The sequence below is a fragment of the Centrocercus urophasianus genome, unplaced genomic scaffold (assembly GCF_019232065.1).
Source record: "Centrocercus urophasianus isolate 14NV4802_14NV808 unplaced genomic scaffold, USGS_Curo_1.0 seq_11, whole genome shotgun sequence".
Classification (NCBI taxonomy): Eukaryota; Metazoa; Chordata; class Aves; order Galliformes; family Phasianidae; genus Centrocercus; species Centrocercus urophasianus.
In genome coordinates, this window is record NW_024884253.1 from 70,363,601 (window position 1) to 70,435,689 (window position 72,089).

The 72,089-nt window shown below is 39.6% G+C and overlaps 1 protein-coding gene across 1 annotated transcript; it reads right to left on the reverse strand.

Annotated features, from left to right (window-relative positions):
- Nucleotides 1-29,410: 29,410 nt before the first annotated feature.
- MARCHF11 (membrane associated ring-CH-type finger 11) lies at nt 29,411-56,265 on the reverse strand. Its single transcript, XM_042808852.1, has 4 exons — nt 55,999-56,265; nt 54,767-54,922; nt 36,542-36,734; nt 29,411-29,733 (listed from the first exon to the last, which is right to left on the reverse strand). Exons 1-4 carry the CDS (start codon nt 56,263-56,265, stop codon nt 29,411-29,413), a joined length of 939 nt encoding a protein of 312 aa, XP_042664786.1.
- Between the last annotated feature and the right edge of the window lie 15,824 nt (nt 56,266-72,089).

Sequence of the window (72,089 nt, forward strand, 5' to 3'; positions counted from 1 at the left end):
CTGGAAGTGTAAGTAAAAGAAAAAACAACATGTAAAAAGCTCACGTATAAAAGGTCCAGGAGGGCCTCTGCTCTGAATTAAAGACAAGCTAACATACTTATTCTGAAAAGTAAAAGGGTAAAGCACTTACTTATTAGTGCGGTGTTCCTTTTGAATGTTCCAGAAAACACACTCTGGGGGGCACTTGTGGAAGATGAATAAAAGTAATTTTTCAAAGCCAAACAACTTACACAATCTGATCTGCCACCCTGAGGCTGCTACGTATTTCAAGAAAATGTGAACTTATTGATATAGCTTGCTTGTTTTGACTTTTAACCCTTTTCCAATGTCTGTCTGCAAAATGACACAAGCAGAAAGGAAAATGAAGTATTATATCTGGAGCTGAGTTTCCTGGGAAGGATGCAGCATATGAATGAGGTGTCGCAGTTCCAGTTTGAGGTTGGCAAAGACTATCAATTTCCTGAGCAAAAACATTGTTGATTCTTGAACCATAACATTCAGGCTGAGGCAGCGAGGCTTCCTCTGCTCTGCCCCTCTGCAATCTCATTGAGGCAAGCAACCATGGGTCACGTCAGTCAGGCTGGCATTTGTTTATGACTCAGCAATAACTTGTGCCATGCAGAAAGAGGTCTCTTTGAAAGGGCGCATCTAAATCACCATGCACTGTGATTATACCCAGAGCTCTGTATCAGGATATTTAGTTTTCTCATTCCTTTGCTTTTCATAAAAAAGTGGAACTGTATTTTCCTGAGGTTAGCAGTGTGCAATTAATGTGAAGTACAACACTTTTGCCTTTCTGAGCTATGCACTTTTAGCTTCCCACAAAATGCAAAACAGCTTCTGTGGGATGTCTTGAGCCTTCTTCAGAACCTCGGTCTGTAACCTTTCAGTAATGGTTTGACAAAACATCTACCCTTTGAACTGGAAAACTTAAAAAGCTAGTAAAAGGCCTAATTTTAGACGAGGCTTGAAGCAGGTCCAAAACCCCATTAAAAAGAAATGTAGTGACCGTTTGGACTGCAGACTGGCTGCCCCACAGCTGCCAATGTTAGTTACAAGGGGAAAAGCTCTGTGAGAGAGCTGGTAGCAAACGGTTCTTCCCTGCCTTCAGTTTTTTACGGTTTTCTCAGTTTTTAGCTGTTCAGGCTGAAACTTCCCATGCTGGGTTTGAAAATGTTAGTTGAAATGGTTCATCTGGCTCTGTAAATAAAGCTAGAAGGAAATGTCATCTTGCTCACGGTAAACTCTTGGTGACCTTTCCTTTGAAAACGGTCCATTGCTCTCCATCTCCTCCATGGCCTTCAGAGCAAGAGTGTGAGCCTTGCCAGGAGGTCAGCTTCGGGACAAGGATGTGTCTTACTAATCTCCCATTAAAATTCACCCTAGTTTAGCTACAGTACATGTCTTCAGACATCTCTGACTTCGTGATCGGGGAGAAGAGGGCCACGCTTGGCTATGATGAGGCTTGGAGTCTGGCAAGGCAGAGATTTGGCAAAGCTGAGAAGCATTTATCACTCTGGCAGTGTGAAGGAGGAAATGGCCTGAATTATGTGGAAGCCTGGAAAGTCAGAGCAGGGTTGAAAGACAAGATTTGGAGAACTGGGACAACAGAGGGATGAAGGAAAATAAATTTCTTGGGCAAGAGGACTGCGACTGAGATGAGTCTGAATGATTTTCAATAAAGAAATTGGGTCAGGTTAGGAGAACTGGGTTTGTATGACTTATTGGACAGGGAGCGTTGGATCAGAGAGAATGTGAGTCAAGTATTGAAGAATGATGTTTGGGGCAGGAACAGAAACATGAAGAAAATGGCCTGAACACTAAGTAAATAAGTGCACTCCCTACACGGTAGGCTCAGAGCAAGGCTGGCAAACTCTTTCTTTTAGTATGTCTCAAATTTGAAACAGTATTTCAGAAATGAAATCATGGTTTTGGATTTGATGCATTCAACATCTACCCTTTATAATGATTTTTTAAGCTGGAAAAGCTCTATAAGCAGACCTTTTGCCTTTGCAAATGTGTACTGGGGTCTGCATGTCAATTTCAGTGTCTTGTTCCTGCCTTTACATCTTTGTGCAAGGTCGTCTACTGAGAAGAAGGTGGCAAGGCAGGTTTGTAATACCATGCTTCCTGCTGCAGTGGGTTTCAGCAGCACCATTTCTTCTGCTTTGCCTAGGTGCAGGCATCTGTGGAGGGTGAAATTCCTGTCATTTTGATGACTGTAAAAAGGTATGATAATAATAGGTTCAAGTTACTGCCAGGCAGTAGACATCAGAATTCAAATTTAGCCTTAACAAAAACAAATTGAACTGAACAGCGCTGCTGCGTACTATTAAACAGATTAAATCAATTTTCTCCATAAAATTGCTGAGGGATGTTTATTTTCATGCACCCCTGCTGTATAGCTGTGTGCTTCAGAGCAGATTTTTTCCTCTGATTTTGTTTGCTGTGAGATCTGAACAGAAGAATCAGGTCATTTTTCCCTCGTCCTCTGGATGATCATTGAGGTGCATGTTAGATTTACACTTGTGAATGGATATCTTTTCCAAGAAGGCTCTGCTAATACAAATTTTTAATACAGTATTAGAGTGCAACAATCCAGTTGGCCATAGATATGTCAAATTAAGTCATTATAAATACAAAAGTTACAAAATAGACACCAAAGGGAGAACCAGACAAACCAGAAAAAGGGATGAGGAGAGGAGAATGAGTAGGAGAGAAAGATGGAGAGAAAAAACAAGCTTTTCTAAGTGAAGTGATACTTCTAATGCAGAAGAGAAGCCTTTGCCATTATTTCTATGACTTAAGGCACTGTCTTCTTGGGTTTAGAATGGATTACTTTTCCTTTGTTTTTAAAAGAAACACTGTCATAACCTCAATCTCACATGAACGGTAAAAATGGAAAAAGCCATCTTTAAAAGACGAGAGAAGGCAAAGATGGATTTGTGCCAAAAGGAATGAATATTTTTAGCAGTTTCATATTGCACTGTCTGTCTTTGATGGTTCCTAAAGCATTTTTTAACAATCAAGTAAATGGCCATTCCTGAGAAGTTTCCATTACTTCTTGAATATACTTCATTCATACAGTTGCCTCAGCAGACAGATAACTGAGATTTGAAAAGGTTCATTTTTCAGCTGCAATACGCAAGAGATCATTCATGGTTTGCAACTTTTTCTTCTTTCTCAAGTGTTTCCAGATCTTTATCACTTGCCTTTTATCAAGGATATACCCTAAGCAACAGGTAAACTGAGTTCACCGCATCTAGTAAAGTATTTATTAATCGCAGTTTGTTTCCATTTGATGCCTAGGATTTGCTCTGGTTTTCTGATCATGCTGTGTTTTATGCTTTGAAAGTACTTAGAAAAAAAACAGTCCTGGATTTGAATTACACTGAGGAGTGCTTGAATCACACCATTGGCAGCGATAGTCTTCCTTGCAAACCCAAAATGTCTGTCCTTAAATGGTCTCCTTTTCTACTGTAGGCTGTGTGTTCCTACAGTCAGACACGGAGTTAAGCTGCCTGACTGCATCGCTGCGCTCTGCTCTGTTCACCGACACATATGACAGGGTGGGATTCCAGAGGGCTGCACTGCTGAAAGCTCACCTTCCTGGTTTGCCAAAACAATTAAAAAATACCTCATCCTATGCCTTCTTTGCACTGTGGGGATAAAGGAGATGGAGAGCCCCGACTGCTAGGTAGGAGGAGTTCCTTTTGCTTGTTTTCTACTTGTGTTAAAGTCATAGCCTGGTAGCTCTCAATTTCTTTTGAAATTGCTTATAGCAAAGTACATCCATCCACAAAGTGCCATCGTGCTCCTGCATTAAAGGAGCACATTAACAGGAGGGGGAACGGCTGTTTATGAGGGTGGATAGTGATAGGACAAGGGGGAATGGTTTTAAACTGAGACAGGGGAGGTTTAGGTTACATATTAGGAGGAAGTTTGTCACATAGAGGGTGATGACACACTGGAACAGGTTGCCCAAGGAGGCTGTGAATGCTCCATCCCTAGAGGCATTCAAGGCCAGGCTGGATGTGGCTCTGGGCAGCCTGGTCTGGTGGTTGGTGACCCTGAACATAGCAGGGGGTTGAAACTAGATGATCATTGTGGTTCTTTTCAACCCAGGACATTCTATGATTCTTTGATTGGGATGAATAATGAATAATGCTATTTTAAACTGGGGTTTGCACTGAAAAGGAAAAAGGGAATGAGCATTACGAAGGCAAACCTTGAAGGACCATGCTTTAGAGTGATCCATTACTTGACTGAGTGAAGCTGCTTCTGTTTTACTGGAGGTAAACTACAGGAACAAGCACTAACTTCAACACCAGTTCTGATGAAGAAGCAGGCCGTTTCTCTGTGTTGTTCTTTCCTTTCCTCTTCTGACCTTAGAGAGAAATCCAAGCTCCTGTGAGAGGCTGAGATATTCTGCCTCTGTCGACATGGGTAATGCAAGTGGTGAGTGGATTGGTGTTCACAGGATAAGTTCATTTGCTTGGCAGCAATCTGGGTGATGGACTGAGGTGATTAACTGCAAGTCAGTGACCGCTCAGTGGCCAAATCTTGCTCACATTTCACACTGGAAGTGGAAAGTATGCATCAGAGTCAGTAAAGACAACACTTGCCAGTGCTTGTTCTTTTCACATACTATGATATATTATATATTATAAAACTACACAATGAAAGATGAATCAACTGGAGGGGGGAGGAGGAGGAGGGGAAGGGGCAGTGTTGATATATTCCGATAATTAAAATCCATTGTCAGAGTAGCATAGTAGAAAATCAAGTGCACATCTGTCATGAGCCATAAGAGCTTTCACTGATTCCAGTGTAGGATCGGGCTGCTGGTGAGTTCATATAAAGTTGCTCACTGATACTGCTGTAGCAGTGCTGGTGTGGCTTCTGCTCCTGCTGTTGCAATTCCTGTGCCCGCACACCACAGAAATGATCCAGACTTTCTTTGATCATCTCTGCCTCCAGCTGACAAGCAGGTTGTGGTGGTTTAGCCCAACTCCAGTCCTGCTCTTTGCCCTTGAGAGCTGACAGTGTTGTGGAAGCTGAGTGTTAAGTCTGTGTGGTGTGGCTGGTGCGGGGTCTGTGCTGCAGGCACTGCCAGCCCTGTTCTAGAGCAGGGAGAGGAAAACGTGACAGTCCTCTGAGCTGGGATAAGGCAGAGGCAACCATGTTGTGATAAACTGAACTTAAAACAGCTTGCACTGGAGTTCCCAAAACGGACAGACCATCTCCCTGCTGCAGCTGCAGCAGCCTCATCTGCTGCGATGGCACCTTGGCATTTCCACATCCCCAGCAGCTGACACAGATATGCTCAGAGCAGGGACTTTGTCAAGGCAAAGCCATCACCTGGGTGTAACGAGGAGGAGAACAGTGGCTACCTCACAGCTGTGACCCAAGAGCTGTGCTTAGCACTCCACCGAGCGGCCATACTGCCCCTCAGGAAAGCCCCAGTCAGGCACCATCCTGGCTTCCTGACTGGCAGCAAGGGTACGAAACAGAGAGCTCAGGAGTGACTGTTGTGGTAGGGACCAGTGCTAAGAGATTCCAGGCACTCTAGCCTTGTATTACTGTGTATGCATGGTGCTGCTGCTAACCTCTACAAAAGACTGCCACACTCTCTAGAATTCACTGTCACCATGTGTTACTTTGGCAAGGCTTTCATCCTCATTGATTATAAATTAACATGAAATTTGCAAAAGATGGCTTCTTTGTTACTTCAGTGAAGCCCAGGGTGATCTAGGTGTCAACAAAAGGTAGCATGCCCTACCCTGAAATTGTGCATTTACTTTTCTATGCCAACTAGGGCAGCAGTGTTGTTCCTCATACACATCACACCTCAAATGCACAGCCAAGGCTTTCTATGCGGACTGCCTGGAAGTTTTCTTCCAGACTATTTACGTATGCTATTTATCCCCATCATACTGCATTCTAGCAGCTTCTAACTTCTGGTTGTCAAAAGGTTGCTTCTTTGTCAACAGCTCCACACCCAACCTGCATTCCACCCTCCGAGGAGCTTGCTGTAAAAGATCAAGGCGCCGTGGCATTATGTGGCTGAAAGTTTGAAAAGCTCCCATATGCCCACTCCACATCTGCCTAAAGGAGAAAGGCATCTTCCACACTAACATCAGGACTAATACTTGGTTCTAATGGTTTTAGCTAGATAATCAGAATCGTGAATATTATGCAGCTATAAATTCAAGCAAATCTGATCTGCCCTACCGCCAGCCTGACTCCCTTGTATACAAAGCCTCATAGAGTTCCAGTTCTGTTATCTTTGTAATGCTTGAGATGGTGTGTGTGTGTTTTTTCTTAAAGTCTTTGAGAGTTGCTTGGTATTTACAATCTGTAGGGGAAACTCATTCAAAAGCATTATGAGACCGGCTTATCTTCAAATCAGAGTGCTGTCTGATTTCTGAGCATTGGTTTGCTTTTTGTAAGGCAAATTGATGAGGGCACAAGAGGGCTTTGGAGCCCGAGCTTCAGAGTTTATAAGCCTCTGGCAGGTTAAACTGGAGAGTGGGATAAAGTGGCCTCCCTTCCACTGCCAAAAAAATAAGAAAAAATGGGAAAATTGCATCAAAACTCCCAATGAAGAGAGTAAAGGAATTCAGGATTGAAAGCTGAGCTACCAACAGAAACATGTAATCCTGTGCTTAAAAGGTATTTTCTCCCTTAGGACTCAAATGTGCTCCAGTGCAGTCAGAGGGTAAATCAAAAACTATCACAAAGTTTATACATAGTGAGCTCATGAGTAGATGTGACAACAGGGAAGAATAAACAGGGCTCTCTGGCAAGAAATCCTCGCAGGGAGTCGCCAAATAATGGGGTAACCTGTCAGGGCTCCATGAAGGCTGGTGGTTCACCAAGTGGGCTGGGCAGGGCCCATCTAGCATCCCAGTGGGAGAATGGCAGTGGGGCACTGGGGCATCCCCAGCCCCGGGCACCTGGCACATCTCTGGGGACAGGGACAGGCTGGCCACGAGCCACGGCCAGGCAGGGCAGGTCTGTGGGGAGATGCTGCCTGGCCCTGCTGCTGCCTTGCTAGGGTAGGGACTGACAGCCTGGGGCTCATGTGGGGGCCTGGGCAGGGACAGATGAAGTGATAGAGCCTTCGGGGCCATGAGAGGAAACATCTGAAGCAGCCTACTTGGATTTTCAAAAAGACTTTTAATGATGCTTTTCAGTGTAGGCTCCTAGGGAGCCTGAGATAAGAGGGAAAATTCTTTCACGGAGAGATGATGAGATGGAAGGTAAAATAATTCTAAATGTTAAGCATAAATGATCAGTTCTCACAATGGAGAGAAGTTACCAGACTTCCAACATACTCATAAATATGCTGAAAAGGGACTGATTAGTGAGGAATTGCAGGTTTTTTATAATAGTGCTGGTACAGATGAGCAACAGCAGTGTGAAAACCACAGGAGTGAGTGATAACGTGGCGGGTTAAGCTCAGTGTGAGTGGAAGCTGCCACACGGTGAGTAGAAAACAAGTTTCTGGCTTTATAAGCACAGCACTGGACAACTGTGACCACTCAAGAGCAAGGTCTTGAAATGCTGACAGAAAATATCGACACGATACTCAGCAGTCAGAAAAGCAGCTTTGTATCAGGAGCTGTTCAGAAGGAACCAACAGCAAATGAGGGTATCGCTGTGTCCCCGCATCTGGTTTGGTCCCATTTCGGGTGTGCTGTCTCCCCACCATGAAAGGGATGCACCAGAGCTAGAAGAGAATCCAAGATGGCTGCTGCATGTGTCATCACAGTGTTGGCTCAGATTCCTCAGTCCAGAGAAGGGATAACTGGGTCACTGAATCATGGACAGCTTTAGGAATGAAAGGAACTGAACATTTGCCATTGTAGTTAGAAATAAAATCTAGGGGGCATAACATGAAGCTAGCAGGTTGTGGATTCAAAACAAACTGAAGTAGCTCGACGCCTGCCATGTATTAAAGCCTTGGACTCTTGCCATAGGATGTTGTGGATGCCAAATGTTCGCATTAGTTCAAGAGAAGAATGGACAAGTTCATGGAGGAGAAGTCTTTGTGCAGCTATTAAATATAACAGACAACCTCTGGCTCAGGAAATGCCTGCGGCACAAAGTGTTGGAGCCTGGCAGGCTATTCTGGGAAAATATGCTTGCTCTATTCTTACACTTCTCTCCAGGCATCTGTTTTTTGGCTACTGTCAGATAGACCATTCAGCTACACAGACCTTTTGTCAGCGTCTGTTTCCATATTTCGATATTGTCTCAGCCTATCCTTGACAAAGAACACACATTTACTTCTCAGTTGCAGTACCATAAGAGATCCTCAATGTCCTTCAATCTAAATATTTTTGGCAGCCTCTTTTCCAAAATGCTTATGCTCCAGAGTGCAAAACTCAGTCTGGTCAGGAGCTAACATTCTCCTCTACTGACTTTCATGGAAGTAGGCCCTGGAAATTTTCCTAGGGGCTGGGTACTCTGCATATATAGGCACTATAGCTGCAACAAAAGTGACTCTGTATCTGAATCAAAAAGGATACAGGTGCTTTGCTTCGTAAGTCATTATGCACCTGGCTTAAGGTGTTGTCTTTCTGTATAGTTTTCCCCAGTGCGAGTACAACTAATTTTCTTTCTATCTCTTGCCTACTAGCCCCTGAATCAAGTGGAAGCCAAGTTGGGCTTCTGGACTGTTGGTAAGGGGACTCTCAGCACGTGGAGATTTCCTTTCTGAGTGCCATTTGCAGAATTTGTGGTGACCTGTGAGGTTCCAGAGGTGGAGTCAGGGACAGAAAGTCAAGCCAAGGGCTGTCCTTGAAGCCAGTGGAAATTACACTGTGTAAATATTTGTTGCAGAAATCTCATGTGTCAAATAGTAGCTAAAAAACAGACCAAGAGCAAGAGAAGTATAAATGGAAGAAGTGATCTGACAAACACGAATGCAAAAGAAATTCCTAGGTGTTCTGTGTCTCAGCACAGTAGTAATGTCCAGTGCATGAGCCACGAGTTAGTTCCTATAGCTCTGTGGTGGAGCCTTGCAAACTTTTCAGATGCAAAGCTGTGACAATGCAATAAAACACTAGTGATTTATTTTTGTTTTCAGTTTCACTGCTCCCCATTTTCTATGAAGGAACCTAATACAGTGAAAACCTACCTGTTACTGAGCTTGAGACAAAGGTAATGGAGAAATAACTCTTCTCAGTTTCTTAAGGGACCATTTGAACAGAACAGGACAACAAAGCCATTAAAAACAAGAAATAGAAATAAATTTGTTTTCTCCTTTTTCCCGTAAAGCTCTCTCTTGTAGCAGATCTCTTGTAAGCTGGCAAATATATCTCTGTTCACATCTGCTTGGAAGAGAGACTGGTTGAAGGGGAGCATTTTGTGCCCTGCTGGACTCCCACAAGTGGGGAAGTGAGACTGAAATAGCCAGTCACAAAGATACGCTGCTTTTTAGGTCTCTCTCATTCCTCTCATCTATAGAAAGTAGTTGGCACCCCCCCAGAGATCTTGATTTCTTTAGGATGGCTGTGCTGTATCTTCATAATTGACACTAGAATTTGTTTGCAGCATCTGCTCAAGCAGAGAAATGTCTCTGCTTCCCTTTATTTGCTTTTAAAAGGATTTAACCTTTCCGATAATTTCAGACACAAGAGGCCGTATAAGTGCAGCTTACTGATCAGTCAGTTGTTTATCAATATTTAAACAATTGATTCTGGAAGCCAGGGCACGACCAGTGAACAGATTTGGTCCACACTGCAGTCACCAAGAGGTAGTTCATAGCTGTGTTGCTCCCAGACTTGCCTGAAGGAGGCAGGAATGCTGTTCAAATCAGCGATGCACAGTCGCTCCTCTCTTAAAAGCTTTTGCCTCCTACTGGCCCTGGGCCCACACAAATACCCAAACACAGCAAGGAATATAAACTCACAAGGGTCTCAGCTTTCATAATATGACTAAGTTGTTTTGATTTAAGAGTGCTGTTCTTGCCAAGACTGGAAAAAATAAGTCCATTCTCTTCACGGCTGGATGTCAAAGTACACCAAGGTTTTCAGACAAATGTCCTGAATGCTCTCACTTAGAGATTGGACCAAGACTTGAATTCTGGAGAACTTAACTCTTTCTTTGATACTGTGTTTAGGGAAACCTGCAGACAAACAAGAAAGACAAGACCACTGTCAATCTATGTTAAAAATACATCTAAATTGATGGGGAATCATTTATTTTTTTTATCATTCTCTTCTGAGGCCAAAATACACGTTCATTTGTTCAGGGCACTATTAGGTAGGGCACAGAGCATTGGCAATGCTTGAAAGAAAAGTAGGAGGATGGGCAGTAATACTGCAGTAGGGTCAAGTCGTTGCTTTGTGCATGGCTGAGATCATCCATACATTTTTAAAAGAAAAAAGAGAGAGAGAAAGAGAAGTAAAAGTGCATGCAGAATTACTGTGATGATTTTAGAGTACTAAGAGACTACCTGTAATACACCTGGACTTCTCTTAATGTTCTTCATGAAAACTGCCTACAGTCCTGCAGAATACTCCTGCCCTTAACAGCCTGCACAGTAGGTGTTCTCAAGCATTGCCAATGGCTTGAGATGTCCTTACCACAGCAAACATGCTTCCTAAAGTTACAGGGAAAATCTCCGTGGGATCCTTCAGGCTTTTTGCTGGGTCGCAAGGCTGGATGTGGCTCTGGGCAGCCCGGTCTGGTGGTTGGCAACCCTGCACATTGCAGGGGAGTTGAAACTAGATGATCTTTGAGATCTTTTTAACCCAGGCCATTCTATGATTCTATGATTGGCTACGCCAACAAGTACAGAAATGGCTGTCACATGAGCCTGCCAGCGCTCTGTAATGCTGGCTGCCACCATTATTATGCAAATATTTACTCTTAGAGAAAGGACAGTTCAGATTTCCTTTTCAAAACCAAAATGTTTCTGATGTTTAAATTAAAAAAAAATAAAAATAGACATCCTAGCTGTTTCTGCAGGTCCAGTAGGCCCCTCTCTGGGCTGTGAATGAAGGAGTCATCTGAAACCAGCGCACTGGCTCTGTCCCCAGCCAAAGGGGAGGGGATGTTGAGTCATAGTCTGGGAATCACTGAGGATATCCTAACACCTAAAATAGCCACGAGGACACAGCTCCGCTCTGTTCTAGGTCCTGCCATTTAGCTGCTGAAGAAACAGCATCTTGTGTAGAGTCCAAGTTACAGGAGGAAACGTGGAGTTGGTTGCACCTTGCAGCTGGGTTCTGGCTCCTCTGCAGCGCTCCCCAGTGATGCTTTATGTCTCAGTGTGCTTCTGAGGGTGCTGTGAGGGATGGGGCCTGTGGGGCCTGAAGCCCAGAGCCCAGTGCTTTTTTTTTCCTTTTTTTTTTTTCCTTTTTTTTCTCTCCTGCTTCTACAGTGGCTTTCACATCCAACCTTATTTTTTTATTTCAAGTATGCACGCATTCTTATCATCAAACGGATGCTCTAAATGTCTCTCAGAAATCCTTGATGTTTTCTATTTTTTCTCTCAGCAGGCCTTACTGGGAAGATTTTACCATAACCCATTAACGGCATGCATAAAAGAGGAGCAAGAACATTGCTTTCCATGGTTTCAGACTATCAAACACTGAGAGCTATCTGCCAAGTGGTATCGCTTTCTGTAGCTACAACAGTTGATAGACCCTTTGCAAGTAAGGGCTGATTTGTGTGGAAAAATCTGGTGGCTGGTGACAGCATTAAACTAATTTACTTTTGTTTCAAGCATGAATGCCTTCCTGTAAAGCAGTCATCCCGGTTTGTTACCCAAGGTGAATGATTCATGTGAAAATGATAAATGTTTGTATTGAATTGTGGCATGTGTGATACTCCCTGAAAGCAGAATCAGTTATAGTTGCTAAGCAACAGAACTTATTTTAAAAAATAAAAAAAAGTAGGGATGCCTTCTGCATTCTCTCAAAGTGTAGGAAGAGTATCCCCTTTCATTTTCTTACAAAGAGATGTTAATTGGTTTATTCTGCGGAGAGAATTTCCCATCTCTCTTGTTCCAGCCTTGCTAATATTGCTAGATCTCCTAATGAACATGATTATCAAATTGCCTTTTCACTTAAGTAGTAGAAATAACACTAAATGAAGCCATGCATTGTCACAACAGTGTTGGATTAAAAGCTGTGGCTGCTACAACAGCGCATTCCCATATTGGGCAGTTTACTTCAGTAGGAAAAATCATGTCACTCGTTACTAGATACCTTATGTTTAAAATACCAGATTATACAAGTACCAGATAGTGTATATAATAAACATAAAAAACATTCTGTGTGCATGGCTGCTAAGTGTTCGTGACAATTGTGAAAATTAGATTCTGCTGTTTGCATTTCTTCCATCTTGTAAAGCTGCTCTGTGGGCTTCTGCTACCTGCGTCTGGCTGAGCAAGACACCCCTGATGAGCCAGGGGAGATTTCTTCCTGGCCTGAAGTCTGCAAGCAGTGGTCCTTGGGCTGATCTTTGCAATCTGAACAACCTTTCCTCTGCTGAAGACATGTTGGTATGCAGTGAGCTGTTTCAGTTCTACATATCCAGAAGTGTACTGTGTACTGTGGTTTTACCAAATTCAACCAGACACAGGTAATTCAGGATGAGAACACGGTAGCTTCACTTTCAGTTGGTGAAGAGTCTGTACCATGAGTAACTGCATCTTTTTGCAGAACTGCATGAAGTTTCATATTGATAGGAGCTCATAATTCGTTGCTCACCCAGTCTGTGAAAGGAGCACACGCAGTACATGCATTTATCTTCATCAGGTATCCAAGTAGTGGCATTAGTTAGTATCACAATTCTTGATTTTGTGACAATGCTGTTGTATTTCCTTATAGCCTGAGCAGATTCACAGTGCACAGCGCTGTCTCACTGAGGTTACTTCTTGGCCTACTATTATTGATAACATCTGTCTCGTTATTGTAATCTAGTTCTCTGCTGCACTGGCAGCCAAGAAATGTGGTGCTTCGGGATCAAAACTATTGCTGGTTGAATTCTTGGGGAAAAAAAAAAAAAAAAAAACAACAGCTTTTTTTAGATGAAACTATCTGAATCTCCATGAATTGTGAAATGAGATTAATTGCAGTGATGCAGAACTAAAGGATTTTAAAAACAATTTTAAATCATTTTAAATGTTTGGATATTTTAATCTTGGGCTTGATACAACCTGTGTTGCATTCCCTTCCTCCCAACCTGCCCAACCTCCCTCCAAAAATGTCTCGGTTCACTGTTCAAACAAAAACACTTAAAAACAACTCAATGAGATGATAGCAGCTTCCAAATAAAACATTTGGAGTTCATCAGCATGTATCATTTCACTGGTTTTTAGTATGATTCATTTGGATGTATAGTTCAACCTCTGTGAACACTTTTAAAATTGTTTTCTCATAGTTCAAGATAAAACAGAATTTAAAACCTGCAGTGTTTTACAGGAATATGGCATTTGAACCACTGTGTTTGCTCTTTCCAGAAGATGTAGCATTACCACTCACCATTCCTTTTGTGTACACAGCAACTTGTAACACCTTTGTGAGCATCTGGAAATACAAAGGGCTGCTCCAAAAGTAATGCCTCCTATTTTATTGTGTTGGACCACGACTTTATAGGCAGATGTTGGCAATATGGCAGGAGAGATCAAACTTTCCCACCAGTATTCCATTACATGTTGTTGCCGCATGAGAGATGGCAGCTGAGGGGCAGTCCACAAAATGGTGCCTGACATGGAAATGTATATAAAGCAAAGGTGTGTCATTGAATTCCCCCATGTGGAAAAAATAAAAATAAATTAGAATCACAGGATCATAGAATGGCTTATGTTGGAGGGGACCCCAAGGATCATCAAGCTCCAACCCCTCTGCTGCAGGCAGGGCCACCAACCTCCACTTGTAATACTAGACCAGGCTGCCCAGGGCCCCATCCAACCTGGCCCTGAACACCTTCGGAGATGGAGCACCTCTCTGGGCAGCCTGTTCCAGCACCTCACCACTCTCATAGTAAAGAACTTCCCCCTGACATCCAACCTAAATCTTCCTTCCCTCTACTTAAAGGCATTTCCCCTTGACCAGCTATTGTCTACCCTTTCAAAGATTTGAAAATTGCATCTACTGACATTCATTGACACTTACTGAATGTTTATGTAGACCAAACAGCTGATGAAAGATGGATTGTATTGGCAACAGTTTCCTAGCAATGATGCTATCGCAGTAGCCATGAAACACTGGGACACCTCTGCTGGTGCAATTTGTTACAAGCATGGCACATAAGCTCCTGGTCATTACTGGCCAAAATGCATAGCTAATGATTTTGACTATGTTGAAAAATAGTGTTTTGGAGCAAAGAATTTGCTCTGTCAGTGTTATTGTGCTCTTCGTATCTGCTGTAGTTTCCATGGAAATAAATAGGAGGCGTTACTTTTGGAGTGAGTCTTACAGAAAGGTCAGTGGGCAATATTCCTGGTAGTCTGAAGCAATGATGGGAAATTGGATCAAAACTGGAAGATTTTGCATATTCCTGTGGACTGTAATCCTTTTCTGTCCAAGCCCACGGTTGCTCGACAACTCAGCTCGCACCCTTTTAATATCATTTCAGCTCCCACCGCGATCCTGATCCCCTGCTAAGCCAGCCGTGAGCTGTCGGGCTCCATCTACACTTCCTAACTATGCTGGCTTCTCTTGGAATTTGCTAATAAAACCAGCTCATTGAACGTAAATCTCCCGGAGTGAGAGCTCGCTCAGATAAGGCGTGCAGAACACCCGGCTGGGGCCGGCCCCGCTCAGGTCGCTCTGCTGCTGGAGGGGAGCCGCCAGGCCGGCTTTGCTGGGCAAGAGCTCCGCCTAAGGGAGCTGAAGGACTGAAGTCTTTCCCGAGGCAACGCGGCGGTGTTGTGCGAGGAGGGGAAAAGCCGCTAGGGTTTCTCGTGCTCCACGTGAGAAAGAAAAGGTCTTCCCGTGCTGCAGCAGGTGTGTCTCTGAATGACGGTATACTCTTTCCTGTTGTAAGCTTCGTTGAGACGTGTGAGAGCTAGGAAGTGCTTGGACTCTGTCACCTTCTGTGCGGATACATCACCATCAGCAGCACCATTTCCCCCGCAGCGTTCCTGAAGTAAACATCTCCATAATAGGTATGAGAAAAGCTCCCTAGGGAAGAGAAGCATGTATTGTCACACGGCCATGTTTCCTTCGCTTGCTTTCAGCACTGTCAGCGTTACGTCCTTGCAGCGGTGCGATTCATTGCCGGCCCCTAGCATGATGAGCGCACCCCCACTGGGCTGCCAGCTGGCAGGATAAGCTCACTGTAGCATAGAAGTGCAGCCCTTCTCTGCAATGGACAGCTCTCCTTCCCTGCCTCCATCTCACCTCTGTGACCCACTGACCACCTCAGGAAGGTTCAAGGTTCGGACCTCCCTGCCCTGCTTGTGCTGAGAAGGGCCTTCCTGTGCAGTTAATGGCATTGCCTTAATTAATCCAACTTGAAAAGGGCACCGCGCAACAGCAGAATCAAATGAATGTTCTTTTTCATGAACAAATTGCAGGCAATTTAGCTAGTGGAATTGCGTATGCACCTGATATTCAATTACATCAGGCTCTAGAGGAGAAAACACTTATCAAGCAAATTGTATATCATTTTGCTACTCCAGGAGCACACACACGGCTGCTGATGTGCAGTGGCAAGTGATGGGCTGCTGGTTCCTTACAGGCATTCACAGCAGCACCCATCCTCTGTTCTGAGCTTAGAGAGCGCAGGCAGGGTGGTCACAGCAAGTGCCATCTGACCAAAAATTCTCCTCTTTCTTCTTTTGGTGGTGGGGAATGAATTCTACGTTCCGACTGAGACAATCCTGCTGTGATGTGAGGCAGTCCAAATCCCAGACATCTGGCTGCAGCCCCTACATCAAGCAACAGCTTGCCATACACGTTCGTTTCTCTTTACAGAGCAGTTCACCTGGTGCCGTGTCATTTCTCTGTTCCTAAGATTGCTCTCATTACTTAAAGTGATCTAATCCTCTTTTCAGGCAAAATGACTGAGGATTTCACAGGAATGCCTTACTGAGTTCAGATTTTCTTCAGGTATTGGAGATAAGCAAATGTGTGCATACATGCTGGCAACTCAGTCCAGGCCTTGTGAGGAGCTCCTTGGTCATCAAATAACTGATGTGCTTGAGGACTGCAAAAACTGAACTTTGGCTTAAGGATATTGCCAGTGAAGGGAGCTTCGTTGTGAGAAATTACCCATTCACTTCTTATCTGCATGTACTGTTGCCCACATTATCACTACTTAGTTCTCAAATGCCAATTTATAACAGCTGATCTATGAGGAAAAGAGAGGAAAGCTGCCGCACCCCCAGTCCTCCAACACTGCGGCCTCTTGCTGTCCTCTAATTTCTCTCTTATTCTGAAGCTTGAGCTCCATAGGAACAAAGCAGGCTCTGAGCACTGTGTCTGATAGAAGAACAGACTTTCAATGCCAGAACAGCATTTACTGTTCTGGTATAATAATTTTGATTTCTAGAGAATTAATGTTAAGTAGGTTGAAATAGCCAAAAAATAGCCTCTGACATAGCACAGGTATTTCACTGTCCCAAACTGGGATAGCATACAGAAGGCTGGAGTTTCACTATTGTTTTTTGCAGGTGTTGCTGAGACCTGCTGAGCTCACTGTGATGGGGACAACCGATGCTCTCCTGACACTGGAAGATGGCTGACATGGGTTTTACCTGGTAAGCTAGAGGGAGGGTTATCTGAGTTAAATCAGTGAGAGCTGTGCTCTGCTTGCCACCAGCAAAAGTAATTTTCATGCCATCATTTCATTATTTTAGATTCGTGTGTTTTAACCCTTCAGATAACTCCAGAAATAACAGTCAGCCATAACAGGTGGTTTTGCAGTGCACACAAAGAAACTTGGAGTATAGTGCTTCTGTCTTCTCACGTTCAGAAACAGAGAGCCACTCTGGGCTCAGGAATTTGAGTCTTCTTTAAATAAGCCTTGAACGTAAATATCCTGTGATTTAATAAAGGCTCTGCAGAAAAATGTAATCTCTCCTACTTAATATTTCTCTCTTCTACTCTTAACTTGTCCTTTAAATAACAGTATGCAGCTCACGGGCATTAATCTGTGGGCTTCTGAACTGCAGAAAAGGACAACAGAAATGACTTCTCACAAATAGAGTTATCCCCTTTTCCAGATACCGTCAAGGTTTATTTATCTGACTCACAGATGAGACCAAGGTTATAGTTTGTATACCCCTGCGGGAAAACTGTTATTGTTTTTATAGCACATCTTTTAACTGATTGCACATACTGCCCCATAAAACTGCAAGCACACACAGCAGAAGTGTTTCTTTCAGGGCTGTGATTTCCACTCACTTGAGTGCACACCTTGTGCAAGTACTTCTATCATCATGTCCCCTTCCCCAGTGTGTCCATGCTCTTCTAGAAGAATTTGTTTTCAGTTTACCTATCAGTAAGTGAAAAGGGGTTTTCTTTTATGCTACTGGAGGAATATTGGATAGCAGTGCACTTCTGCTCTGAGGGTTAAAGTAGTGTTACTGCTAGCTTCTGTGTGCCAGAGCAGCACCGCAGGCTGTACTTCTGCAGAGGAAGCTTATGCAAGACGATGAAAGGTTACAGAGAGGAGCCAAAGTGCTAAGGCTTCTATGATTAATAATCACCTACTGCCTGTTCCACATTACCAAATGCTACTGAACATAATGATACCTTCAGCATAATGAATTTCCCGCAGCTCATCTGAAAATCTCTTTATCTGGATGTGTTGGCCGTCCTCCACTTTGGCTGAGCAGAACTGTTTCGTCACTGGGAAACCACTTGAGAATTCAAGTTGAATGGGACAAAAGGAAAAAACAAAAATCCCAGATAGCAAATAACAGCTCAGTTTGAAAGGGACTTCATGTATGCAGAGAGGACCAGGCTAGCAAAAGCAAAAATGCTGAAGCTCTAATATTTCTGTGTAAAATACAGATGACTGTTTTTCAGGGAAGGCTTTATAAAAATCCATAATTTATTTTATTTTTACCTTTTTTTTTTTTAACCTTTGAAGCAGGCTTTAAAATCATAATCACTGCCTTCATATTTCCTTTTTAAGATACACCTGCAGTTATTATTTGTGCAATAAGGAAATAACTTCATCTTAGCCTGTTTTTAGATTTGAATATAAGGCCTTAGAATGACCCCCACTCCCCGGAATGTTTCCCCTATAAAACGGTTGTGTTTGAATGTGTGCAGCTGAAACAGGATTTCAACATGCCGGTATGTTTCTGTGAATGTTTTCCTGGAAGCAGTGAGCCTGTTTGGCTGAATGTGTGCACATCTCACTACACTCTATCTTTATACATTTACTTATTGAATTAATTGAATTCAAACAAGCATCGAGTATGAGATCCATGTTTAGTAGAAGTGTAATACTATCCTCGTGCTTTGGAGTGCGGATTCTGTTCTATTACATTATGTTACATTCAGGTTGGATTTAAAAAGCAGAGGCTGCTTTTGATATGCTATGTGTGTGCAGCAAGAAAGCTGTATTTTAAAATAAAATAAAATAAAAAACCAACCTAAGAATCTCAAATGTCATGAAAGTACATAAAGAGTGAGGGGGATTGGGGTAAAGCAGCAAAGCGAGTGAAAAGTCATTGGGCAAGCTTGGATGAATGCCTCCATTCCTGTTTGCCCATGCCCCTTTCCATCGATAACTTCTTTTTCCTGCATTGCCTTGGCCAATAGCCAGCTGAACTGAAGAGGTCTGGAGCTAAGCCTGTGAGTGCTTCAGCTAGATAATGGTTCATGCTCTTGGTGTACTTGCATATGTGGTTTGTGTGGGTGGGTTTGGGGAGTTTTTGATTGTTTGTTTTGTAAATATACAATTGAAATTGCTGGAAACTTAAGGATGGAATTATATGAATACATATATATTTTTAAGAATTGTCAGGCAATGGGCATCAAATGATCCTCAAATGTGAATGGAAAGCACATATGAGACAAATTTTAACTAAAAATGTTGAAAACCAGAATAGGCAATTTTTCCAAGGACAGACTGGCACTGGTAAAAAAAAAAAAAAAATTGCTCTGCAATCCAGTCAACCATTTTTTTCTTTCTTGTGTCTGATTGAGATTTACAGTGAAGGAAGTTCCTGAATTCAGATGAGGATAACCAAGATGCTCTTACTGGCCCCTCTTACAGTTGACGGAGATTTTTGCATGGCTGGAAGACAGCATCATGTGCACCACAGGGTTCAGAATTCTCATGTGCTATCTTGCATCACATCCCGAGGGTATCATATAAATTGTGTTATGAACGATGGTAAATACTGTACATGTGGCAAAAAGAACCACTGTCCATTGGATGCAACATTTAAACATGAGTATGGCCTCTAAAAACGGCCCAATTCTTTCTAAGTGTTCAAAAAGCTGCTCTATAGTATAATTAAATATTAATGCTTCACCAAAAATACATTTTCTAAAACTGGACGTGCTGATCATCCCAAGTGTATTTTAAATAACCTCTGTCCATGTGTTTTTCACTCGAGCTGTTCGTTTAGAAGTAGTTTCCATCTTGTGGTGTTGACATCTGGGAATCTTTATAACAACTTCTATGAATATAGAATCAATAATGTGGTTCCTCTCAGTAATGTTCTTATCTAGAAAGATATGTAGGAAGCATTATTCACCACGCGGTCAGCTCAGGTTCCTCATTTTCAAACAAACTGTAGGTAGAGAGACCATCAGAAGACAAAAATTGAATTACAACTCATCTTGAAGATGAATTGCCCTGCAATTTTATCACATGTAAAGAGGAAACAAGGAAAATGGGAAAGGGAGGGAGAAGTCAATACGGAAATACAAAGTGCAATTACAAAAGCACCAGGAATCTGGAAGCATCCATATGTGGGCTGGCTTATACCCTACTCAAAAGAAATGGATGTCCTGTTGATACGAAAAAAACTTTTCTTTTTCAGGCAGCTCTGCAGTTTAATGCATACTACAGATTGGAGGGCAAGGGCCACACAGCAAATCAGGTTTGTAGGTTCAGTGTTCTCTGAAAGCTTCACCTCAAAATGAATTTCCAGTCTGTAAAGGGGTGTGATATGGTAGCTTGCATCAGTTTTGCATGGAAATTTATTTTATAATGGAATGCCTAGCAAGGCTTCATTTCTTTTCTGATCTGCTCAGAAATAGAACAAGAGTTTTATACAGGGGTAAGGTAGCAGTGATTGAAGAATCCTTAGAAACAATTCTTTAAATACTTGAATTAGTTTTGTGGCACATTATTTGTTCAAAAGATTTTTTATGACATATGGCCTTACAACCTCCAGGACAGAAAGGGAAAGCGTAGCAGCATGTTTAATACTTCTTAGTTAAAGAAGGAATTGAATGCCGTCCTCCTGTGGCATGGAGGACAGAGCTAATGATGGAGCTGCTGGGTGTCTCATCTTTCACGGTGTTCCTTGTCATGCTCAATCTGACAGAGAAGCTTTGAGAGTATTTCCTGCAGGTGGCCCAACATGGGAAGGAGGGAGAGGAATAGAGACCTGCAGTTTGTGCTGGCAATTACATGTAAGCTTTGCTGTGTTGTTCCTTGTAAGTGATGAGACTTGGGCAGCTCTCATCAGTGGGACCTCCATAGCGATGACCAAAGTGATTCACATTCCTGGTGTGACAGCTGAACATAAATGTTTTAGACTTGCATTAAAAAGACAGGAAGGACTTACCTACCCAGAGGGGCAGTATTTCAGTACCTGAGATAATTAGCAGACTCTCTCAAAGCTCGTTATGAACAAATCAGGTTACCTTCACCACAGATGAGGCTCAAGGTTTAGTGCTAGGTCCAGGGATTTTCCTAGAGGCAGGTGTGAGCCAGGCAGCTCCCTGCTGCGAGGGTGGGGAGAGGTGGGGAGGACAAATAGCTGTGACAGAGCACTCAGTAGCTGCAAACTGCCACACTGAAGTTTGTTGTCTCGCACAGAGCAGAGCCTGTGAGTCAGGACTGGCAGCCACCAAGTCTGGGATGAATCGGAGCAATGGAAATTGTATGTAAAATGCAGTGTATTGTACAGAAAATCAAAATGTGTTCTCAAAATCAAAATCGCATCCTCTGATCATAGCCAATGCCCACACGCACAGGGACTGTTAATTACATCACTGTTAAAGTGATGGCTGCTATGTATACCGATGCCAATGAAGGCCAATGGTCAGGAGAAATCTGGTTTGAGTTCAATTCACCTGATCCTCCCCTTGATGATAGTTCAGACAATTTGGGATATCGGGAGGCTGTGCGATGGCCACATGCATGGGCCACCCTCAGGAGCCCCAGTGCACCCAGCCACTTCTCTCCTGCTCATGGTAAAGCCAGTTGCGGTGGGGTCAGGAAGGACATGTCCCCATGTCACAGTTGGGTGCTGAGCAGAACTGTCTAGGTTTATCAGGGCCCACCCCCTTAACTCTTTTCCTGATAATCAAGAAGCCTCAAAGAATGGAATAATGCCTGTCCTGCCATGGGTCACTGGCAGAAGCTTGTGCCTGCCTCCTTGCACATTTTTCACTCGATTAAAGAGGAGTGCAAGTTATATTAAGTTTTCCATTTTGAGACAGCTGGAGAATGTCTTTCAAAAGAAGTAGTTCCTGCAAGCAGGAATGCCATTTGCTCTTGCCAGAACATTCTCCATGATGGAAAGCTTCCCCTAGACTTGAGCAGGGGAATGGTCAGTGGACAGTAAAAGACCCTGCATATATATATTCCAACATTACAGTGAACATATGATTTATGCTGTGCCCAATGCTGCCATTGCTTTCCCCACCCAGAAATGGTAGAAGGGACAAGCAGTGTGTGAAACCCATGAATGCTTTGGAGATGCCTGTGATGATTTGCAAACAGATTCAAGGGTAATAGCCGATCAGCGTCGTTTCGCCACCTGTTTCCTCTTGGCACTAATCCCAGCCTACCACAGCCTTGTCTCAAGTGGCATCTGCTGGGATTATTTCATGTCCCTCCGCTATCCCCCACCTCCCTGCCCAGACATGACCTCTCCAAATCTGCACAGAGATTTGTTCATCATCCTCATGGAGTATTTTTTGAGTTCACAGAGCAAAAAAAAAAAAAAAAAAAAAAAAAAAAAAAGATGCTGCACTTCAGCCACCACAGCTGCTCTCCTGTTACTGAAGGGCTGTGTGCAATGAAGACCCAGTGGGCAGTGAGTAGCTTTTTTCTCCAAAAAATCTTGTGGTAAGTAATTTTCCTTCTAGAGATGCTACTGCACTTTTCTTCCCATGGGGCAAGATGAACAGATGTACAAATGAGATGGAAAAGGCAGAATGAGACTTGTCAAACAACAGCCTATTCCACTAAGTTGTGTAATAGATCACAGAATCACAGAATGGTCAAGTTTTGAGGGCAGACAAGAGGACATCTGATGGTTTTTGGAGGTCAGGATGTGTCTCAGCTCCTGAGGTTGTTGTGATGTGAGCAGTGCCTGTATCATCTGAGGAGAGGAACAACTGCAGCACGAAGCCCGTCTGGCTGATACCTGGGAGGAGACCACCTGAGCTCTCTCCCTTCCAGTCCAAGGGAAGGCTCCTGATCTGAATGCTAGTTTCACCTACATGGTGAGTTTAAAGCTCTTTTCATGCAAAGTATACACCTTTGTGCATGAGGGATGGCATGTCTCAGACTCTTCTAATCTCTATGGATTAGAAGCTGCCATCAAAAGAACCCTGAGAATTTGGGAAGAAGACAGGAAAACTAATTTATGACTGGAAATATTTGTTACTTAATATGAGATTGTGTCTGTATTCAAAAAAAAAAAAAAAAAAAAAAGTGTTTTAATTGATAAACAACAAGAACAAGAAGTACACTTATCTCTGTTGGAATAAATGTGTGTTTTATTAAATATGTAAAATGCAGATTAATGCCCTATGAAGGTGTTATACACTTGATGATGTCAAGATAAATATTGAGCAGATTCTTGGAAACTCTTGTTTCATGGATAAATGCCAAATTGTCATTAGTGGCAAACTGGAATGTTAATGAATTACCTTAATGCCTGGGAGAGAGAGAGAGCCCAGATGTGTGGAACAAACGCCTTATCCCACGTACTCTGAATGTCAGGCATCAGCTTGAAATGTGTGTTGCTAGTATTTGCCCGCAGAAACTGAAAAGTTTTCCATTTCAAAGCTAAAAGCTTCTACGGATTCTTTTCTGAAGTTCATTAACACAAGCTGAACTTCCATGGGGCAGGGAACAGCAAAGCCTACCAAGAAACACTATGCAGACAGAACCAGACTGTGTCTGGATGATAGATTTCGTCTTATTTGATCAGGGACCTACTGCACAGGTTGGGGAGCTGTTTCTGAGTGGACAAAACACCCTTTATTAAAATTATCTGGGCCTCTTCTGGATTGAATTGCTTTCTTTATAAGAGACATGAAACAGCTGCATTCAGAGATGCTCCCTGATAGGAGAAATGCAGCAGGCACTGAATTTGTGACCTTACAAGGGACTCTAGCTATTACTCATTTTGATTGATTGCATTAGGAAAAAATCAGGCTGTGGCTGAGACCTGCTGCAGGCACACGGGTGAAGACTTAACAAAGGCCTTGTTTGCAGCACCAGAGGCAGCCCCAGAGGCAAGGGAGCCCACCAAGGCACCCAAGGACTGAGTCTGTTCCCAGACAGCTGCTGGAAAGTGCTGCACTAGGTAAAATGTTCCTGCAGGGGTGTGGGAAGGGGGACATCACTCATTTTGTTTGTCTCCTACAGCAGAGTCAGTTTCCTCCTCCCCTTTACAGACTTGGCTGTTCCATTTCAACAATTTAAACTCCAGCAAAGTCCTGATGAGGAACGTCTGGTGACTGTGATATGCTCACTTGGAAAGACAAAGTTCCCTGGTTTTGGCTGCATTTTCCATTCCTCCTCTTTCAAATCTGGCAAAGCAAATTATGCAAAGATGGGAGGGGAAAGGCAATTTTGGAGGTTAGTTGTGGGGTTTGGTTTTGTTTTGTTTTCAAAAATGTAGCAAGACCGAGAAAACAGGACCTGTGAACTCATGTTATTCCCAAGATCTTTGCTTTCTCAGGTTTGACTGTTTCTCTCCCAGCCTTAGTGTAGGATGAAGTGAGGCTTTGGGCCAGGAAGTGAGTCCGGGACCTGGGAAAATCCTAGTCACCAAGAAAACCACTGTCTGAGCCCCCTCCATTTACCTTAACTCTGCTCTTTGCAGTGACTGTGGTGGTATTTCTGGTCCCTGCCATGGTTGATTCTGTGCTCCACACCCAGCTGTTACCAACAGGTTGGGCCTGACCCAAGACAGCTTGCTTCAACAGGTGTTGAAATAATTCTGTCTGGCTCCAGTCAGCTGCTTCATGCTGAAGATGTCACTTTATGAGGCTCTTACAAATGTTCAGCCAGCTGATGTGTCTTTTATCCTACGCAAGAAAGCTTTAAAGTCTCGGCTTCTGAACTAAGGGAACAAATGGAGACAAGTCAGGGTCAGCTTTGGCCCGAGGTGGTCCTCAGAGAGACTCCAGGGTAAAAGGGCACTTTCAGTCTGTCCGGTGATGGCTCATTAAGAAGGAGGATGATCATGGGTTTCTACATGGCTGCAGCATGGCTGACTGGCCACAGCAGGAAAAGACTATGCTATGGACTGCTCTTTTTCTGTTACCTGTGGTTGACCTTTGAAAGGTATTTACGCTTCTCAGTGGCCTGTCTCCCAGTGCTTCCTTCTCTTTTCTTTTTTGCCCTGAGTTTGGTTTTAAGGTATGCATTGCCTTTAACTCACATGGTGGTTGCACTCTGCAGCACATTATAAATCTTCCTTAAATCCAAGAGGCAGTATCCAGCTGACAAATTTTCGAATGTGGAAAGATCTGAAACCTAATCTCTGATTTCAAGAAGACAAAATACAAGTATTACCTGTTTTAAAAGATTTCTCTGGTATCCCCTGTAAAATAGTACCTCAGCCCTAAAGGTGGCTTTACTTCTTAGATGGCAGCTGAGAGGTAATTCTAAAAAATGGCAGCTCACTGGGGATCCTGAAATTTTGATGAGGTTTATGATATAAATTGGCTTATGTAAGGCCAACAAGAAAGATCACATGGTTTTAATGGTATCTTCATTTGTCCCCTGAAAACTTCCTAACAGTGCGTTTATTTCAAGTGTTAGAAAATTTTCATGCTTATTGAACATCATTACTGGAGTCACAGATCTGACAGATACTAACTGAATTTTAGAATTTAGTCCTGTAGAAATCTAGAGTTATCTTTCAAACATCTGTCACAGTTTTAGAGGGAGAAGTACAATTCTCCTTACAGGAGAACCAGCTAGTTCTGTCCTGTGCTGCCATAGCTTTCTTTGAGGTAGAAAATAATGGCAATCGTTCCATGGATATGTCATTAGCAGAGCAGAGCTATGATAAGCTAAGATATTCCATTCTTAACAGCTCTTGTGAAAATTTACAATAAAATCATATATACCTTTGTTTCAATGAGCCAAATTGCTGTTGCAGTGCAGTCCAAGCAGCATCTTGGATCACTGTGATTCTTCAGTGGCAAATGCCACCAATGTTTGCTCAGAAATCTCAATGGGTCCAGTGGTACCATGTTAAATAAATCAAAGCATTCCATGAAATAGTTGTGGGTTGGTCTGGAGTGTAACCAGACTGGCACAGCTCAGTGAGTTTCAGTGAAAGTAGGGCTGCTACCATGTGATTTGTGCACCAGGGGAGGCTAATACTGGTGAAACGCAGTTTCAAGAAGGGAATATGTGTAAAGGTTTACCTTAAATATTACATGAGTTGCTTTAATAGTGAGTTAAATTTTAAAGGGAAGAACTGAGAATTCAGGGAGATAGTTTGTAGAGTTCCCATCAGATTAGCTTTCTGTGGTCAGAAAACTGTTTATGAAGCAACTTTTATTTCTCATAATTGTTCCTACCTTTTTTTTTTTCTAAGTAAAAATGGGCTTTTTATTGGTTTTCATGCTGATATCAAGTGTTCTTTAGTGTGTCTACCCAGAGACTCTGCTGAATTTGACTCCCTGAAATATGCGCCTCTAATAGTAATCTAATTGTTATAAAACTTGAATTTTTACTATAAACTTCTAAAAATGTTATATATATAACAGTGACTGGAGATGGCCTTGTCCTTGAGAGCCTTGGAAGGATACATTTCACCACTCAATAGTTTTGGGATAGGCACCTTCCCTTTAAGCAGCAAACACTACTTGGTTTCAATGAGCCTAATCTAAATGGGGCATTTCAAGCAGAATTCTTGCTGTTTCTGGAATGTCTTGGTAGTGAAACTCCAAAGTTGTCCTTTCACGTGGGCCACCCCATGTGCTGGAGATCAAGGAGTGTTTTGGTCAATGCTTTCAGGCATAGTTTGAATTTTGGATGGTACTATGTGGAGCTGGGAGTTGGACTCAGTGATCTTTATGGGTCCCTTCCAACTCAGAATATTCTATAATTCTTGTTCAAACAGTAACCTGCCAGGACCTGTGATAACCTGTGGTTAATAAGAAGACACATCCTTGTCACAGCGGGGCTTTGTGGAACGGTGAGACAAAAGAAGTAGAATAGAAGGAATATGCTCTGGTTACAGGCAATAATTGAAACTGGTTACCCAGAGAAGTTGTGTAATTTCCATCCTTTGAAAATTATAAGACTTGACTGCTTAGCCCTTAGCAACCTGGTCTGAGCCTAGAGCTTACCCTGGAGGTTGGACTGCATGTCCTCCCATGGGCCTTCTAACTTAAATTGTTGTCTGCGCTTCATTCTATGAATATTTTAAAACTATTTGAATTTCCAGATAAATTGATTTGTGGTCTATTTGTGTCCTTGAGTTCTCGTTCTTCTTAGTCGTCATTGCCTAAAATTTTATTTGCAATGTAGTAGCTAAGAACAATAACATTCATTCAACTTTTGTTAAACAGAATAAGCAACACTTTCCTAATTTCCTCGTGTGAAATACAGCCCCTGCTCCTTTTTCATTCCCTTCTCTGCAGCTGTTCTGAATTGAATTCATTTATCTTGCACGTAGGTTATTACAGCACTGCAGTAATGCACAAATCCAAATACAAGGTCAATGAAGAAATATTTGTATCCTGCACTACTTACTCTTGCTACTAAAAACATTCTGCAGTACATCTCATCATAGATTTCTTTTTTTTTTTTTCCATAACTGCACTCTGCCCATACTAATCCTGTGACTATTTATTGTTTCCTGATCTCACTTTCTATATATAGAAATTCATAGGCTCAGACATACGCAATGTCGTTGTGCCACAGAAATGATTAAGGATGACAAATCTTGCTGTTCAAAAGGTTTTTCTGGTATTTGCCCAACACATTTTTCTCACTCACTGATTTTCATTACTCTTGGTCGAACCATTTCCCCCTCAATAGTTGTTAAGTGCTTTGGACACGTGTCGTTCAGACATTTGAACACGGAAATCTTTTCCTCTCTTGAATTGAAACTGTTGATCTTTTCTGGTGAGTCATTCTCATCCAGCCTAGTACTTATTTGGATGTGAATGAAGAAGATCTCTTTACAACAAAACATTTTAAGACACTTCTCATTTTTTTTAAGGTTGGGTTAAAAGGCTGCTAAAATATTCTTTAAATCACGGGTACCTAAGAGGTGTGCGATGGAACCTTTTAAGTACATAGAGGAAGGAATTAATTACTCACCTTGTGCTGCAAGTGGCTTTGAGATACAAACTCCGATTTCAGCTTGGTCAAGTGGAATTGTGGTGCTTCTGGGAAAGGCAGCTTTTTAAAAGTACTAATTAGGAATAATTAATTCCCAGTGATGCAGCAGATTTCCCCTGTCATAGTTCCTCTCATCTTCTATTTCTCCCCTCCTCTGGGAAATTGCTGAAAGCTAATATGGAAAGGAATCCTCACAGTTCTCAGTGAGATTGGCAGTTGTATGTTGGCAGTTTGTTATGGAAGATATAAAGTACCTTTGGTTGATATTGCATTTGGCCGAAGATGGCTAGCGTACTTTTCACTTGAACTGCTTAAAGAGAAGTAACTCCTCTGTAGATTTGGTAAGTGTAAATTTGAGCTCCTGAGAATTAATGCAGAACGCTGGACCCTCTGTAGTGTTCATCAGCAAAATGAACTCTACAGAGTTTGGGAGAGCCTCGGGATGGGGATGGGAGGGCACAAAGCGGCTGGGAGCCACCAACAGCAGGAGAAACAGCCTTGTCTGCACCTGGGGGAGAGGAGGAGGGCAGGGTGGGCTGCAGGCACAGCCAGAGTGGAGAGCTTCCAACAGTGCTGGGCAGGGCTCTCCCTCAGCCCCTGGGAAGGCCCAGCTGGAGCAGGGCATGGTGTGAGGATGGGGGGCCGGCAGAGAGGGGCTGTCAGATACTGACCTCATTCCCCAGCCCTGTACTGCTTGGGGTCAGGAGGTGGAGAGGTCAGGGATGAAGGAGTGAAGTTGTGCCTAGGAAGAAGGTGGGTGGGAGAACGATTTAACTTTTTTTTCTTACCATCCAATTCTGTTTCAATTGGCAATGCATATAATGCCCATTTCTTTTCTATTTTAAAGAATATGGTTGGGCAGTGGCTTGTAGTAAGAGTGCTGCTGGAAATTCAGAGGCTGCTAAATGCAGCACCACTGTTTGGAATGCAGTGTGATGTCTGTGCATCGGAACAGCTCCTGTAGTCTGCAGATCTTGGACATCAGAGAGGAATTGCTCGCTCTTCCCGTCTGTATCTTACGTCTGTCTGACATTAATGTCCCCCTGGGACATTAAAAGAAGAGCTGGCATCTTCCCTCTTGGTTCTAAGAACAGCTGGTGGACTTCCTGCTTAAAGGCAAGAGACAATATATCTCTCACCTACTTTCACAAACCCAAACTAAGCTACAGACAACAAAAAATGATAGAAAAGAAAGAGTACTTGACTTGTGTCAACATTTTTTTTTTCTTTTTGAAACAAATCTCTTCAGTTTAATCCTCATGAAAGTGGGAAAAATAATAACAGTGGGTTAAAGCCAGTGTTTAAGAAAATACATTTAAATATATTTTTTTACTTAAAAATGACTTTCTTCAGCATTCAAAGACCTAAGAATTAAACTATAATTGTATACACCTTATGTAACAAATTGACAAAAAATTTAATAAACCAGACTATATAAAAAGCAAGAGGTTGGGTGTTGGTTTTTTGTTGTGGGTTTTTTGTTTTTTTTTTGTCAGAAAAATGCATTTGTGATTTAGCTGATCATATAAAAAGCATTAATTTTTTAAAAAAATGTGTTTTTTTGTTTTTTTTTCTGTTTTTTCTTTCTCAAGTGTTAATGGTTTTACCATTCATTGTAGCTACATTCCAAACCCCTGTAACATCAGGGCATATTATTCTTATCTGTGTAGCACAGTGAGCTTAATCTTTACACTGAGGTCACTCTCATTACTACTTCCCCAGAGCCATTATCCTCTGCTGAATCTTCCTGAGGTCTCATGCGGTTGAACAGATGTAACAATACGTAGCCACACTGAAATCTTAGTGAGGTTAACTGTGTTGGGTGAACTAAATTTCTGTTTCTAAATGCAGTCAGTGGTAACCACAGTGTTCTTCCTGCTGAGGATTCTCCTCGATTGCTCTCTTCTATATCTGTAGCTTTATCATAATTTAACACATCCCAGTGTAGATTCACAGCCCTCCATCTCTTAAACACTCGATAAACAGGTGCACCTTCATGTACTATGAGACCTGAAATTAAGAAGAGAAGACGTTATTTTGTACAAAATGTCACAGGGTATCATCTTGAGAGCAAATACAGATTTAATTCATAATGCCAATCTGTAATGGATCTAGCCACTACGACTGACAATTCAAATAAGTTGAACATGTGCGATGTAATATTCATATGTTCAAGACTGGGGAAAAGGGAGCATGCACATAAATTCTGCACTTCTATATTTTTTGCAATTTTAAACTTTTCCTTCATATATTTAAACAAAATCCAAAAATTACACAGATTTCCCAGTCCTGCTTAGTAGGGAATAAAATTGTACTGAACAGAAGCTCAACATAATGAATACTGGAATTATCTGAGCATGCCTAACTGAAAAAAAGTATTTATGTGTAAGTAAAACACTATCAATCAACTTTACCAGCAGATCTGGAAATTGATTGTTCATGCTAGTGTTATCCTTGTTCAATGTAAGAGTGAGTATTATTTATTGAGAATTGTAACAGTTTAAGTAGATCTTTAAGTTGGACCTTCTCTAACGATCTTAAATTTGTTCAGCGGTGTTTTGTTGAATGCAATACAAACAAATGGTACTGTTTTTACATTCTTATTTCAGCCTGGGAGCACAGAAAAGTTAAGACAACTTGGAACAGCTCTAAGAATAATGACTTTCCTTTCTTGCTTCAGTGGAGAAGGAAGAAATTACATCTTATGATTAACTATGATGAGCATGGCGAGGATGATGGGCTTTCTTCTTAAAATTCAGCAGACAAAAGCACAACCTTTTTTGCTGAAACCCCAGAGATCTTTTAGATGGTCCTTTTAAGGAAAACACAGTTTATCTGAAGTTCTGAATGGACCAGTCTGCTTCTGATCTTCCATGTAGGCTCATGGCTTTTGTAACTGTGCAAGAAATTTGTTTACTTAAATGAAATTCTTCTTTTGTCATAGGTGTGCATATACTTTTATTAATTTATACTTATATGCACATTCTTCAAGCAGGAATGTTTCAAATATGAATTTGTGGGGTTCATTGAGTTTCAGCCTTATTAGTTTTTTCTTCTGCTCAGACATGGCAGTTTGTATGGTTCTGAGTAATGTTGCAATCTATTAGTTGTCTGATGTCTTTCTTGTTTAAAATTTTTCCATACGTTTCAAAGTCTGTAGCATCCTCTGTTGCACCACAGGCTACATTTGTTTATCAAAAAAGATCATATATTACCTGTTGCTACACAACAAACTTGTAATTCAAGCATCCAAGTCTCTTAGGGATAAGAGATAACTAAGAGTTAACTGATATCAGAAAAGAGTCATTCAAAGAGAGATGGCACAAGCAGGAAGGATGATAAAAGAACTTATATGAGGAGCAAACCTCCAATTCAGGTGCAATGATTTTCAGATAACAGCACGTATTCAAATAGATTTCTAAAGATTATTGCATTGAAAGGTGGATAAAAGCGAGGTTGCTTCCAGGACACATGACAGCAGGTGTAGTAGCCCTCTCAAGTCACCAAGAATTCCTTGAAGCATCTGATACAGGCAACATGATCTTTGATCACATACGAAGTCTACAAACCACATAAGCCAGGGTTTTATTGCTGTGATGAAAATTCCTTTTTCTTTTTTTTTTTTCCTGCTGCATTTCCTACAGAATGAGAAGAGCATAATAGTAGTTCCCCTCTACCTGTTCCTGGATCATAATACTCTTCAGTCCAATTTCTCCCAAGACTGTAATGAAGCAAAATTGATTGACCCTATTTTTCCCCAGTCTAAAGATTTCAGATATCTACCTGCTCTCCACTGGTGCCCAAACAGCATATTTTAGAATGCATCAGGAAGAAATTAGGAAGGATCAGTGAAGTACGTGAGGTACACCTAAAGAGTCAAAAGCATCCCCCCAGAGTTATGACAGAAAAGTCATAGAACTGTTTTATTTTAAAGAACTAATTTTTCCTATTTAGTGAAATTATATTTTCAGATTTTTCTCAACAATGGTAAGGAAGATAAATTTACTTTAAAATGGAAGCTGTTATTCACATATGCTCTCAAAGAGCTAAGTAACAAAGGATCAAATATTGAATGGCTTGAAATAAAGTTGACTGATTTGGCAATGCTGAAGGAAAAAAAGAGCACTTTCCTAACTTTTCTCTTCAAAAGGTTGATTTCCCATCTGATGAAACTGCAAATTCAGAAGGATCTATACAGAAGAGGCAGAAGAGTGCTAGCAGACAGCCTGTCTCTTTTGAAAGAAACTTTTGGGCAGAAAAAAGATAAAACACCTCTCTACACCAAAAGTTCTGAGACCATAAAGAAGGGGAAATCTGGTTTAAATGCTGGATATAATTTTCCAGTTACAGAGAAGTTCTGATGATCAGAATATAAGCGGTTAGTTAATCACTAAAATGAAGCTGCATCACACTGACTCTTTTTCTTAAGAGGTTCACAGCAGTGAATGGGGATACAAGAGAAGAAAAAACAAGGATAAATCCCTGAATTATACTAATTTGTTCCAAAACCCATAGTTTCAACAGCACAGAGAACATACGCAGTCCTAGAAGAAAAAATCACAGATCAGCAGAATACTTCTGTCTGACCTAGACAATCCCAAGAAATAGTGTTAGATTTCAGTGCTATTTGCTGTTCCAACATTCTGTCCAAATGGCATCTACAAGGAACAGAGTTTTGGGAATGAGAGACCTGGCAAAATGTGCTAAGGCTCCAAAAAGGCTTTATCTTCAGGATTTATTTCTAAAACGTAGTGACTGTCATGGGAGCCAGACAATAGGATTATGAGGATATCATTTTTTGTTTGTTCATTGTAAAGTACTGTGAGATTCTTTCATTTGCTCTGTCCAAAGGCTTTCATATCCTGAACCACAGAACACTTGAGCTTTTTCATACTGAATGCCTTTACAAGAAGGACACGTCGTTGTTCAGATGTGGCATTAGGCTCCTGTGCTGTCTTACTTATCACATTCATTTCTCTTATAATCATTCAGGAATTATCATCCCAGAAGCCTAAACATTTTTTAGTGGGGAATTAAAGACACTTTTTAAAAACAGCCTTCACCCACTGGACAAAATTGTCAAGACTCACAAAAAAAAAAAATAAATAAAAAATAAAAAAAATAGGCAAAGCATTAAAGTGAAACATCCATTTTAAAGGAGTAATTTAACTATTTCTCAACTATTTAGAGTTAAATAGAAATGTGAAAAAAACCTGTTTCTGACTGAAAAAATAGTGTGTCGCTAGATGTATCCATTATAAAAAAAACCTCTGCTAGTACAGTTTTGCAACTAAGGGAATCTGTGGATGTTATTAGGTATTTGCAATGGTGGGAGAGAAAAAGGCATGAAAGAATGCTGGAAAGAGAACTATTTCATGGAAAGGTCAAAGACAAATGGTCTGAGAAGAAGTGCAGGCTGGAAAAGGAGTGGAAGGTCAAAAAGGAGCAGCAGAACAAAACAGAGAGCAGACGAAAAAAAAAAGATTGAGAAAAAATAAAAGACTGAAAAAAATGGAGGTCAAAAAATGGAGTAGAAGGCTGAAAGTAAAGTTAGAGGGAAAAAAAAAAAAAAAGAAGGAAGACAAAAAAGAGTAGGAGGTCCAATTAAGAGGTTTAAAAAAGAGTTGGGATGACAAAAAAAGGGTGAGATACCAAAACAGTAGTGGGAGACCAAAAGGGGTGGGAAGGCTTGTAAAAAAAATTTGACAGGCATAAGAAAACATGGAGCTTGAGAAAGAGGGAATGCTGAAAACAGGTGGAAAACCAAACACTGTGAAGGGATGGGAGACTAAGGAAAAGTAGAGGCTGAAATAAAGTGAAAGCTTGAAAAGAGTGGAAAACTCAAAAAAAAAAAAAAAAAAAGTACTTGAAAAAAGTGGAGGCAAAAAAAATGAGTAGGTGGCCAAGAAGTGTTGGAAGGCTGAAAATAAATAGATAGATAGATAGATAGATAGATAGATAAAATAAAAATAAAAATGAAAAAGGAAGCTGGAAAAAAAGTGGAGGCCAAAGAAAGGGTGGGATGCAAAAAAGAGATAGGAGACCAAAAGGGGGTGGGAGATCCTGTAAAATCCTCTATTGTTGGGAGGTTAAGAAAATAGTGTGAGAAAAAATGGAGACTGAAACAACATGGGAGGATAAGAGAAAAGTGGAGAGAGAAACTGAGATATAGGTAGATTTTGAGAAGAAGTGGAGTTTGAGAAGGAGTGGGAGCTATGACAAAGTAGGAGTCTGAGAAGCTGGAATAGGGCTTGAGGCTGAAAAGGGATGTGAGGCTGAGAAAACCATAAAAGATTAATTAAAGTGTCCAGGCTAAAAAAGGTTGAGAGAAAAAGAAAGGATGGGTAGCAGAGAAAAATGTAAAGGCTGAGAAAAAGGTTGAATGTGAAAAGGGCTGCTGAGATCAAAAGGGAGGTAGAGGCAAAGGAAAAATCAACTAAAGCAGTGCAAAGTCAGAAAAAAATACAAGACGAATGAGTACAGGCTGAGAAAAATTGGAGGCCCAAGAGTAGTGGGAGGCAAGAACAAAAGCTGAAAGGTAATGGGAGGCTGAAGAAAGGTGGAAGCCTAGAATAAAATGAGGCTGAAATAAGTTGGGAGGCTGAGAACAAAATATGAAGCTGAGAAAAAGTACTGAACAAAGAGGTAAAAACAAAAAACCAAGAAAATGGTGTCTAGCTAAAAAACAGCACAAAAAAAAAAAAAAAAGTTGAAGCAGAAGAGGGGTAGAAGGCCAAGTATGTACAAGTATTCAAAGTATAAATATGTGTAAATATGTCAAAACTTTGGGGCAAACTGCTTTTAAAATGCTAACAACAAAGTACTTCAGAAAGTACAGCTATTTAAACTTCACAAACGGCCAAAAAAATAATATTGTTTGTGCAACAGTATAGAGAGGCATAACTCCAATGAACTAGACTAAATCTTGATTGTACCACCAGCAACTCATCTACTTGTCTTGGAATAGGTGCTGCACAGGCAAACTCATATGCAAGCACAGTTTGTGAGTGAAATAAACAGAGATTTTAGTGGGAGTATTTGCAAATCCTTTGTAAGACTAAGCTCAAACGGAGGGAATGTCATGGATGACTAAATACAAATGAGAGCAGAGGACAGACTAAATGAGAAGTAGCTGGTTGTAAGCATTGCAAGCTTTATGATACAAGAGATTATATATGATATCCAGTGGTAAAAAGCATATATTAATGTCTTTGGGAATTCATTAGCATAATTGGCAGTATTGTGTTTTTACGTGATTCATAAATAATAATTACATTTGTCTATTAGAGAACGTTATTCAAAGAATTCAAATTAAAACTATCAATCTAAAATTCCTCATTTTATGGTACAATTGAATAGAATTGAATATATTAATAAATATTTTGAAAAGCTACAAGAATTCCTGGTATTACAAGCTCACAGAATACAGATTACTTGAAATTACATGTAGACTGTGTAGGCTGAATGTCTGCATTAGCAGAATTTTTCAGTGACCTAAGTTCTGTTTCTGAATTTCCAGATAAGTCATATGCGCACTGAATTTAAGCATTATTAAAAAACAGGGTCCAAATATGTTTAATTATAGTCAGTTTCAGAGCAAGCAACATGAAAGTTTTCATATATTTTCTCTGATAGGCCTGTGTGATTTAAGGCATGTCAGACTTCCAGTCCGGAGGTGGCTTGAACCTGGTTGACTTAAAGGGCAGCTACCTAACTGCATGAAGCAGTCTATTGAACACACACCTTATAATAGTTTATTTATGTAGATAAATTCACTAGTATTTTGGCTCATCCACAGACATTCCCTGTTGGTTTTTAGATTGATTTAGTTGTTTTAACAATATTCAAACAGAATTAAAATAGTTAGAAATAACTGGTTGTTCCAACTATCCAGTGCCTATCGAAGTAAATTTTTGGAATTTGCACAAAAAAAAAAAAAAAAAAAACAAAACAACAAACATGTAGAATTCCATACAACTGAAAAGCTTAGAATGCCTGAAGCACCTTTTGTCTATACCTGGGGTTTTGTTTTGTTTTCTTTTTCTAACAAAAGGAAAAGCCTTTGAGTGCTCAGCAGGAACAGGGATGTAGCTGGTCATGAAGCTGAGCTTTTTTTTTTTTTGAGTATCGGTCCAAAGTGTTGGAAATTTCAGTTGTGTTCACTTCTTGGAGCAGATTCACAGAAGAAAATCTGTCAAAAAATATTCTGGAGTGGGCTTCTCATAAAATTTACAAAACAAATAGAAATGGCCGTCAGCCATTTTGATGTGGCTCTGGGCAGCCTGGTCTGTTGGTTGGTGACCCTGCACATAGCAGGGAGGTTGAAACTAGGCGATCATTGTTCCTTCTCAACCCAGGCCATTCTATGATTCTATGATTCTATGATACAGTAATGAAATGACAGTAAAAGACAATATGGCTTTATGGTTGAAGCAGAAGTCTTGATATTGAGAATCATTCTGTTTCCTTGAGCCTTATTGAGCAGAATTCAGCACTGCCCTTCACAATTCCCATATAAGAGATTGGGATAACACCAACATTTATCACTCAGAATTTCTGAAATTTGCTAGCTGTCTGTATTTTTAAGTATTTGAAACTGATCCTATTCCCATCACTAAGGTACTTTGATCGGACTGAGAGTAAAGCCTCTTTTGTTCTTTTCTCTTTGCAGTATCAATAACACTGTAAATAGCAATATTGGTATCAGCTGAGAATAAATCGGAGAAGAACTGGAGTGATTAATTAGAGTGACCAATTAGAAAAATAGATAGTCACAGTCTTACACCACAGTCTGTGCTTTTTAAGTTTTTGAGCTTACCTATGCATACTAGATCCATAAAACCATACAATCCATAGCAGGTTTGAAAAAGGCTGTCCTTTCTTTGCAATACTGCATAGGGGCTGAAGGCTGACCATAGAAGCCAAGTCACACTTGCTACTAAGAACAGAGATCCTAGGATTACAGCAACCATCTGCACTTTCTCAACCAGTGTTATAGTAATGCTTTGCCACTAAAAGAGAAACAAAGGTGTATAAGATAAAAATGTTATTTTCTGTGATTGTACATTCAACTCCACTTTGTTCCTGAAATCAGAAATTACTTTAAAATTTATACATATCTTCATAAAATGTTACTAATATTTTTGACACTAGCATTTTAGAGAACTTTTTTACCTATTTCACTTTAGCTAAAAGTGAAACTAATAGTTGCTTCGCCATCTCCTCCAGCATCACTACCATCACCATCTAGCTGTGAACTTCAGAAGAGTTATTAGTTTATTTCTATTTTGAATACATAAGCACAAAAAAAATTAGGAACGGAACTCAGCCCTTCTTATTTGTATGCTAACAAACAGAATACAAAGAAAGTTGGGAAGCCAGTCTTAGTCTTTTTTTATGTTAGTATAAAAAGTTGAAAGTGACAGTTTTCCTTCCCATCCCATCCCCCTCCAAGTCCAAAGCCATTTTCCACTTTCCTGCTGCTCATCAAAGAAGCTCCTGGCTGTCTCCTGGCATGCCAACGGAGATGAGGTTCTGTGCATAAACCAGTGATAACAGTACAAAGAGACATCCATAGCTTGGTATGGAGGCAATCTGAAGACTTGGGAAGAGCCCTGAACATAGGTAACATGCAGATTTCTTTCCAGTGCACATTACCTACGTCTGCATTTCTTAGAAAGGCTGGAATGTATGTATGTAAGATACTTCACATTTGTGATGTGACAAGATTTTAATATAAAGAATATGCTTACTGAATTTTGTCAAGATATGAATAGAAGAAAAATTTTGTTAAAATAAAAGGTCACAAAAGCAAAACATAACATGCCAAGAAAAAAAAAAAATCATCCTAGATTGCCCTTAATGTCTGTGGTCTTTCATAGACAATTATTTGTCTGAATTAGTTTGGCAGAATCCCCACTCTAGCACCATGATCTGCTCCAGAGATAATAGTGCCAAATCTTTAGACTGACATCACTTCTGTTCCTAATTTTGAAAATATCTGCCCACTTCCAGGGTTGCAATAAGGACCAAATAGAGAAAGATCTGCTGAATCAACAGCTCTATTACTTCTTTACCCATCTGGTAATAGTTTTTTCTGTTAGTTTATAAAAGCATTCTTTTTTAACAGCAGTTGGGTAGTCAGTATTGTATGATTGTAAAATGCTATGCATGATGCTGATGTCTAACCGACCAGAAATGAAACTTTCTTCTCCCTGGCCCTCTGCCCCCAAGCAATTTCGCTTTAGAAACTTAGTCTGAGATTGCCTCTCAGAAAATATATGGCTTCATTTTTCCTTTGGCTTTTATTGTGTTTAGGTATGAATTATAAAGAGCAAGCAGATTGAACTGAGACAAGCATATTTTTCACGTAGAGAAGGTATTCTATAGTTATTGCACTATTCGTATGTAAATAAGCTCCAAAGATTTAGTTCTTTACTTAGCCATAGACAATACTAGCCATCAGGCAATGAGAAGGAACTACATGGGACTGTACTGTTTGGTTACACCGCATTTAATAACAGAATTTATGAAGAGGAATGGCAGTCGTAGTCGCAATGCTTTCTACTGTCTGAAGTCTCATGCAAAGTGTAGTTACAGTGTGTGAGTGCCCACTCTGATAAATGCTTAGGGATAGAAGAATTTTTCTGTTTAAATACCAAAGACAGTTAAGCCTTATTTGATTTCTTATGATCATTCACCTTATTACATGCCCTGCTATGTGTTCTGTTCACTTCAACTTTTAGTATTAAAGTAACTGTTTATGATAAAGAGGTCACAAAAGTAATGTGATAAAAGAATCAGCAGTAAAGAAATTGCATTTAGAATTTAACAGTCTGCATTATTTAACATCTCAAATTGAAAGTATCATTGTTGGTATGTCATAATTTAAATCCATTATTTCATAAAATTATTGCACATTTTCTTTATAAAACTTGCTTTGTAACTGTTAGTTGCTCAAGATTATAAATTATGACTTCCTAATTTGTCTTTGTCATTTGCTGACTATACATCCCCATAAACACTAAGTTCTTTTAGCTAAGTTTTAACAAATCAGAAAAGTTCTATGCAGCTTTCCTATTGTAAGCTTCAATAAAGTACAACCATAAAAAATAAGTATTTTGATACAAACTGGCATTTTGCTTTAAAATCAAAATTAAAAGAAAACTTTAAATATTTTGTGTCTGACAAAAATAATAATAATTTTTCATAGATGGATTCTTAAAAAAAAAAAAAATCTCCTTTAAATTTCTGTGAAATAGTATCCCGTTTGATATCGATCCCCATCATATCTGTAATGTTATGAGGTACTATGCCATACCCAGACTTCTGATTTTGATATAGCACTGCTTTTTCATCCCTTGAGAATTCCCTATACTCTCACTTCTGCTGACACTTTATTATGTTTGGCTTTGGTAATCTTTTATTTACCACTGCTCTTCCTTTCATAAATCATTTGGGAGTCTGATACATTTAATGAACCCTGCAGTTCTGTTTCTAACCCCAAAACCATTGTTCCCATAAGTGCTCAATTAAGGACAAATACTGCATAATTTCATATTTTTTCAGGTAGAGACTTCCAGAAGTTGAAAGAACCATAATGCTTTGAAGGGCTAATTGCTAAAGAATAAAGTTAATGAAGAAATACGCATGTTATATACTAACATAAAAATTGATAAGCTATTCAAAGATTCATCATCTTCGATGATAAATCGATACTAACTTATCTTTTTTTTTATTGTGCCTTATAAAAGTCTGTTGATTGTCATAAAATGCATGGCAGAAAAGTGATCTTAAAAGCACTCATTGAGACTGAAATTGGACTCAAAATACTTTATATGAAAAATGTCTGCAGTGAAACTACAGATTTTCTTACATCCTTAATAAAGAACATATGAAAATTCTTCATGGCTGGCCAGATTAGATGACAGAGAGTAATCCCTCTGCATATAGTTCTACCAACTCAGGAAGACTAGCAACAGGTGATGAAACAGAAAACTTTCTCGGAGGTGTTCGAGGCCATGTGGGATGGGTCTTTGAGCAGCATGGTCTATTGGCAGATGTCCTTGCCCGTGGCAGGGGGGTTGGAAATAGACGATCTTTACATTCCTTCCTACCAAACCATTCTATAAGTCTATGAAGACACACGTGGACTATTCTGTGTTTGTGAAGGGTAATATTATCTTTTGAGTATATATACCTTTACCACTTACTTAATTTTTGACTCAGTGTTGGGTTTTTCAAGCAAGTGATTATAAACAGTGGGTTCCCTTCGCTTTTTTTGAATTCATGTAGTAATCTAGAATTCAATGCAACTAAGGTTCTGAGTTATTATAAAAATGTGATTTTAAAATATAGTAAGGAATAGCACAGGTGTGCACACTGGTTCATCATCAACTTTATCATGTTGGTATTAACCTAAATTAGATATAGTACTGAACAATAATATACCAACTAGTCTGCTCTGAATTCTCTGAACATGCTTATAATCTCTGCTGAATTTTGATCTGTTTATGAACAAAACTTAAAGAAGTAAAAAAACTCAATGATTCAGGTCCAATATATCATTTTTGAAATGTGTATTCACTGTAGTCTAAATGATCAGATAATTTTTCTAATGCATTTTGCAGTATGCACATAACATTATTTGTGTGATTTAAGATGCAGAGATATTATCAACTTATTGACCTACTTGGACAGAAAATGCATAGGATTGAGTATATGTATGTAGACATTTGAAATGCCCTTTTCACCATAGGCTTCCATTTTTACAAGGGCTTTTCTGAAAGTAATGCCTCTGTATGGGAACTGCTGAATCATGGCCTGAACCTCTGATTGATCACCTGAGGCGAGCAACGAGTGAGCCATGGGAGCACAGGTGAAGGCAATTCAGCTGTGCTGCCAGAAGGGGTGGAGCCTGGCTCCCCTCTCCTAGACCCATTTAAGAGCTGACTGTCAGTAGGGAAGGATCTCTTCTGGAGATCCATCCTCAGGAGTTTTATAGCAAGCCTAGGATGTGAGTAAGCTTCCTATCTATTCTCTTTTTGCTATTATAATCTGCTTTGTCAAACTCTCTGGTTTATTTCATAATTATAGCACCTTTATGTTCACTGAATATACAGCCTCCTGTTTTGTTTTTTTTTTTATACTGGCCTACAATGTCAGAGGCAGATGCTGGTAGTATGGGATAAGAGGTTGAACCTTCCCACCAATAATGCATTCTATGTTGTTGCCGTGTGACAGATAGCAGCAGAGTCTGACAGAATGGCTTGTGATATGGAAGTGCTTATCAAGCAATGGGAGGCTTTTAGGTCAAGAATATAGATAATTCAACTTGCATGCAACTTCTTGGTCTGCTTAGAAAACAGTACTCATACTTTGGACATGTTTGAAAAAACTGTTCAGCAGGGGGGGAACAAGCCTCACCTGTAAAATGCCCTGACCACCTATCAGTGTAAAGAGGGACCATCTGTTCTTGACTGTTTTTGCTTGTGCCTTCTTGTCTGTGTTGAAGTGTTCAGCTATTAATTCCAGTTCATTTACTGAAACTCATGTTTCATCTGCTAACTGGACTTTCCAAGAGTGTTAGCTCCTATTTCTCTGTCTTTTTGACAATGTGAATAATTAAATATTTATTACAAGATGAAAGATAAAGGGTTTAACCTGAAAATATTCTACATCCTAATGGTTGATGCATTTCCTTTTGCAAGGCCTTCATTCAAACCCATTCTTCACCTGAGTTAAAGCAAGATTTTAAACTTCCACCTTGTAAGATGCTATTTTAATGGCTGATATTGACACATTGTTCAGAATATGCAATGACTTTTCAAAGTCATTTACTGGAATACTTCCAATTCATATATACCAGACACACAAGTTTGCTGAACCAAAGAGAAAGCAACTTAATTGATTCCTGTACTCGTATCACCTCTGTAAGATTGAGTAGGGACGTGACTTTAATACTGCACAAAGCATGAAAACCTATTTCTGACACTGGTCTACCTCAGCTGTACTGAATGCTGACAAAGAGGCCATGGTCTTTCCTGAAAAAGAATGATAAAAATGATGTGAAGGTGGAAGAAATGCTTTACAATTCTAGGGAATTGTAGGGAATTCTAGAGTTCAGTTTTGAGTTTGCTGGAAAATGACTGCAAGGAATTTTTTATATCATATCAGTACTTCAAGAGTTAAAATGCTAAGTATTAATATATTTTTCCAATCTAGGCCTAACACACAATGATGTTAACCATAGAGATAGAGACAAAAAATGTAGGTGTACAAACAAATTTGACTGGATAAGCATGATCAAGAATTTGTTAAATATGATCGTGTTTCAAGTATGCAGAGTTTTAGTGCTTTCCACCATCTTCATCTTGTTTGTTCAAGTCCGTAAGACAAGAAATCAAGTAATACATCTTCATCTGTTGTCACTGGATTCTTTTACATCCTGAAGAAGCTACATACACAGCTGAGAATTGGGCTCTTTTCAATAATTTTGGCACAAACCAGCTCTTTAGCATCTGTTAGGTACAGAATTTGAAGGATGTTCACTATCCAGTCTTCTGCCTTTTGTTCTATGGCAACTACGTGTGTCAGTAGTGAAAAGTACCTCATAAGAAAACATCTGACTGTAAGTATTGGGCTCAGGCTGTTTGGCCTTTCAGTCATAACCAAGAGTAATTCATAGAATTGTATCAACATTTTCATGTGACCCTAGGAAAACCTTTGAGGGAAGACTGTGTTTCTTTGTGATATATAAAATAAGGGCACCTCAGATTTTGAGGGAAAGTGTAAAAAAAAAAAAAAAAAAAAAAACACTTCAGAGTTAAGGTTGTTGCCTCACCTAATCCCTAAGCAAGATATATATATGTTGGGTAATGGTTAAAAAGTAGGACAATAGATATGGCAGTGTAATATCAACCACTATGTAATCACGGAGAAGGCAATCCTAGGTTCTGGCCTGCACAAAATCTGGCAAAACCTGCTTTAAAATTCAATTAGAGATTAATGTACCAGATTGACAAATCAATTAGATTGACTGTGTAATCAATTACATTTGCAATAAATCTTCACTTGAAGACAACAGTCATAATTAGATGACTTCAGACTACGCAAATTAATATAGTAAGCAGCATATTGCTTGAAAATTTGGCCAAATAGAAAAATTCATTTATTATGCTTCCTTTTGTTTTAATTATTATACATCATACACAATATCTAAAACATGATATAATCATTGATGCATTGTGCATCTTTTTATACCTATTAGTACGATGTATGCATTTTACAATTTCTAGCAGCAATAATTATTACTATCAATTCTAATTTAATAAGCATTAATATTTTAAAAATCAATCGTCTTAGTAAGTTTTTTAGGTATTACTACATAATCATGGCCTCAAGCTGGTAGGTATATTGTTTGAATTAGCAATCAGTTTTTTTTCTAATAGTTTGGGCTGGCCACTGGAAATACACAGCTTTCTTGCTTACTGTGCATCAACATTCATAACACTACAAGAAGCAATGGTCATAATAATAAAACTGTTATATCCAATTCATACTGCTGTGCTTGGTAGCCTTTAAACTATAAATTGCTCTTGGTCTAACAGTGGTTATATGACTCATACATAACCTATGTACATCCCTTCCAGTATAAATAAATACATACATAAAAATACCCTTATTTTCTCTCAAATCAAGATGCACCTAAGAGAAAGAACGGTACGTAACAAGCTATACACAAAGAAAATACTTGTATCAACGAATTACTGTGTAGTTAGTTAGAACTACTGCAAATTATTTTTCAAGTATGTGTCGGTATGTATTTTGGTTGTCTCTCTGGACAGCAGTCCCCTCTTTAAATTGAATAGTCATATATGGCAAAGGTGTTGGTCTTCTTTTCACATCAGCTGTTCTACCTTAAAATCGGCTATATTGCATGAGTCCTTAACAATATTAACAATAGGACTTGATGTTTGTTTAGGTTGCTCTTTGAGAAATACTCCAGTGATCCTATGGGAAGTCCTTAGACAACTTGAAAAATTTGAAATGTCCTGAGACACTTCAAAAAATTTTCTATGTAGAATGCTCTTGTTCACCTCTCTGGAACAGACAGAAACAGGTAAGCAGATCTTCAAAAGTCCCTTGATATTCAAAGTTTGTAAGCAACTCATATCTTCAAACATGGATAAAGAAAGCATGCCAGATAGAAATCTGGCATTGCCCTGGTCAGGAACTTCAGTTGAAGTTATTTTATGGCATGGGTGATAGCCATAGGAAACCATAAAATCTAGATGAAAAATTCAGTCAATGAAACCACAAGTTTATCAGTAACAATATAGATCCTTATCAGTAACAATATAGATTCCTTTCCACTACTGCTTCTTTCATAAGAACAAAACTCACAAGTCTCTCAGAAACATCACGACTGTAAACTAAGAAAGCGCAGAGCACCTAAAAGTGATAAATGAAGACAGAGCTAAAGGAACACACATCATATGCATTGTGAAACAGTTAGTATAAGATCTTATGGCTCAAAGAATGAAAGAGATAACTGGCTCCGACATCTAGTACGGGGAGAAGCTAATATTCTTCAAGGAGGTTTGCTCAGTCATGCAGATTTGGTTGACTGTTACTAACTTATCTATCATGCAGTTCTGAAGTGGAGAATGTTGGCTGTGACCTAATATCCCAAATGTATGGGAAAAAAAATCAGGAAAATAGAATAATAGAACCACAGAATTGCTCAGGTTGGGAAAGACCTTAAAGATCATGAAGTCCAACTGCAACCTAACCATACTACCCTAAATGGACACAATTCTGACGCTGACACCAGACATCTTTTGTTGTGCTCTGCTGAAGAGGACCAGTTCTACAATGCTAGCCTTAGCACAGAAAAGATTCCAAGAAAAGGTCATGGGAAAAGGAATTAATCATTTCTCTAGAAGGGGAACTGGAAATGATTAAGCAGCCCTAACACCACAAGGTAAAGGTTGTTGTGTTTTTTGTGACTATGAAAACAAGCCTTGGAAAGCTTCTAATGGAGGAGTAGCTTTTAGAATGCTTACTCATGGCCCAGCCTCTCAGCTAAGATGCCAACTGAATCCAGTGGTAGAATTCTCCAGTAGGCAGTCAAGCAGCTGCCACTAGGGGACTCTTAATGCCCCCAGAGATGTTGAATGCCACAGACAGACCATACAGTACAATCAAGCATAGCACATACTTTTCAGAAAGTGTTTTGATTTATTCATGAAAATAAACATGAGAGTTGCAGATTAATTACTCTTTTAGAACAATGCAAATTAACAGGTGAATTTAAGCTTGTAACCTATTTAACTTTCTAAAGTCATTTTCCTTTTCATATCATGAAATGTACTCTATAATACCCTCCTCCCTGAAAGAAAATGTTATTAGACTTTTGATTACCGGAAAGAAAAAAGACAGTTTAACTTCTGCTAAATGAGATTTCTATCCCAAGAATCTTTCTGACTTCTTTTATAAACTTGGAAAGGTGGTAATCAGTGCAGTTACTGAGGGGAGTACAGAGTGACAAGTTCAGTGTCATAACCAAGGTTCACAGCCCTCGGAATTCGTAAGTCAGAGGCAACTGTGGTTCATCTGTGGTTAGTCTGGTCAATTCATGAATGAAGTTAGGAGAAGATTAAAAGGTAGGAGAGGGTGACACTGAGACAAAGGCACGGCATAACATTCACACTTTAGATGTGCTAATTCAAGTTCAGAGACATAGCACCGTGGAAATGCTAGATGAGTTTTAAGTGAACAGAATTGGTGCCTGTACTTCTGAACCCAAACAAGGAAGAAAGGAACCTTCTCAAGATTATCATGAGGAGCTAATGCATGACAGTTCTGCAATAAAGACAAAGATTCCCTTATGTCATGTTGTAAACAGCAAGACATCTGAAAGTAACTGCATCTATTCAGAAATAATCTAGGCTAGAAGGCTGAAGTTCTTAGATCTTATAGGTCCTAATTGCCATGGCTAGATTTATGGCATTTATAACAAGATCTACAAAAGTATGAAGACAATAGCCAGTGGATAGATGAGTTTTTGAAACCGCCATAGTCATAAACTCTTCTAGTGAATCCACAAATCTCTGAACACATTCAAGTACCTGGTAACTGTATCAACTCTTACTAATGAAAAATCTCTGAAGCAGGCATCCTTTCTAGCTAGTCTACATATTTCTGTATCTTTTAACCAAAGCTAAAGAAAGAATAGACTTTTGAAATTCATAAGCGTTTGATGCTCCCTTGCCATATAATGAATGAAGATCTTCCCCTCAATTTTGACAGACATCAGATGACATCAGTAATTAATCAAATTACTATTTGGTGCAAGTTTTCAGAAAGCAGTGAGATGATATGCAATACTCTGTAAGTGACACTTGAAGAAAAAAGACTCTCTTTATTAAATCTTATGAGGATTTAAAGTCATCATTGTATATTTCAGTATGAGCAAAGTGTCCTCTTCGGAAGGTGATATTAAATGATTGGAGTTTCAAATAACTCTTGAGGCCTCTGAAAAAAGAGGTTCTGTGGAGAACAACGTTGCAAATGTAGGAAAAGACTGCATATGTAGGACTCCTATATTCTATTAATGTTATTCTGACAAGATACAGTGAACAACTGTGTTATGATGATTCCTTCAAGCAAAATATGTCAGATTGCTCTCCTCCTATGAAACAGCAGCCCTGAAATTGAGATGCTGAATCTTGTCATCCACAAAGGAACACAACGTGCTGGAAGTAACCACAAGGTATAGTAGATTGTAAATTGCAGACTGCTCAGATAATGGCCATTAGCGATATATAAAATGTCCCATTAAGAAGTAGACTCTCCCTGACCGTTCTTCCCTAGTGAGCAGAAGAAACTTCCCTGGCATTAAAGAAGAGAAGGCATATGGAAGTGTACTCTCATTTTCTCAGAATACAGTTTCCTGGATAACAATGTTATGGCATTTATCTTCTTCAAGATCTTTGTCGTGCTCAGAGGACTCTTCTTCCAGTGTTAGCATAGTTGCTAAATATGCATGAAGCTAGCAAGCATGTTATCTTGATGGTGAAGGTCATGACTGTCTGAAACAATTAAGGAATTACTTTTGGAATTTTATTTGTTGTTTGGGCATAAAAGACCAGGAGAGGAAAAAAAAAAAAAAAAAAGACCTTAACTTACGATATGGCCTTCTTCCAATAATTTAGTTTGTGTGGGTATCAGTATGGTATATCCCAGTGCTGGGAATACCAGTGCTCATCACAGAAATGGCAAAGTTTAATACTGCCCTAGAGGGAAAACACTGCCACAAAAATATCTAACAATATAGAAAGGGGAAAAAAGGCTATTAAGTGGAAAGAAAACCGTGTAGCTAAAACTCCAAGACTCATTCTCCACTGGCCTCATTGAAATGTAAACAAACGTGACTTGGAGAAGAAATACAAAAATGAAAATAAAGAGGAAAGATGAAATAAATTAAACAACAAAAAGCAAAGAACCCTATGGGAAAAGAATCATGCAGGAAAAACACAATGCAGAGAGAGTGCTCTGACTCAGACAAGCACTTCAGAAGAACTGAGGTCAAATGATTCTTTCACTGTTGCACTATTGGCATGAAAAGAGATGGACTGTCTTCTGTACATTCTGCACAAATAACAAGAGTCTCCAGTCCAAATACCAAACACTAGATTTGAATCTGCGTGTGGGACAAAAAATCATAAAACATGTGAGTGCAATAGTCTGAAAAGCTATCTCACCAACTGAATAAGAAAGCAGTTAGCAGTACCACTGCTTATTTACATAAAGCTTTGAAGACTTCATTGGAAACTGACAAAATTCAAAATCAAGAAACATTAAAAGGAAGTTTTAAAATGAAGTCAACAAAGCCAAATTCCTTCAATATATTTCTGTTGTGGAAAAAACTACAGTAGCATTTCACAGGTGACACAGAATAAATGGTAGAGAAGCAAGGAGATTTTGACAATGTTTGGTGCCCACGCTACTTATGCTGCCAAGCAAGCATGAGCAAAAGAATCATAAACGAAGTACAAAAGCAGTACACTATCATTTATTAACAAGTTTATCTATTAAGAGTTAGAAGAAGCCTGCTGGGGAAAAAAAAAATAATAATAATAATTGGTTGTAACATTCTTTCACTAAGCCCTGGTGATGGGAATTAAAGAAATGAATGATCGGGATTCTGGACTAGAGAAAAAAGAAAGAAACTTATATTTGGAAAGCTTATATACCTCTCACTGCTAAATAAATTTCATCGATGTTAGGCTAGAAATATTGGGAAATATCCAATCAATTAGGAATAATTAAGAAAAAAAGACAAAAAACAGTAACTCAAAGAAATTGAGTTGTTTTGAGTTGACTAGCAAGTCTCACACCTTATCTTAGGCCTTCTGTTTACCTAGATACCCTAAGCATTTAAAATGCCAGAAGCTATGTTTATGTGGCTAACTGGATTCCCATCCTTGCTATCCTTAAATTTGTTAAGTATTTTTCTAAGTGAGATGTGTAATTCATGCTTGTAATTGCAGTAGTGACTTTTATTCAAGATTCTTTCATGACTAATGCTAGCCATTTTCCCCCATGAAAATTTTAGTTATGAAAGAATCCACTATTTTTCCTTAAAGTAGTTAACTCACTCCATAATACACCAAGATAACAACACTCTTTAAGTATACATATGTATATTATCATTGGATCAGGTTGACATGAGCAATTAGTGCTTTATATTTTCAAGCACAGTTTGCAGTCTGCATAATGTTAATTGCTCTTCCACACTATGCAAGCATTCAAAGAATACAACAAGAAATCAATTGGTTTTTCTTATGAGCAATATAAAGTAAATGAATAACATAGAAGGGGAACATCCTCACACCTTAATACTATCCTGTTGTTGGTGCTGGTTTTTTTTTTGTTTTTGTTTCTGTTTTTTTTTCCGAATGCTGTACTTATTTTGTGTATGCATTCAATTATTTTAATGCACAGTTCAAAATAATGACCGATCTGGCAAGAACTCAAGTGAGCTAGCTATGGTAAGTTTAAAATCATTATCTACATATTAGTACAAAATTGTTCTCTGTGCTATAATTAAAAATTATTTGTGTAACCTATTTTTTACTGCAAATCCTCTATCTTAAATAAACAGACATAAGCACCAGAGTGGCTTGTCTATCTCCCTGCATGCCGTAGCTGATGTTCCGACAAGAATGACAGATGTCCTATCAGTTAAGATGCCAAATTTGACCAAATGTCCCAAATAGCAAAGTATGAGCACATAGAGAATCAGGAAAGATAATCACAAGAGTTTGCTGGTGACACTACAATCATTCTAGCAATATCCCAAGTACTGAGTACACCTTTTGGATTACCACTTCAATTTTCTGTTATTCCAACCATCAAGTAAGCATGTTTTTTTCACCATACACCTCTAAAATCCTGTCTAGATAGGAATATGCAAGTTTCTGAGCTGAATTATAGTTTTCAAACATACGATTTTCCATTTTTAACGATTCTCACCTAAATCTACCCTCTTCTTTACTTTCAGCTCTCTCATAGAACTCTCTAGTACAAAATCAACTTCCTTCCCTTCCACCAAACTTCTATTGTCTGTTCTCTTAAAAACATTCAGTTTCAGCCTCTCCTTTCATCTTCAGTGTTGTTTTTACAATTTCCCATGTTCCTTCCTGATGGCTTCAGCTCCTATGCTGATTGTCACTCTGACCTCTTAGATGAATATCATCTCTCTTCATTGGGCTTACAAATAAGGCCCAGTGTTCACAGTAAACAAACAGCCATTCCTTGCTTAGAATAGCTTGTCTCCTAGGTCTACATCCAGTGTTTGTTATCAATTCTTCTTTATTCTTACCAAATCATTACTGTGATATTACCGTGACAGAATTAGTCCATTTGCTTACATTTTGTTCTCTGTTATATTATGACTTTCAGATCATTGCTACTGATGTTCAGCAGTTTCCACAAGTCACTGGAACTGCTCAGCTTGTATCAAGTCAAAAGTTTCACCTACTCTAGTAGCTTCTCCCTAGAAGTGGTTAAAAGTAGGTGCTTAGGAAAACAAGGAGCTTGAAATACACAACTACTTTGTCTAAGCTGAATGACCAATCTTTTCTGTTTCAGATTGCTCTTCCCTTTCAAAACTAATATATGTGGTATATATGGATCTCAAAATTTTCACGTTCCAGCCTTTCTCCAACCTATGAATCTGTTCTGTAACCCAGTTAATATCTTTTTAAATATCTATTTGGGTCTTCCTGTTCACAATGTTTCTATGGCACTTTCTATACTACATATATAAAACTATATTTAAAAATTTAATTTCTCATCATCATTATCATCTTAGGTCTCAATTACTGTAACACAGCTTTTAAGCTCTTGACAAATGTAATTTTCTCAGCAAATATGAGACTGCTTGAAACACAATTTCATAAGCCCTCTACTTTGACCATGTTATTGCCCTTCTGTCACCCCTGTACGGGTTCTTCTCTTCTCCATCACACCAAATAAAAAAAGATTTGATTGTTAAGATGTACTTTCAGGCTTTTACTGATGTATTAATTACCTTCTAATGATTACTCAGACACTGAGTCTCACCTCTGTTCAGTTCGTAATACCTATCTCAGCCAAGTATTTTTTTCTAACATCCCTTCCTTGCTGCTTTCACATTCAAAAGGTGCCTGCAAACCCTATTTTCTTCTCAGGAATCCTCTTAAGAGTCATCCCATTTGAGATGCCAAAAACACAACAAAATTTAAAAGCGGTTAGTGTTTAGAGACTACGGCTTATTTGACAAGTTTTGATATATCCACACAGATTTTTTCTTTTTCTCTTAATTGAACTGCTTTGTAAATAGTCCAAGATACAGTGAATAACACCACGTATCCTCTTGGATCTTCATTATAGGCAATGTAATAGCACTAATACTAGATTATTGTTAGAACATGGTATGGTTTAAAAAGCACAAATGGGGATTTGAGCCTTCACCCTTTCCCTTTCTTAGTTATGGCTTACAAAAAACAAATGCTTTGATACAGCTGAGCACAGTCATTAGAGATAACTTTTATTACACATTTACTGTATTTACTACACTGGCCTCGAAATTTAAATATCTAAAGAACTTAATAATTTCTGCATTTTTTACTATAAAGCACACACATATACCTACATTCTGCTACACAATCCTTCATCTAATTAATCTGATAATTCAGATTAAGTGAGAACTATTCACAACAACAAAATTTGAAAGATTCAGCCTATAATTCACTGAAACTATTGAACATCATAATTTTTATGTTGAATATCTTAGACATTAATAATCACATTATAAGCCTCTAAGAGCCACGGAACTCATACGTCATATTCCACCTCAAGTAATTACATACTTGCTTAAATAACAGTGACTACCACCCTCAATTTTTTGGTCTGTATTCAAAAATCAGACCTAACAATTAAGAATTTACTTTTTTAAAATAACTGATTGTTTTACTGCTTTCAGAAAAGAGGTGATGAAATGCCGTGCAATTAGCTTTTAAATTATCAAACCAATTTGCTGTACCAATTTTGGAACAAGTCCAGTTCATCTGAAGTACTAGAACATAATATGTTAATGAACACAAATGCAGAGTATATTAAATATCTCACACAGTTGTAACTTTATGACAGACTACAGTAACAGTCTACAAGAATCCCATTCTCTAAATATATTTATTGCTAACTTTTATAGAGGGGATGTTTTTAGCACCAAAGCATATTTTCCTAATCTTTGTATGGCTGTGTTCCACTTTTAAATATTATTTCTGAATCATACAAAGGAACGTTCTGCAGATATATATTCACATTTAACTGCAAGCCTTGTGAACTAATTTAATAACAGCTTAATAATTATGCAGCTCTAAAAAATAAAGCAATGTTTATATTTTGTTTAGGAAGGAAATCCTTACAAATTGTAAGGCCTAACAAACCAATATCAACATTATTTCCACTAGTACTTTCTTTCCACTCATTAATCTATAATGTAATTCTAAGTGATTAAATTTTCAAGTCAGACTCTTGAAGTTTCTCCTTTCTTTTTATCTCAAAAAACATCCAAAATTCCCTGCCTAAGCTACTATTTGTTCCATCTCCTTTTATAATTTTGGGTATTTTTTTGCTACTGATTTCTTTATATAACCTTCCCTATTACTAGAACAAATTCCTCTTTGCTATAAGAATTAAGACCAGCAACATGAACAGTGCATTCATTAAAGGATTAGTCCAAGGTTGAATATGGTTCTTTGATATGATGCTGAGAAGAATGCTGAAAAAAGGGATCAAACTGCATTTCTCTGTGAAATGTCATATCAGATGTCACCGATTTGTTTATGCACTCATCTTCCACTCTTAGCCCATTGGTTAATTTAATTTTTTGTTTGTTTAAGACCTAGTCCTGTATGAAAATTCTGTGTGCTTCCACTATTGGCTTCTTAAAATGGAATTAAGTAACAGTCGCTGAAATATACAAAGTGGTGCTGAAAAAAAATCTATGGAAATAGTCACTTAGCACAGCAAATTCTTTTCCTTGAAAGTACTGCCTCCAAAGAGGTCCCTTAGGGATTACCTTCCCTGCCATGAAGCAACAGAAACCATGGAAAATGTTAGATTTTAAGTGGAATATCCACAAATATTCCAATATTCTGTATGAAAACATAGAAAATTTATTTACTTTGTAAGCATTGTGACATTCCATAAATAACTGAGATAAAAGTAAACCTGAGGACCTGGTGTAAATTTGCATAGACAATTTAGTTGAGGAAAAGTTACTTTGGTAGATAACACTTTTGTCTCTTTGAAAGATCAGTTTTCACAGATGTAATCCATAAAAGACTGGTAGAGACAATTCTGAGGCATGGACTGAAGCATACTGGCAGCTGTAGAGACAGTGAACAAATCCTATGCAAATACTGTATCTAATGTAACGCTTGCTTCAGAACTTCTAACTGCATTCACTACTTCAATGAAGATGTTGTAAACTATTTCTGTATTGAAGTGGTCTAACTCTGACCTTTAGGTTTTTATAAAACCTGACCTAAAAGTTACCTTAAAAAGGACTTTAGTGTAGTTAAGCAAATGATCCAGAACCTGTCCAAAAGCTTAAACAAGGGCAGCTATTAAAAATGTCATAGTCAATACTATGGAAGAGAGGTGAGGGCACATTAAGATTGATTGCCCTTAACAAAATACACAGATGTCCCTCTGAAGAGTTATAAAACCTTTTGAGTTTCAGGAATCTGATCCTAGGAATGCAACAGGAATTGGGATTTGAGTATGCAGCTCCATGAAATCTTTTTGTGCCCTGTCTTGTCAAGAATAATGAAAAAAATAAGTCATTGCTATAAAAAAGAAAAACAGCATCAAGAACAAGTCAGGTATTCTTACAAGCTATAAAAAAGGATACCTGAATCTAGTTCCCTGCTCCGAAAAAAATAAATAAAATAAAACTGCTATAACTGATGAAAAGAATGACATTATCTTTTTGCTCTTCAGGTTGTTTCTGTTCTCTCTTAGCTTGGCCAAATGTTGCTGTTATCCACTGAAACTCTCTTCTTCTGTTTTGCACAGGTCCAAAAATATTTCATATATACCCTAGTATCTCACTTGGCCTCTGCCTCTGTTCCAGAGCCTCTCGTAAGTTATGTTATATCTGCAGATACTAAGGCTACCTTTGGGGATCTCAAATTGTACCAGTTGCCAGCTTGCAGGAAACTGCTCCATGCCCTCGCCGTTAACGTACTGTTTCCAGGGACTATCACTGCAAACAGTTTATAACAATATAAATCTTGCTAGGAAAAAGGATACAATTGCTGTGAATATACAGGAAATAAAGATTTTAAAAAGCCAATAGGATCAAACAGAATATCATGCTGAGCTGCCAAACTAACAAGTCGATGTAGAAGCAAAATCTACTACCTTCAATTTCTGAAGGCTTTTACAAATCCATGACTTTTTTTTTTTTTTACATTATCTAGGTTCTATTCAGAAAAGCTTATAAAAAATTCCTTTTGTGGGTTCATTAAAGAAAGCCTTGAAGTCACAAGTGGCTCTGAAAGAATTTGTACTTAGTATGAACGGCTGTACACAAATTTTCCAGATATCCTACATCCACAAATGCTTATCACTGACACAAAACTGCTGTTACCATGCAAGTATGCCTTTTCTATAAAGGTCCTCTCAAACTCATAAATTACCCAAGTGCTTTGGCCCTCAGGAACTCATAAGATCAAAATCTAAAAAAAAATTAAAAAAAGATAGAAGTAGCTTACTAAATGTGTTCCTCAGATATATGAAATTCAATTTCTAGGGTGGCATTTAAAGTCTCTAAAGAATTCTGATATGCAAAGTGGAGTTAAGACTTCCCAACAGATCTCCCAAAGCTTTGAATTGTCCCTTCCCTCTCCCTGAACATGCTACCACCGTAACATTTCAACTTCCAGCTGCATGTTGCATTGCTGATGCAGGTATCTGTGAAAAAACATTATGGCACATTTCAGTTTCTGAATCAGCCATTGGTGGACAAATCTTAAAGACCATCCTTCTATTCTGGACTGTGCTAGGACTGAAAAGTCAACTTGTTTTACTTTTTTGGACCTCAAACTAGAAGAACGAATGAAATTAACTTCTGACTGAGTCTTTGCCAAAATATAAAATATTTTTAAAGTTTAGAAAGACAAACAGGGAAGTCCAAATTTTTCTGCTGTGTCTCAACATGACTTATCTAATTACAGGATTTAGCAATCTCTCAGGACCAATTATCTGGCAAGATAAAAGCTACAACATACCAGAATCAAACGACCGCATGTTTTTGTATACAACTGCTCTTAAAACCTAACCTCAAGTGGGTGTGCTGGTGCTAAATGGTGAAGCATATGGACTCTCTCACCAAATTTTTCAAAACATTTAAAATAAAAGCACTATTTTGTTTTTCAAAAATTACTGGAAATGCATATTTTTGAAAACTAACAAAAATTACCTGGCAAGGCTTCTTCATTTTAATTGCTATAACATGGTATCTGTAACAGCAGAGTTCACAGGTCCATGACCCTCTTTCACTAATCCACTTTAACAGGCAAAGCTGATGTGTGTATCGTACTGACCCATCACAGCGGCAAGGATTTAACAATTCACCCTGAAAAGGCAACACGAAAGCATGAATTGTACAGAAATATTTTGTGCATGTGTGTATTCAATACAAAAGCATTTACACCTCTGTGATTATGAATCGGCTCCAATTTCAATACACAAAACAATAAGCATGTATTCTTGACCATGGTAATCCTCAACAGATAACCCATCTTAAAAAGATGTAAGTGCTTCTGGAAGTACGGAGCAAGGTAACTATCTATGCATGCATGTGAATCTATGTGAAAAAAAAAAAAAAGATTACTGTGCATCAGCCAACAGTAGCGTACCTCAAATAAGTACCTCCCAGTGAGGTGGTGGAGTCACTGCCTCCGTAGGTGTTCAAGAAACGTGTGGACACGGCACTGAGGGACATGACTTGGTGGGCATGGTGGTGATGGGTTGACAGTTGGGCTAGATGACCTTAGTGATCTTTGCAGACTTAATGATTCTATGATTCTATGACATGGTACCAAAAGTGGCTTAATGTATTCCCCCAGTCATTGCTAGGAAAGAAACTGATGTCATCACAGGGAATCGTGTTCCTTGAGTGGGGTTTCATATTGATCAGAGAGCCAGCTATCAGGCAGGACCAGAAGTAATCTAACTAAACACTTCCCTCACAGTTCATATATTTCAGCATTTTACAAATTGGCTATTTGCTTATTTCCTTAGAAGGATTCTTTTAGCTAAACTAAAAGACCAGGTAGAAACTGCTAGTTGCAGATCCTCTGCTGTAATGTAATGACCGTGAAGACACTTGGACGCCTTTTTAGCGTTATCTGCAAACAAACACTCTAATTTTAAAGGACAGTAGGAACCAGAGAAATTTCTATACTTAAAGTCTCTGAGGGGAGAGACAGCGAACGCGATGACCAGAGGACAAGCGGCGCATAAGCTGATCACGGCAAACCGCTGCTCCCCGCCCTGCCCCGAGCTCTCGGCACGGCGCGCCGCTCAGCAGCCGCTGCTGGCGGACCCAATGGGCAGCGCTGCCGGCGGGCGGCACCGGGCAGCGGGCGGAAGGCGCCGGGCGCTGTCCGCGGTGCTGATCGGGGCTCGCTCCGCGAGGTGCCGCCTCACCTGCTCGGGGCCCTGGAAGCAGATCTTGCAGATGGGGCCGGCCCCGCCGGGGTGGCTGCCGCTGCCGCTCTCGCTGCTACACACCGAGCGGGTCTCGGGCTCCTCGTCGGCCGCCGCCCCCGCCTCGCCGCCGGAGCCGCCGCTCTCCCCCTCCGCCGAGGAATCCCCGCTCGCCTCTCCCGCGACGGCCGGCAGCTCCAGCGGGACGCCGGGCTCCCGCTGCGGCTCCCCGGCGTGCGGAACGCCGCTCCCCGCGGCGCCGCTCATGTCCGGGGCAGCGCGCACCCTCGGCGGGGAGAGCCGAGCGCGGCGCGGCCGCCCTGCGGGCTGCGAGTGGCCGGGAAGGTGACCCGGCGCTGCCGCCTCCCTCCCTTCCTCCCTTCACCGCGCCCCGGCGGCCGGGTCCGGAGCCGCCCCGGCGGCGTGCGCGTGTGTGTGCGTTGCGGTGTGCGAGGCCGGCGGGGCGGGGCGGGAGGAGGCGCCGAGCGCGAGTGGGGACCGGTACCCGGCGGGAGCCCCGCGGCTGTGGGGCGGGAGTCTGTGAAAACCGCCGGGGCAGCCCGGCGATCTGGGGGAGTTGGGGTGTGCTACTGAGAGGCTGGGGGAGCTGGCGAACATTCAACAGGTGTTCCCAGCGGCAGAGCGGTGGCTTACCGAGTCTCCTGTGGCTGGCTTATTATTTTTTCTTCTTCTTTTTTCCTTTAAAAAATGCATTACATCACCTCGTTCTCAAAATTACATCTGCAAAAAGCATCACGACCGTCTCAAAAAAAAAAAAAAAACACAGCACGCCAGCTAGAAGTTCCTCAGACTTTGGCTAGGGAACATATGTGTGAATTTCAGCATCCGATCTAACACCAGTGCACATTTCACCTCATGAAAAATGACAGCAACTGCCTGCATGGGGGAAGGAGAAAATGCAGAAGACAATTGTGAAGCCACACGCTCCTGTACAGCCAGATTTAGATCCAAGAGGCAATGAGCTTGCCTGCCTTCACAGAATGCACTGGTGGCTCTGTGTGTGCGCAAGTGGGATGAGGACACGCCAAGGTGAGGCGCTGCCTGCCCCAGCAGAACTTCAGTGGCTTTCTCGGTGCAGATGTTTTGTTGGGAGACAGAAGAGGTGTGTAGAGATAGAACACTGCTCACCCAGAGGCCATATGGCTGAACACCCACCAAACACCTCTCCATCCCTTGTTCTGGTGGCTCTTTGCTAGCTAGGCCAATGCTGACCCTTGCACTTGGTGTTAGGGAGAGATAGACCAAGCCTAGGATTTCTTTTGTTCCCAAGGTGGTGATAAGTAGGTGACTGACATGGATTTATCCTCATTTGGTGAAGCAAAAGAGAAATGTCGCATCAATGGTGACATTTTGACCAACTGTCAATGTAGATATTCTTCTACATTTAATTTTCTCATGGCAAAGTAACAACTGGAGAAGTTGCCAGAGAGACTAAAGGGCAATAGGGACAGACTTAATCAAATTAATTAGTTCTAAAAGAAGAGGTGATCACAAAGCCCAAGAAATGTCAGAAAAAAACAGATGAGTCCAAAGTGCTTGGTAAAAAGAGAGGCAGAACCAAAAGGAAAAGACAGGGAAAGTAAGGTTGTGAAAAGAAAAATGAATGCTAATAAGTTACTCATCTGCATGAGAGAAAAACAGCATGCCCTTGCTATTTGTTAAATGTGGTTTTTATACTGTTTTTCTTTCTCATCTCTTTGTATGCCATCACAAATTCAATAAATAACACAGCTTTTGAGAAGAATGCAAAGAGAAGATAAAAATGTCATCAGAGAAATGGAATGGCTCCTTAATATCAGAATAAGAAAGATGTGACTATAGAGAATAATGCACTGTATTAGGAAAGTTAATCTTTCCTACTTAATCTTGCTCAAAATAAGTGCGCAAAATGACTCTTAAAAGGGAACACATCCAATCTGAATTGGAAGAATGATTCTTTCTCACATATGTAATTAATTTGGAGAGTTGATGGTGAGTGGGTATTCCATAGACATGAGGTTTTTAATACATCACCTGTTTGCATGTCTATCAGCAGCTAGTGTTATGCCAGCTAAAATAAAAATGCAGAGGCTATTGATCCTCATGTTTCAGAGCATGTTAGTGATACTTAGCATGCCGGGATGGGAGGAGATGCCAACAAAAGAGCAGAAGGGGTGAAGAACATTGTATAACACATCCTCCAACCAAAGTAACATTCAGCCTTCTGCTGAGTGAGAGATGAGAATAGCAGCCAAAAACAATGATCGAAACAGAAAGAAGAAAAATTTAAGCAGAAAAGGGTGTTATGCTTCATAACAGCAGTAGTGTAGGTGGTTGGGAGAAAGAAGCTGAAAACAGGAAGAATGAACATGGGATTAAGACAGCGGACTGCATCTCATGGGATTTAGGTGCAAGCACAACTTTGTGACACATTCCTTGAGCAATCTTGGCCAAATGACCTGAAGGCACCCTGTTACAAAAGCATGGGCAGCTCATAGCACACCCTGCTTGGGGCCAGCAGCCTGCAGGGAGTACGGGTGTCACATCTGCCACCTCTTCTGGGAACAGAAGGATATCTCAGCTGGTACCAGATCCCCAGGTGTAGGTGTAGCTCCCTTCATTTCTCCTTATCCTGTTTTCTATGTAAACTTGAAAAAATAACATTTGTATTCTCTGTTCTCAGCCTGCCTCTGCCATTATTACTGGCAGAATGAGGCCACATTTGAACTGTCCTGATGTTGGCTAAGATACCTAAGTATTACAACAACACAAATTATAAGGAATAATGAAACAAGTAAAAATAACACTGAGGTAATAAGACCGCGGGACAGTGAAATGAATTGCATTATTAGTGGGCAATGAAAAAAAGCAGAAGTACAGCTCCCAAGGGAATTAAAGTTGCTTCTCCTTTATCTTGGTTGTGCAGGAATAATGGACAGAGGCAAGAAAATACTTGCAGAATGTTATATAGGAAACACTGTGTCACTGCACATTTAGAAGCCAACTCCAGCTCTCCTTTTTTCCTCAAAAACTTTTACTAATACATTACTCTGGACCATAAATACAGTAACACAACAGCTCAATTACGGGTTTATTCCATTTTGCTACTTCCTGTATCTCTAAGGAAAACAATATGATACAGTTCTGAAATATTAATAAAGGAGGAAAGAAAGAAATTGCCAGTATATTGGATGCAAAATAAAATACTATTCAGATAGGAAGTTAAATCTCCTTAAATAAGAATGCAGAGACATTATTATCCCGTTTACTAAGTAGTAAATATCTGCCTGTTTCAGAATGAAGATCTCCACAGGTGGTGGACATTACCTGTAAACAAAAATAAGGCATTCTGACTGTAAGCAAACGCTTCAGTTTAATTTGAAATGCGCTTTACATGTTTCGATCAAGATGTAATGTACTTCTGAGTAATGTTCCCATCTGCTAAAATTCCATGTTCCTCTTTACAGCACTAAAATATCTGTGCAGATGGTTAATAGCAATGCTAGTGGCTGTGTTATTTGATTGTTCACGGAATGTGACTGATTTTTGTTATGAGCACATACTCATTCCACACTTGAAGCTTTTACAATTATGTCAAACAATTAAAGTCTCATGTATACAGAAACCTGTTGTCTCATGAAAAATCTTTTTATCTTTTAATATTACTCTCTTGGTTTGTTTGTTTTGGTGGTTTTTTGTTTGTTTGTTTGAAACATGTACTTAGATTCCTATCCAACCCTATGTTGCTCCATGCTGATAGAGCACTGCTTCCAAGCAGAGCACCTACTTGCATTTCTTCCTCAAACCTTTGCAGGAATTTTGCCCTGGTGTTGGGATTTTGAGTACAACACTGCTTCAGGAGGGGTGGCCCTTGGGACTCAGAGGAGCTGTGGTTGTTCCTTTTCTTCCCCTGGTGACTAAGGATAGGGCACTTCAGGCTGTTCTGGGGCAGCCACAGACAGGACCAGCCTCTGGCTGTAGGAGCTGTTTCTGGCTAAGCCATTGCCCCTGGCCACAGTCTATAGTTCCCATTCAGGCCCATAGCTCCCAGTCTACTAAAGGCATGCATCTACTGATTATTTCATTGCCTTTCCAGAGCCTGACATGGATGATGATGTAGAAGTTTCAGCTTTTTAATACGATTTTTCTTCTTGGCATAGACTTGCACCATACTTAATTGCTATGTTTTCTTTATTGCATTCCTGTCTTATTTGCCAGTATGCTGTTTGTCTTCAGAGCTGCTAATTTATTTTTAAAACATTTGAAATATCTATGATTGATTTTTCTCCACCATGAAATACAGACCAAATAGCTTCCTATGAAATGCAGTTTCCCTTTTTCATCTTTGGAAATTTTGTGTTTGAAGTTTTGTTATATCAGTTGCTGAGAGGGGGGAAAAAAAAAGATTTAACACAGCTTCTTGAATGAGGTAATCATTGTTTAGAAATAAACTCAGATCCTTGGTTTATTTTGGAAGTAGATCAACTGTCACAGATTCTAGAGGACGGCACCACTGAGTTCAGTTTATCGAAACAGAAATGACAGAATGTCAATTAGCTTTTCCATTACATGCCATGCAAACAAAAGCCAGGCCAAAGAGAATTTATTTTACTATTAGCTGTACAGATCGTTTTTATCTGTTTACAGATAAAAAAAAAAAAAAAGAAGAAGAATCTCTTTTTGTTGTTAAGTATTTTCTTTGGATTTCTTTGCCTATAAGTATCAGAATTAATGTAATACGTAGTAAAGGCAACCTCAACACTTGAAAAGTAGTGGTAAAACAACAAAATTAATGCAAGAACTCCCCAAATCCTTACCCACAGGGTTTTAGTCCATTCTGTACACCACTGGTGTATGGCAACTTGAAAAGTTACAGACCGCCCAAAATTTGTAGTAAGACAGTGAAATGTGGTTTCTACTGCTGAAACTCATTCTGGGAGACACTACCATGATCTAGGCCTCCTGTAGTTGACACTTCAGCACACACAAGGCAAGACACAGAATTACCCACAGGTAATTACTAGCAAGAAGGAAACAACAATGAGTTTGTGAGAAATGAAGTAGGTCATCCCATGATGCCACCCCTACACCACTGACATCAGATGCTCATTGAACAAGCACGGAGATGACATTTCACAAAACAAACCACAGAGTGCAACAACTTCTTTACTTTACCAAACTATTTTAGTTACATATTGTATTATCAATGAATATACAGATGTTATAATTAAGAAATGTACATGAGAGTTTGGCTAAGCAGGTTATTACACCAAAAAAGAATAGATAGAAGGCTTACCTTTATCCCGGGCTCACTGGAAGACTCCAAAAGGAGGGATCTCCAGAAAGAGATCCTTCTCCACTGGTAGTCAGCTCTTAAATGGGTCTTGGAGAGGTGGAGCCAGGCTCCACCCCTTCCAGCAGCACAGGTGAATTGTCTTCACCTGTGCTTCCAGGGCTGACTCATTGCTCGCCTCAGGTGATCAATCAGAGGTTCAGGCTGTGATTCAGCAGTTCCCATACACATATGTGGCAGGAAAAAAGAGGAGATGATGCCTCCAGGTCTGAGATGTTCATTCCTGGCTGAGGAAGCATTGGTATGGCTGTTCCACGTACCATAGGCAGCTCTTGATGATCTCATCTCCAAGCACTCAGTCTTGGAAGTTAAAATTGAAGTCCCTGTGGCTTGGACTAAAGATCTTCTGATATAAAGCAGTTGTAAACCTCTCTGTGTGTGGTTTAAGTCACAAGATGTGTCCTAGCTATGATGAATCAGTGTAGCTTGTAGGATTACCCAATGACACAAATGCAGACAGCCAGGTTTGCCTCTGCTGGACTGAGAGTTTCCACCTGTATGGAAAGTGACCTGTGGAAGTTATCAGTCTTTTGTTACAAATGTGCTGAGAAAGAGATCAGTTCCTACAGATATGAAACTTTGACTCCTAGGGAACGCCAAAACATAAATGTCAGCTGATAGAGGAGCTGGCAATAGAGTTCTTAATTTCAAGGTTTCAGTTTGAATGTGCTTTACTGTGAAATAATCTTTTGTACCACATCTTGCCACTCACCAGGCCTCTCAAAAATAATTGAAAAAGGCTATTTAACAAAATTGTGTCTGTGTTTTGGGAACCAAAATTTTGCTTCTTGTGATAAATTTGTAGGAAATACATAGTAGTCACCACAAGCCATGTGGGATTAGATTCAAAAGGTGTTACATCACTGAAGAGAGTCTTTCTAATCCTTACAAAGTCCACTGTACTTGCCAGTTAAATTGTCTTTTTTTCTGAAAGACAGTTACATAAACCAGAAGAAATTACATCTTTTATGCTTCTTAAAAGGGAAGCAGTAAATATCTTGCTCCTGCTGATCCCAGTCTTGTCAGATGACTACTGACTTGTCCACATGAGACAATAGGTAAATTTGTTCAATTCTTTTTTTGTCTTCATTTTTACCTCTGGAGACTCTTGCAAGAATGCCAGGTATTGCAGAGGGCATATCATCCAGTGTGGGAAAAGGAAAGGAAGTAGCTGTTTTTGATGGATGTTGCTGAATGTTTAATCAAGGTCTAAAATCCATAGGAAAGAAATGTAGGATTTCCTGTGAAATAGCAGTCAGTCCTGGGGATGTATTGAGCAGGGAGTTATGCAGAGACGTAAAGGCAAGAAAGGTAGAACAGGGCAAGGACAGAAAAGGAAACCACAGAGGCACCTATTGCTGGTGGCAATGCAGAACTGGAAATTTCATAAACTCAAAAAGAGGATTCTTCTCTAGATACCATATATAAGAATAACCCACATACTGCAAGGTGCTGATGCATCCTCCAGAATTGAATTCTCCTGCATGTGGTTGTTCTCAGGACTGGATTAGAAAAGCAGCTGCCCACTGCTCTACTATGTGGATTACGTACAGAGGTATAATCGCTTAGATCCATTTATCTAACTTGCAGGTTCTCAATTTTTAATTTGGAAGTCACTGCCGAGGCTTCAGCTATCCTCTTCTGCTTCCTGCTTTATGAGTACTTATTACAGACTGTACAGATTTGCAGAATTTGGACCTTTGTTACATTCTATGAAACTCCTGGTAAAGAAGAAATCATTAAGCAAAGGAGATTTGTATACAGGACTGATGTGTCCTTTTTACAGAAACAATACTTGAAGGAATATTTTCACAAACTGTGCAAGTGATGGGATGAGAAGATTTAGTCAGGATAACATTCGCTTTGCAATGTTTGGGGATTTTAAAACTAGTATTAACATTACAGTAACACCCAGAGCTGGCTGTGGGAAGATTTACTGTCTTTCATTGGAATTCTTTCATTTATGAACTTCCAACACACTGAGTACACAAAGGGTGAGGCACAGATCTGTTCAATATACACTTCCTTCACTGCGCACTTTTCTCTTTCACTACAGGAAGGCAAAGTAGGGATGTGTGTCCTCACCAGGGGATTTGGCTTCACACTGAGTCTGCAAGGTTACTGCAAAGAGAAATTGGACAAATTATGTTAGCGAGCTACAGTGCTAATGTTTTATTAACTGTCCTTCCTGATAAACTGTGCATTGTTCAGCCTGAACCTGAACACTGAATAGATTAAAATCTGAGAGATAAAGGCATGTGTTAAGCACATACATGAACCACTGGAGCATAGCTACAGGAAAAGGGTAGAGTGCAGGTTAGTCCTGCAACTGGTTTTAAATTTCATTGACTGCTATAGCTGCAAAATGAAATGTCTGCGAGATACTGGACATTGTGCAGATACTGGGACTGGAATGGCTGCAGATCCAGTGGTGCACACTTCAATGAAAACCGTAAGTGTGCTCATCAGGAATCTGCATCCTTTGAACACAAGATACCACATTGAACAATGCAACATTCCTCTGAGGCATAGCTTGCATATATGCCACAGGACATACAAGAAACCTGTGCTCTTCTAGGGTAGTATGTGGAGGTCAAGTAGGATACCTAAGGTCATTCCAAATGGCATTAAATGTGTTTGCAGCTATTAAACCCTAAGTCAACCAACGCTAGAGAAATAGAAGTGAAGTAATGTCACACTGCACTTAAATTAGTCTCAAACTATTTTGCTAGACTCCTTGAGAACTGAAGCATTACCACTCCCATTTCATTCTGGCAAAGTTCCTTTTCTTTCTGTCATTTGTTGTTCTGAGGTGCTGATGGTAGAGAGAGAGGTATGTGGGCAATGTTAAACTGGATGAATCGATCCTGAATGAAACTTCAAAATGTTCTTAGATTAAGTCTGTTGCTAAAAATGGACCTACAATCAGTGAACTTGACCCTTGTTCTCCTGGTAACAAAGACTCCTCTCTGGAACAACTGCATGAAACAGTAAGCAGTTACCTTCTTCTGTACATGTGATTACTACTTTCTAACCAGAACAACAGAAAACAAGTCACTTCTCTTCCAGTCCTCACATTATATTTTGATTCTGCTGCCAAAGCCTGTCTGGCATCTGCTTTGTATATTTGATGTACAGCTGTGATAGGAAGCCACAAATAGTAGCACAGCATCTTCCAGAGCTGTGCTGCCAAGGGTAAAAGGACCCTGCAGGGCAGCTGTTCCAAGGGAGCCATCCCCACTCCTTGGAAAGCAGCAAATCATGTTGTGGTGAGAAAGGTACAGAAACAGCCAGAAAACTGTTCTTTTTCCAAATTTTTCCATTCTAGGAAAGCAAGTGGCTTCTGGCCAATGCACACAAAAGGAATCAGTACTCTTTCTTGTTAGTTTTAAAGGCAGCCATAGGCTTCTCTAGCTATGCTATTTATGTATATAATTATGAGGCAGCATGGAAGTACTGTACCATGTATTGCTGTTTCTTTTTATACCTGATGCAAAGCAGTCAATCTGTGGGATGCCTCAGGATTAACTACAATGTTGGTTTGTTGGTTTTTTTCCCATAATTTACAGCAAGGATGGGATGTATGGCATTTGTTTAACTAAAAAACGTCATGCACTCAGAGGAAGTATCCTTGAGCTGCACATGCTTGAAACTAATTACTATTCCTCCCTGAATTAGAATGCTTAAATATGCATGGGTGTCTGTCTTTAGGTGAAATAGGGCAGCCTTTATAAAGCTTACAGGACTGACTGTGAGCTTTTCATATTCTTCATTTTCCTGTCTCCTTTCAGCCAAAACGCACGGCACTACTTGAAAGATAAGCACAGATGTTTAATTAAAAACTGAAGAAAGATGTTTGAATACGTAACTTAAACTTCAGCCCTTTGTCTATTTTCTTCTCATAGATGATACCCCTGACAGCACTGACTCTCCTGAAATTGATCTGTCCTTGTTTATTTGTAATAAGCATTCCCCTCTCTTTCTTAGTAATATTGCAATGAATCTTTCAGAGAGTGGAGTGAGATGGATGGTTTGGTCCAGAGTACACTGTAATATCCAATAATTTTTATTTCCTTATGTCTGGGTTATGTTCACCTGAATCACAGGGAAAATGAGTTTTTGCATCTTTAATAAATATGTCACTTTGGAATGTATGCCCAATTTGCAATGATTGATAGTTATGACAGCTAATATAGATGTGAGAAGTTAGTGGCTAACTTTAAGTAGCACTTCTAAGTTTCAGATCCTGGAAATGATGTTCACTAGTATAGCTAACTAATCCTCCTGTCTGTATGTGTTTTATCTTCTCTTTATAATGCCTGTGTACATTTAGCAGCAACTTTGACATCAAATAAAAATATTGTGCATACATCCTTATATGACTGCATATCATTACTGAATCCTTAACCAAAATTGATACTGGATTCAGAATAAACTTTATGAAAAATTAAGCATAGAAATCCATACGGAATTTCAGGGCAAGTATACAAACAGAACCCTATGGTTTCTTCAAATATGCGTAGGAATGTAAGTTACAACAAGCCAGAAAAGGTCAGAAGTCTAAATGCTGAGATGCTGACTGTCTGGCAGAGGCCTTTAGTTATCTTTCAAGGAAGGTATACACAGAGTATTTCTATACTTGGTCAAGCCCTTTTAGGACTAAGTATATGTTCAAATGCTAGTCATGTGAGCAACCCATTAGTGCCCTAAAGAACTAGATTTGCTTTCCTTGGTGATTCTGATTTGGCCTTTTTTGCTTTCTACCACACTCCTTTAATCTCACCTTTGGTATCGAAGAGAAAAGTCAATCCATAAAATGTGGTTCCCTTAACTAAGTGCTTTGCCATGATTTTCCTCTATTTAACTAATATTAATTGATTGTTTTTTTTTAATACACTGACTTTGTGATAGGACATACAAAATTCTAGTGGCATTGAGTTTAAGTACTGCACTTATTTCTCAAGGGGATCTTCCTTATAAGCTGAATTACTACTATTAATGCCTTAACTAATAGCTAATTGGCATCCTGTTGCACATTAACAGTCTGCAGCTGCAGAATAAGGAAATCTGTAGTATTAAATACTGCTATCTAAACACATGAGATGTAGTTAATAGCAGTATCCAGTGCAGGTGAGCGTTTGCACATGTTGACATTAATTTCAAGTACCAGTTCATTTCACTGTTCTTGAATTTACTGTATTTGCACCTACTCTAAAACATAAATCAGGTCAGGAAACAGCACGTTGGTTAAATAATTTGTTCAAGCTGAGGAATTTCTGAAGGTGGGCAGCTGGAGAGAAGAGTGTTCAAACCAGTGAATTACAGGTGGTCTCAGCCATCTTGACAGTCTTCACTTTGGATACTTTAACACTCACTGTCAAAATAGACTTTGAGAAGACATTTCCATTTGTCCTCTTGAGGGAAAACAGATCAAAAATCCCATTTTGACCTCAGTAATACATCTGTATCTTTAACAGAGACATAAACAGTGCTCAAGAGCATGCTATACTTACACCTTGTACACTGCAGCGTATTCTGTTAAACCTAATAGCCAAATGCCTGCATATATCTGCTTGGCTATCAGGAGGAGCCTTACAGTAAGAGCTTCATGGAATAAATGAATTGATCTCCTGTATCTAGCAAGTCCTTCTAGCTCATTTGAAATGGTTTTCTCATAGCTTCTTGCTTGCGACTTCACAATTCATTATTGTACCAACAATTGGGATCTGTGCTGTATATATGCACTAAGGATTGATAACAGCTGCAAAGCACCTCTTGCACTTAAGATTTTGTACATCAGCACCAAATGTAGAAAAATGTGCAAAAAAAGACCGGAAACTTTAAAGTGGAACTTCTATGCCTGTTAGGGATGTCTTTTAAAGTGCTTTTTGTTTGCTTGTTTGCCCTGATGCAGCTAGAAGAGTTACAGGATTTTTGTTTTGTATATTTGTGCTTTAAATTGTGTTCTGAGGAAGAACTACTGTGATTTCTTTTTTTATACAGACATTTTGCAGTGTGGAAGTTAAGCCTTCTGCCTTGTGATTCATCCAGAAACGGCGTTACTGAGGTGGAAACAACGTTTTTGAAAAGGTACCAGAAAACAGCACAGAATTAAAGAAGAATGAGATAACGCAAAGAATGGGAGCTATGCTGGCCACGGAGATGGGCTGGGCTATTCTTTGTACTTGATAACAATGGTCCCAAGTGTGTCAGGTATCCTGTCATTCTGATGTCAGCTTTGATGATGACGCCTATGCAAGCATAAAAAGCTTTGTTATTACAAGCCTCTGCATTTTGTTACTTTGAAAGTACTACTCATTACTGTTTGCAGCATAATTTGGCTGTCTTCTTCCTTTCCTTCCAGAAATTGAAATTCAAGGCACACAAAACTGTACTTGCTTTCCATCCGCAATTATACCAAAGTTCCTCCCCTCACCAAAAATAAAATAAAATCATTAAATCGGCATTGCCATCTTTAGCAAATATTGGAAAAGAGCAAATGCTTTGAGATTCAATTATGCAGTATGTGTGGTAATTGAATAAGCAAGCATGGAGGCTAACATAATACATGAGATTTTGTTCAAGTAGATAATAGTATTCTCACTGTCTGAGAGGTTCAAAATGCAGCAGAGAGAATAAGAAATGGAGAGTGTCATTTTCCAGGACAAATCACATACAAGTGCAGTGGATTGTTCATTAACATCATTGTACTTGGCATAGAGATTTGCAGATTTTCCTTGCACCTAGATTCTAGTCTAATATTATATATGTGGGTACTCTCTGGTAGTACAGATTAGTCCGTGGACTTTCAGAGCTTTCACACCGTATAAAAAGAGATACAAATAACTTTACAGATGTTCTATAGAGGACAAATGGCTGCACACACAAAAATGATGTTTGCAGCTTTTACATCCCAGGTACTTTGGAAACAACACCATCTTGCTTCCATCTTTCAAATCGTGCACTCTGTGGTCACTGTGCATTTATTAGAGTTTTCTGTGCATAAATTAAATTTTCTGTGCATTTTACACTGCTACAAAACTTTTTGAAATTGATGACAGAAGGGAATAGGAAAGCAATACATTTTATTTCACAAAACTGTTGCAGTATCTACTTAAATTCTTCCACAACAAGGTCAGAAGGAAAAAAGTCACATTTTAACCAAGCATACATGGGTTTATCTCTTCCTGCACCTCATCTCTACATCATCTCAGTGACATTCTCTTTGCCAATGAATCTTACATGAGAACTGATGAACTTGCCCCTACAATGTCTCAAAGAACATAAAAGAGCAGCAGTCTATTCTCAGTCTCATTCAAGGAGTCAAGCAATTGGCATGAATGTCCTATCACATTCCCAGCAGAGTTTGAAAAATACTGTCTCTCAAAGGTACCTTTTACCACATGCTTGATGTGCCCCAGTCTTTGGGCGAATACGCCTTGTAGCTCCATGAACCTTCACCATCATCAGACAGCCAACTGAGTGTCTACTAATGCTCAGTTTTGTTAGTTAAGTTGTCAGAGTCCAGAGGAGTTTTGCACCTTCATGGTCTGTGATGCATGGAAAAGGGGCTGATAAAATTTCAGCGCAGTTAAAAATTACCCTTGAGAATTCATGGAGAATAGGCAGCCTTTCAGGTAATAGTGAAGGATGAGCATGCTGCTGAGGTTTAAGAAAGAAAGAAAGGAAATGCAGCCTGTCGGCAAAGCTTCTGTTGTGGAAACAGAAGTACTGGAACAAGTAACTAGACAACCTTCCTGGAGCATAACACAGAGAGGGTTAAAAAAAAAAAAAAAAAAAAAAAAAAAAAAGAAAAGTTGTCAGAATAGATCTTACTAGAATAATCCACTTTCTATTATAAGTAACAGATACTTTAAACAAAGAAGAAGGAATTGTGATCATATTCTATTTTCTTCTTTAGAAAATGTTTTGATGCTGTGTCTCATGACATTATCCTCAGCCAATTAGAAAACATGATGCGAGTCTAGAAGAGACCAGATATAACCTACATTTGTAAAACCATTCTCAGAGATAGTGGTTATTAAGGTGAACAGTTGTTACAGAAGTTTGTGTTGAATGGGTTCCACAAGGGTCTTCCACGAGGATCTGCTAATATTCGATATTCTGCAATGAAATACTGCAGTTTCCTTTTATTCTATGAAAAAAAAAAAAAAAAAAAAAAAAAAAAACAACACCTACTTTGAAAGCAACATCAGTAGAAATCTGAGCATTGCAGTATCCCCTAATATCCATTTTAACCGGCTGTATTGAACTCAAGGACTTGGGCAAACATCTCAGACCCTTTCAAATATCCATTGAGCTTCATGTTCTGGCTCTAACCATAACTGGTAGTGATGTCTAAAGACAGCACATGAGAAACAACACAAACATAAGCTTATGCATAGCCTCAGTGAAAGCCTCTTTTTCAATTTATATTAGCTATTTAAGGGTATCTTGGGCTGGAGATAAAATCTGGAGCTGTTGTTTCATAACACACCCATGATTTTTTCCAAGATTTTAAGCCTTCTTGGTTTCATGTAAGTTTTTCTAATTCTTATAACATCAACTGCATTTGATCAGTAATGAGAGGCTACTGGGTTAAATGAATCTTTAGTCTGACCACTCAAGGGTTTTCACTGAGAAGCAGTTACAGTGGTAGCGCGTGATTCCTGCCTCCATAACTCCAAACATGACCATTAACAAATGGTTTCTGTGACCAACGGGTACAGAACACACACTTCCTTGGGTGCCTCACAATCAGTTTACTGCTTGTTAAGGTAGAAATGTTTGCCGGCATGTGCTGTATCTACCTTCCTGCATGCACTGGTGGATTAACAACAGTTAGAACAGTAGTGTAGTTAGGACAGCATTTTAGAGGTTTATAAACAATAAGATTATCATGGTGGAAAAAGACAATAAAAAAATGAAACGCTCACCCATGGCCAAGGCTCACAGTAGAAAACTTCAAAAGGAGGGATCTCTAGAAAGAGATCCTTCCCTAGTGGCAGTCAGCCCTTAAATGGTGTCTAGGAGAGGTGCAGCCAGGCTCCATCCCTTCTGGTCATACAAGTGAATTGCCTTCACCTGTACTCCCATGGCTGACTCAGTCCTTACCTCAGGTGATCAATCAGTGGTTCAGGCCCTGACACAACAGTTTCCTTACAGTCTGTGCAAAGGAAATTAGCTGTGTAAGAGGGGAAATGCATCATCAGTGGCTCATCCTGTTAAGGAATCAGGCTGCACCTGAGAAGTTCAACTGCCCCACATTATCAGCAGTGATCTCTATGATGTCACTACTGCTCACCACGTACAATAACGTCATCTAGCTATTTAGAAGCCTGCCATGGGTTTCTTGTAGTCTGGATATATACAGAACGTTGGCTTGTAGAAAAGCTTGCCACACCTATGAGTTGTGTCAGTATTTCTCTTTATTCCATCTTGGTTTTATGGTACAAAATTATCTAGATTACACATCATTTATGTGTTGCACAGTTGCACAAATACTTCTGCAAATACCCTGGAAATACAACGTCTGGTAATGGTAGGCTTGTATACAAAACAGTGAACATACTGCACATTTTCATTTCTTGCAAGTAATTTCAGGAGGACTGTACAATGGGCACTGGGCCATGCCTCAGTCCAGAGGTTTGCTCCTGTATCTAATCTCTGAGGCAGTCATTCACATCAGTAATGCTCTGACAGAGACTTATATCAATCCATGTGCCTCCGTAAACTTTGAATTATGGCTCTGTGTGGCACACATGGGACCTGTTCTGTTAATGTTTGCCATGGCTTTTAGGTAAAGTACTAACAAGGCACTATCATTCACTTGCCAGAAATTCATGCCTGCTTGTAAGAACACTATGTATAATGAAGTCTTAACAACATTCAGTCGAGCAAAAATACATATATTTTTTTCTTTCAAGGAGCAAATTTTTGCAGCTATTTTGACAAGCAGCTCCTATTCTGAGAATGGACATCTTTGATTTCATTGTAATGTTTTCATTCGAGAATACTGACAGAAAAAGATCTGATTCCACAGGCATAGGGATATCAGAATCTGAACTACTATAATGTAGAAACATAATTGTATTAGGAAAAAAAAAAAACAACAACCAGATTTGGTAACAAGATAAATTTTCTCTAAGGCTAATACACACTGAAAATCTAAATGCCTAAAGAAAAATAGTATTTTTTATTGTTCCTGCAGCCTTGGGTGCTGCAGTTCTGCAGAAGGATCCCTGGTAGGTAAGGGGTGCTTTTCCTTTCTACATGTACCTACAGATGCTTGGCATGCTGCAGATCCTGCTTTGTTGAATGGCCACCTAACTCCCAGGCGTTATGCCGCTGAGTTTAACACAATGTATTTCAGCCTAGCAGCCTGAAATCATTTAAAAGACATTACATGACTTTAATTGTTTTGGATCAGCACTCTCTGTTAATCGTCATCTGACTAAACCAGGACTACTCATGTAAGAGTTTGCAGAATCCACTTTAGGCAGCACTAACCCTTTGAAGACTGATGTTGTCAAACACTGTTCCCAGCCAATATGGAATAACTTAGGGAGAAATAATGGATGAATGCCAGCCGACATAAACAGAAAATATCAATGATTTTTTTATTCCAATCTTTGAACCATGTGTTAATTGCAAAAAGCTGTGTAAGACTGGTGAAAATGTGGAAAATGCAGTCTGCTGGGCTGTTCTGCAAACCGATAAAATCTATACGGAATTAAGA

What these genes read in the sequence shown, in the direction of transcription:
- MARCHF11 (XM_042808852.1), bottom strand. Translation starts at nt 56,265, where the DNA reads ATGAGCGGCGCCGCGGGGAGCGGCGTTCCGCACGCCGGGGAGCCGCAG. An exon ending in GCTTCCAGGGCCCCGAGCAG is followed by an intron (nt 54,923 to 55,998) that starts GTGAGGCGGCAC and finishes TTGCCTTTTCAG; the next exon opens with GGTGAATTGTTAAATCCTTG. An exon ending in TATGGATCTAGTATGCATAG is followed by an intron (nt 29,734 to 36,541) that starts GTAAGCTCAAAA and finishes TCTTAATTTCAG; the next exon opens with GTCTCATAGTACATGAAGGT.